Source organism: Jaculus jaculus, chromosome X, assembly GCF_020740685.1.
Source record: "Jaculus jaculus isolate mJacJac1 chromosome X, mJacJac1.mat.Y.cur, whole genome shotgun sequence".
Taxonomy (NCBI): Eukaryota; Metazoa; Chordata; class Mammalia; order Rodentia; family Dipodidae; genus Jaculus; species Jaculus jaculus.
In genome coordinates, this window is record NC_059125.1 from 152,364,409 (window position 1) to 152,421,144 (window position 56,736).

Here is a 56,736-nt window from a genome sequence, read left to right on the forward strand (position 1 = left end):
CTTTAATCCCAGCACTCGAGAGGCAGAGGTAGGAGGATCACTGTGAGTTTGAGGCCACCCTGAGACTACATAGTGAATTCCAGGTCAGCCTGAGCTACAGTGAAAACCTATCTCGGAAAAAACAACAACAAACTTTAATTTGCTAGACTAGAGCCTGATTTCAGCTTCGTGTTGAGGTGGCTATGCTGAAGGTCATGACCAAGACTGTTCTTCCAAGAGGGAAACCCACCTACCCACAGGCAGATGGAAGAGATGATGACTATGTGGCTAAGTTTCAGGACCCTCACTGCATTTGAACTCTTTGCACTAGTTTCCTTCCTTTTGGTGTACGTGTGTGAGCACAAGAAGTCCTTACCTCAGCTTTCAGATCTATTAGATTTTTTAAAAAGTTTTTCAAGGTAGGGTTTCATCGTAGCTCAGGCCAACCTGGAATTCACGATGTATTCTCACAGTGGCCTCAAACTCACAGTGATCCTCCTACCACTACCTCCCAAGTGCTGGGATTAAAGGCATGTGCCACCATGCCCGGCTGCAATCTATTAGATTTTATGAAGATTTGTATAGTATCAACTACCTCCCTCATGAAGATATGTTAAAGATGTTTTCTTGTGTTGAAGAAATACTTTCATATAGACTTTTCCTACACTTGATCTTAGCCAAAAGGCCGATAAGCAATTAGACCTTTCCTTAGAACATTTGCGGCCTTGGGGATGGAATCTAAGGTCTCATGTATGCTAGCTAAGTACTGTACTACAGAGCTAGGCTACATCCTCAGCTCTTTTTGCTGACCTGAAACTCACTCTGTAGCTCAGGCTAGCCTCAAACTCAACAGTTACCCCCCACCTCTGCCTCCTGAGTGTTGGGATTAAAGGTGTGCACCAGAACTGGGTTATTTTTCCTTTTTTTTTTTTTCAAATAGGATCTCACTGTTATCCAGAGTAGCCTTGAACTCACTCTGTAGCTTAGGCAGGACTTGAACTTTTTTTTTTTTTTTGAGGTAGGGTCTTACTCTAGTTCAGGCTGACCTGGAATTAAACTATGTAGTCTCAGGGTGGCCTCCAACTCACAGTGATCCTTCTACCTCTGCCTCCTGAGTGCTGGGATTAAAGGCATGCTCCACCAAGTTTAGCTCCTTAAAATTTTCAGTCTTGCTGAGAATACAAGTTCTATAAAATACTGGCTAGAAGTCATTCTCCATCCTTAAAAAGAAAAAAAAGCCGGGCGTGGTGGCGCACGACTTTAATCCCAGCACTCGGGAGGCAGAGGTAGGAGGATCGCCATGAGTTCAAGGCCACCCTGAGACTACAGAGTTAATTCCAGGTCAGCCTGGACCAGAGTGAGACCCTACCTCAAAAAAACAAAAAAAAAAACAAAAAAAAATTTTTTTTCCCATCTTATTTCAAGGCAGGGTTTTACTCTAGCCCAGGCTGGCCTTGAACTCACAGCAATCCTCCTACTTCTGCCTCCCAAGTGCTGGGATTAAATGTGTGTGCCACCACAGCCAGCTACTTTCTCCTTCTTCATTTCCTTCCTCCTCCTTCCTTCCTTTCTTTCTTTTTTCTTTCTTCTTCTTTTTTTTTTTTTGGTTGTTCAATGTAGGGTCTCGCTCTAATCCAAGAAGTGGGCCTAGAATTCAGTGAAGTCTCAGGCTGTCCTCAAACTCAGTGACCCTCCTACCTTTGCCTCCTGAGTGCTGGGATTAAAGGGGTGCCCCACCATGCCTGGCTCTTTTTTTTTTCAGATTATCTCACTCTGTAGCCCAGGCTGGCATTAATCTACTGGCACTCCTCCTGCCTTAGCTTCCATGTGCTGGGATTATGGCCATTATTTCCATACCTGGCAATTTGCTTATTCTTGATTTCTAATCCACTTGTTTCCAACCTCTTCCCCCACTAACTACACCTGCCAATGTCTACTCCTTCCCAGAAAGAACTCTCCAGAGACCCGCAGAATGCCCTGTACACACTCTTCTAGTTCCTCTGATGACTCCTTCCTGGGAGATGTGAGGCCAGGCCAGATCAACACCCAGAGGACCAGGTACCAACTGGAAGGAGAGATGTTTCCATGAATGAAGTGCTGTACTTAGGGCTACTGCAAAAGCCCCCTCCCCACTCTGGGATCTTGATTCCTCCTTATTATGATGGGAGGGACCTCTTAGCTCCTCTGGTCAAGGGCTCACCTGACTTCTAGTAATTTAGGATGGAGCTGTACTGCAACAGGGCTAGACTTGAACTCCAGAGACCCACATGGTGGGTACAAAAAGACCACCAGATTTTGGCTTCTTGGTGTCATTTGTGATGGAACCTTATAGTGGGCAACAGGAAGTGTTGAAGGCAGAGTGTTGAGGCAGGTGCAGAGGGTGCTCCTTAGGGAGAAGGCAAACCTAGAATTCCTTGACCTCATAAGGAAGCAGCTTGAATCTGTATGGGGAGGGGTGGCATGGGGGAGGACTGAGCAGTCATTCTGTACACACAAGCGTCTGGGAGAGGGGCCAGCACTGCAGAAGGCTTGGTGGGGTGGGGCTGGGGTGGGTGCTGGGGAATCTGAGTTTTCAAACAAAAAAAAAAATCATGAGGCAGATACTGAATGGATCACAATCCACACAAACATGCACATACGGGGACAAGCAAGTTCCTGTCCAGGGCTCTCCTATTTCTTACTTATGGGTGTCTTCAGGGACCCACACACATCCACATTTCTGGGGACAGAACAAGGTCTGCCTTTAAAAGTCAGCCAACAACTCTTCTTCATCAAGGCCTTTGTATGTGGTCAAAACAGGCACCACCTCCTCACCATTGCCTCCTTTAAACTTCCATAGGGAATTGGCCCGTGACCCTCATCAGACCAGACCAGGACTGTCACCAGTCATCATCTAAGAGTCCAGGCATCCCGGGACCTTCTCTGCATGTCCCCCTAGTTCTGGTTCTGTTCAACAAGGGGCACCTTACTTAGCCTCAAACCACATCAACTGACTCTGTAGCATGTGACTGTCATTGTCTCAATCAATCATTTTCTGATCAAGGCCCAGTGCAGGATAATCAACAAGCCTTGGCAGATTCTCAAGGTTTACCTCCACCTTCTGCATCCTGCTGTCTGCCTCCTGAGTGACGCTAGACTGACCTGGAATTCACTATGTAATCTCAGGGTGGCCTTGAACTCACGGCGATCCTCCTACCTCTGCCTCCCAGCCCCTCCAAATTTGCCAATGAACATGAATCCCGCTCAGACCCAAGTACTCAGAGCCCACGAAGCCTTATGGGAATCCCCTTGAGCAGGTTTCTCTGGGCCTGGGAAGCAATTCCCTCTACATCCCACTGGCTACCTCTTGGGTGACGCTGGGCTCTGGGTCATTTTTCCAGGAGAAGCCCTTTCAGATCCCCAGGTGGATAGAATGACAGAATGGTGGGTTAGACAGGCTCACGCAGTCTGTCTGCACGCATCACACGGCGGGCGCGTGCCCTCTACTCGTGCAGGTTGGCACGCGCAGGGCCCTTGGAAGGCTGCTTGGTCCTGGAGTGCTGTGGCCCAGTGCCCCATTTCCTCCCGGATGGAATAAAGGGGCAGGGAGGAAGGCTGTGGGAACTGGTGGGCGCAGGCCAGGGCCATGCACACTTGGGGGTGGGGGGAGGGAGAGCGTTGTGGGCGGGGTGGGGTGGGCCGTGAGTCTGCGGGTGGCCGCGTCAGGGTGCCTGCCCTGCTAGGCCAGCGCTTCCCTGGCTTAGCGAACACAAAGAGCTCCCAGCAGAGGCTGGCGCACTAAGAGGGTTCCTTTGCTCGCAAGATGGGTCCTTCTCATGGCTGCTGATCACAGTGCAGCCAGGGACCCTTAAAGCCCTGGGAGTCAGGGGGAGCAAAGCAAAGTGACAAGGAGATCTCCAAGTACTGGATACCAGCGGCTGCCAATTCCAGGCTGGTTTCTGCCGGCTTAGGTCTAGTACTTCCCGCCCTCTCGCTGTCTAACACAAACGCACGCGCGAGGGCTGTCTGCCTTCTCCCCGCCTCCACAGCAGCCCTCCTCAGCTCTCCTAGCTGGACGCATAGCGCCTCTCAGGCTCTCAGAAGGCCCGGCTCCTCTTCCTCCTCCAGCCAATCCCACACGAGCGTGACTTCTCAGCTCTCCAGCCCCACCCTTTCCCACCGCCAGACCGGTCTACACCGGCTGTTCTGGAGACTTGGCTCCGCCCTGCGCGGCGCGCGCACACTGCGCAGCCCACGCGAGCGTGACGCGTGGGTGACGCAGGCGCGGCCGCTCCCGAGGCGCTGGCGCTGCCTCAGCCGCGCTCGGAGGGCAGCACTTGCTGGGCCTGTGTGTCCAAGTCCCGGCCTCCCGCGGCCTTCAGTACCATCTTCCGGTGCCGACCGCGTCTGCCATGGACGACTACGCGGTTCTCTCGGACACCGAGCTGGCCGCAGTGCTGCGCCAGTACAACATCCCTCACGGGCCCGTCGTGGGTACGCGGCGGCTGGCGACGCGCAGAACCCTTCCCGACACCCGCTTTCCCGCGCTCCGCCCTGGGCTCCCTCCCGATCCCGTCCGTCCCTGGGCTCCCTCCACGCGGTCCCTGGCGCTCTGGAGGTGCTCACCCCCCCGCCCCGCACCCCTGACCGCCTTGCATCCTGTGTCTGGCCAGGCTCCACTCGCAAACTCTACGAGAAGAAAATCTTCGAATACGAGACCCAGAGGCGGAGGCTGTCGCCCCCCAACTCGTCCTCTTCATTCTATCGCTTTTCAGGTGAGGCTCCCCGCCTGCGCCCGACACAGGACTTGGGAGACTGGGGTCGTGAGCGTGTGGTGGGGTCACTGGGGAGAAGGGAAGGAAGTCCGGTGGGCAAATGATTCTTTCTACGCTCCCTCCCCCCACACACCCTGAATTCAGACTTGGATTCAGCATCCGTGGACTCAGATATGTACGATCTCCCCAAGAAAGAAGATGCCTTACTTTACCAGACCAAGGGTAAGGCAAATGTGGGTGGGGACCCGGACACCTTTAACCCCTCCGTCATCAGGGACTCTGGTACAGAGAGAACCTGAAACCTCAACCCTTGTTCCTAGTTCCCGGTGGCCCTTTCTCAGAAGAAAAATACTGGTATAGCTCCCCCTCCCCCAGGCTTCGGCCATTGGGCCAAGTGGGGAGCACTACTTCCCAGTTTACCACTGCACCCCCCCTTCCAAGGTTATAATGATGACTACTATGAAGAGAGTTACTTGACCACCAGGACTTATGGAGAGCCAGAGTCTGTGGGCATGTCCAAAGGTTTCCGCCAGCCAGTGACTTCACTGTCAGATGCTGACACCTTCCATCATCAGGTGAGCTGGTTTGCAGGCACATCTTGGATGCAGCCTGAGTGGATCCTAGCCAGGGTTAGATAAATGCAGGGAGCTTACTGGATGCAAAGGGTGGTTCCTGGGCCTCCAGGGAGGATTAGAGTCAGCATACAGTTTTTGGGGCCACCAAGACAATTAGATTCAGGGGGCCTGGGAAGATGCTTGCTTGCAATGTCTGCCTTCCTCAGGGTTAATTCCTAAGCCATGCACCATGTGAGTGAGACATAAAACAGTGGTGCAAGTGTTTGGCTTTCGATCGCAGTAGCAAGAGGCCCTGGTGTGCCATACATCCAAATACACAAATAAAAACAATGTTTTACAAACAAACATTTAGAGTGTGGATATGTACTTCGGTGGAAATGAGCATTTGCCCATGGTTCCATCCCCAGCACCCACAAAAAGAAAATTTTGATTACAGCATGTGGTTTTTCTCAGAAGCCTAGGGCAGAAAGAAGGGTGATGGCACAGAGGCAGTTGGAACAGTCACTAAATGGTAAGGCCCCACATAAAAAAAAGGCCAAGAGGGCTGAAGAGATGGCTTAGCAGTTACGGCATTTGCCTGCAAAGCCAAAGGATCCCAGTTTGATTCTCCAGGACCCATGTAAGCCAGGTGCACAAGGTGGTGCATGCATCTGGAGGTCATTTGCAGTGGCTGGAGGCCCAGGCATGCCCATTCTCTCCCTCTTTTTCTCTTTCTTTGCCTCTTTCTTGCTATCAAATAAGTAAAATATATTAAAAAGAAAAAAGCTAAGAACCCAGAATGGTTCTGGAGGAGACAAGGGTGTGACCTTTAAGGTGTGGTCAGAATGAGCTGTCCAGGGACATTTGTAAAAAAGGATATGGCAGGTCCATGCTGCTGATCCTGCAAGCCGGTCTCTAACCCCAACACTCCTGCAGGTGCGTGATGACACTCTTTTCTCTTCTTCTGAAGAGGAGGGCAAAGATAGGTGAGTAATGGGAAGGGGTAGGGATGGGGCAGGTTCTGGCCCAGACTCTCCTGCCCATCTGCTCCCTTCTTTTGTCACAGGGAACGCCCTATGTATGGCAGAGACAGTACCTACCAGAGCATCGCCCACTTCCGCCCCATCTCCAATGTCTCCAGGAGCTCCCTGGGCTTGCCCTATTATCCTACATCCTCTACTTCTTCTGTGTCCTCTTCATCTTCTCCCTCTTCGTGGCTCACTCGCCGTGCCATCCGGCCAGAAAAGCAGACACCTGTTGCTGGTCTGGGCCAGGATCGCCAGGTCCCACTCTGGGGCCAGCTGCTGCTTTTCCTGGTCTTTGCTGCTTTTCTGCTCTTTGTTTACTACTCCATGCAGGCTGAAGAAGGCAACCCCTTCTGGATGGATCCCTGAGAGTACTGGCTTCAGAGCCAGATCTTCTTGGGGAGTTGTGGCTGATTGCCTTAGCAGTGTTTGCTGGGGGTGGGTGGGTGGGGAGTTTTCTGTGTGTTCTGTGTAGGGGATGCAGGGCCTAGCCCAAGGCAGTGCTTGCATCCCACCTTGTCCTGCCCAGGAGGCAGCAGACTCTGGCCCTCCACAGCTGGGGAGGCCCAGGTATGCCCTCCTCTGGAACCTCCTCCTAGCCTGCTTGCCTCTGACCTTTAGGGCCCAGGAGGGCAAGACCTCACTCCTTTAGAGGAGAACATGGCTGTTGTTGTTGTCGTGCATGCCTTATTGTCAACTTTTTTTGGGGGGGGGAATAGCCAAAGGATACCCTGACTTTGTTTTCGTGGACACAATAAAAAACGTTTATTTTTACTTTGTTGGCTCTTCCTGCCAGGGTAAAAGGGTGCTGTCATAGCACAGGGGCTCAGTCTTGAGTCTCAGTGATCACTTGTGGCTTTGCCTGAATGTGCATTTTTGCTTTTGGACTTGAGGAGATGATCAGATGCTATCCATACATAAGTTAGTGTTTTGGATTTTTTTTCCCTGGACTCATTCCCTGAAGCACTTACAACTACAAATAAAAATAACTACCAGGCTAGAGAGATGGTTTAGTGCTTAAGGTGCTTGCTTGCCTGCAAAGCCAAAGGACCCAGGTTTGATTCCCCAGTACCCATGGAAAGCCAGATGCACAAGGTGGCACTTGAGACTAGAGGCCCTGGAACACCCATTCTTTCTCCCTTTCCTTACCTCTTTCTTCCCTCTCAAATAAATAAATAAAAATTTAAAAATAACATGCAACCAAGTATATGGACAACACTATGGGAAATATAGGCAAAGCTGTATGTGCAGTACCACGTATAGGTATTTTAGTCAAAAGCTGATGCCAATGAGCATCTGAGGGCATAAGGATGGACAGTGGGGTGTTGCTCAGCTCCTGGGATCCCTGTTCCCTTGATGACATGGGGGGAGCTCCAAAGCTTGTATTGCCTATCTGTGAGCATCCTAATTTCTCACTTCTCTGTATTGCTCAGTTTTTAGGTTTTCTGCCCTGGGCATATATTCATAATCTTAAAAACTAGATATATTAATGCACACTTGCAATCTCAGGTCTTGGGAGGTAGAGATGGGAGGCTCAGGAATTCAAGGCCAGCCTCAGCTACACAGTGAGTTTGAGACCAGCCTGACCTACATGATACCTGTCTGGGAAAACAAAACAAAACAGAAGGAAAGCAAATGGGGCTAGCACACATTCCACGTGCAGGTGGGAAGCAGTGGTCCAGCTGGGGTGGAGCTCGGGCTTCGGTCCTGGCCTAACTTCTTGCTACAGGTAGCGGGACTTAGCCCAGCTCCTTACCTGATTTGTTAGTGACTGTTGTGACAACAGTCAGCTTAAGAGAATTATTTTGCAGTTTGAGAATGCAGTCCATCTTGGTGGGGAAGGCATGGTATCAGGAGCAGGAGGCAGCTGGTCACATGGCATCTACAATCAGGAAGCAGAGAGCAATGAATGCTGGTGCTCAGCTTTCTCCTTTCTTTTTTTCTTTTTTCTTTTCTTTTCTTTTTTTTTTTTTCAAGGTAGGGTCTCTCTCTAGCTCTGGCTGACCTGGAATTCACCATATAGTCTCAGGATGGCCTCAAGCTCACAGCAATCTTCCTACTTCTGCCTCCCAAGTGCTGGGATTAAAAGTGTGTGCCACCACGCCGGCTCAGGTTTCTCCTTTTCTTAATTTAAGTTTTTTGAGGTAAGGTTTTGCTCAGGCTAACCTGGAATTCCCTGTGTAGTCTCAGGGTGGCTTCGAACTCACGGTGATCCTCCTACCTCTGCTTCCTGAGTGCTGGGATTAAAGGCATGTGCCACCATGCCTGGCTAGTCTCCTTTTTTAAAAATAATTTATAGGCCAGGCATGGTAGGATCGCCCTGAGTTCGAGACCACCCTGAGACTACACAGGGAGTTCCAGGTCAGCCTGGGCTAGAGTGAGACCCTACCTTGAAAAACAAAAAGAAACAAATATTTTGAGAGACAGAGAGAGGCAGACAGAATTGGCATGCCAGGGCCTTTAGCCACTGCTAATAAACTCCGGACACATGTGCTATATTGTGCATCTGGCTTTATGTGGGTACTGGAGAATCAAACCTGCATCCTTTGACTTTGCAGGCAAGTGCCTTAACTGCTAGGCCATCTCTCCAGTCCAACTTTGTCTTTATTCAGTCTGTGACCCCAGCCTGTGGAATGGTACCACCTACATTTAGGGTGAGTCTTCCTACTTCAACCTAATCTAGAGACTCCATCACAAACATGCCAAGAGATTTGTTTCCATGATGATTTTAAATCACATCAAGGTGGTAAGAGTATGACATCTGTACCACCTATCAACCTGACAACCAAACCTGTTTTTTTTAAAAAATTATATATTTATTTATTTGAGAGTGACAGACACAGAGAGAAAGACAGAGGGAGAGAATGGGCGCGCCAGGGCTTCCAGCCTCTGCAAACGAACTCCAGACGTGTGCACCCCCTTGTGCATCTGGCTAACGGACCTGGGGAACTGAGCCTCAAACCGGGGTCCTTAGGCTTCACAGGCAAATGCTTAACTGCTAAGCCATCTCTCCAGCCCCCAAAACTGTTTTTTAAAAATAAATTGTTGTAAGGAGGGAGGGCTGGAGAGAGCATAGGCACAGACATCTAGCTTTATGTGGATACTGGAGAATTAAACCCAGGCCAACAAGCTTTGCAAGCAAGTACTTTAACAGCTGAGCCATCTCCCCTGCCCCACTTTATTTTTCCTTTGGTTTTTCAAAGTAGGGTCTCATTCTTGCCCACGCTAACCTGGAGCTTATTCTGTAGTCTCAGGGTGGTCTTGAACTCAAGGCAGACCTCCTACCTCTGCTTCCCAAATGCTGGGATTAAAGGTGTGCACCACCATGCCCAACTAATTTTTTTATTTATTTGAGAACAACAGACATAGAAAGACAGATAGAGGGAGAGAGAGAGAATGGGCGCGCCAGGGCTTCCAGCCTCTGCAAACGAACTCCAGATGCGTTCGCCCCCTTGTGCATCTGGCTAACGTGGGACCTGGGGAACCGAGCCTCGAACCAGGGTCCTTAGGCTTCACAGGCAAGCGCTTAACCACTAAGCCATCTCTCCAACTAATTTTTAATATATATTTTATTTATTTAGAGAGAGAATGGGCACACTAGGGTCTCTAACCACTGTAAACATGCATCTGGCTTTGTGTGGGTACTGGGGAATGGAACCCAGGTCATTAGGCTTTGCAGGCAAGTGCCTTAACCACTGAGCCATTTCTCCAGCCTCCCCAGCAAATTTTATTTATTTATTTATTTGTTTGTTTGTTGAGGTAGGATCTCACTTTAGCCCAGGCTGACCTGGAATTCACTCTGTATTCTCAGGGTGGCCTTGAACTCAGGGCAGTCCTCCTACCTCTGCCTCCCAAGTGCTGGGAGTGTGTGCCAGTCCCAGCAAATTTTTAAAAATAATGATTTGAGAGAGAGAATGGGTGTACCAGGGTCTCTTGATGTAAAGAAACTCCAGACACATGCACCACGTTGTGCATCTGGCTTTATGTGGATACTAGGGAATTGTACTTGAGCCAGAAGGCTTTGCATGAAAACAAGCACTTTTTTAAAGTAAATTTTTAAATGTTTATTTATTTGAGATAGAGTCAGAGAGAATGAGCATGCCAGGGCCTTCAGCCACCACAAACGAACTCCAGATGCATGTGCCACCTTGTGCATCTGTCTTACTTGGGTCCTGGGGAATCAAACCTGGGTCCTTTGGCTTTGTGGGCAAGCAACTTAACTACTAAGCCATCCCTCAGCTCACAAACAAGCACTTTTGATTGCTAAGCCATCTTCCCAGCCCCCAAACTGCTTTTTAAAACTTTATTTGCAAGAGAGAGCAAGCATGTACCAGGGCTCCCCGCCACTGCAAGCGAACTCCGGATGCATGTGCGGCCTTGTGCATCTGGCTTTATGTGGGTTATGGGGAATCAAACCCAGGCCATCAGGCTTTGCTAGCACCACTGAGCCATCTCTCTAGTTCCTAAACCACGTTAACTGGTAACATCTCACTACTGCCCCTTAAAGTTACATTTTCATCTCATAATGCAAAATACATTTAGTTTTATCTCTAGAAGTCCTTATTCTTTAATAATCCCCACACTGTTCAAAGGTCTTCTCCTCTGGGAAAGCAATAGTTTTTTTGTTCATTTTTATTTATTTATTTGAGAATGACAGAGAGAGAGAAAGAGGCAGATAGAGAGAATGGGAGCACCAGTGTCTCCAGCCACTGCAAACAAACTCCAGACACATGCACCCCCTTGTGTATATGGCTAACATGGGTCCTGGGGAATGGAGCCTCGAACTGGGGTCCTTAGGCTTCACAGGCAAGTGCTTAACCACTAAGCCATCTCTCTAGTCCCTTTTAAAATTTTTTTGTTCATTTTTTATTTATTTACTTGAGAGTGACAGAGAAAGAGGCAGATAGAAAAAAGCAATAGTTTTAACTAAGAATCCCTATAAAATTAATAAAACAATTTACATCAATGGCACAGAATAATCATTGCCATTCCAAAAAGGCAGGAATGGGGCACATCCAGGAAAGATTGGACCAAAGCAAGACTGAAACTCAGTAGGACAAAATCCAAATCCTGCAGTTCTTTGTCCAGTTTGTGGGACTTATGATAGAATCATCAGGGATCCAAAGGACTTGGATAGCTCTGCCTTTCTACCTCTGCTGCCTGCAGCACACATGGCCTCTCTCTTGTGCCAGCTCCTCTCCATTCCTGTAGCTTTCCTTGGTAGATATCCCAAGTCCTAGCATCTCCCAACATCCTGAGGTCTCCCTTACTATTTAGGCCTTACCTTCGCAGTAGCCTCTCAGGGCCTCTAGCCTTAATAATATACTCAGTGACTCTTGACCCATTGTATAAGAAGACTACAGGACCCTCCTGTATTAGTCAGGGTTTTCTATAGGGGCAGAACCGATAGAAGGAATTGTGTTAAAAGGGAATTTATTGGATTAGCTTATGGCAGCCCAGCAATAGCAGTTTGCAGGCCTGAGAGTCAAGGAACACGGTAGCTGCTCAGTCCACGAGGTTGGATGCCTTTGCAGTCCCAATCCGGCACTGAAGGCCTGGAGGCGTCTACACGAAAGCAGCACTGGCAGCCAGGTGGGAGGAGGGGATACTTTCTTCCTAGAGCTTCCTTAAAGGGCCCCCCACCCTAGAGGGAGCTTTATCCTAGGGGAAGGACTTCTTCTCTTAGTTAATCCTTCCTGGAAGCAACCTCAGAGACCTACTTATGAGGAATGCCTGTGGATTCCTAAACAGATCTAGTTAACACAAAACTTAACTATCAACCCCCCCCAATCTCACATCTTTCATATCTGAATATTAGTGCCATGTGGGTGACACTGCTAAGTTCTTCTACCAGCTTGGAAAGAAGCTTGGCCCCCTTGGACCACAATTATGTCAGTTTTTGTGTACTTACAGCCCAGTACGGTTTTTCCAGCCAAAGGTCCCAAACCTCCACATTGCTCTCTTAAACAATTTCAAAAGCTTAGAAACCGCATGGTCACATCTATCACAGCAACAGCCCAACTTCTCAGTAGCCATTTCTGTATTAGTCACTTGTTTCTGTGACAAGAGGAACCTGTAGTGTGGAAGGGTTTGTTTCAGTTTACACTTTGAGGGAATGCAGTCCATCATGGTAGGGAAGTCATGGCAGTGGAAGCAGAAGGCAGCCGGTCACGTTACATCTGTCATCAGGAAGCAGAAAGAGGAATGCTGATGCTCGTTTTGATTTATTATACTCCGCCTAGGACCCCAGCCCATGGAATCATGCCATGCACATTGAGGGTCAATCTTCCTATTTCAATTAATCTAATCTAGAAACTTACTTACAAACATGCCCAGAGATTTGTTTTCTTGGTGATTCTAGAACCCATTGAGTTGACGAGACTAACCATCACATGTGGCATAGAGCCCACACAGTGCCTGCAATGCACCCTGAACTTTCAGGGACTCTGTGGCCAGTGAGCTTGTGGTAGGGCAGCAATCCTCACCTCTTCCTGACCACTTTTCTTGGCTGCATTCTAGTCTTTCTATGTTTTGTGATCTTAAAAGTAAAAGGCATGATGGTGCATGCCTTTAATTCCAGCATTCTGGAGGCAGAGGTAGAAGACTGTTGTGAGTTGGAGGTTAACCTGGGCCAGAGTGAGACTCTACCTCAAAAAATGCAAAAGTAGGGCTGGAGAGATGGCTTAGCGGTTAAGCACTTGCCTGTGAAGCCTAAGGACTCCGGTTCGAGGCTCGGTTCCCCAGGTCCCACGTTAGCCAGATGCACAAGGGGGCGCACGTGTCTGAAGTTCGTTTGCAGTGGCTGGAAGCCCTGGCGCACCCATTCTCTCTCTCTCTCCCTCTATCTGTCTTTCTCCCTATGTCTGTCACTCTCAAATAAATAAATAAAAAATGAACAACAACAAAAAATTTTTTAAAAAATGCAAAAGTAATACATGAGGGCTGGGGAGAAGGCTCAACACTTAAAGGTGCTTTCTTTCAAAGCCTGCTGGCCCAGGTTTGATTCCCCAGCACCCACCTAAAGTTGGGCTTATTCATTAAGTTTGTTTGTAGTGACAAAAGACCCTGCTGCACCCATGCATTTTTTTTTAATGTAGGGTCTCACTCTAGCCCAGGCTGGCCTGGAACTCATGGTGATTGTTACCTCAGCCTCCTGAATGCTAAGAATAATGGTATGAGCCACCACACCCAGCATATTATTTTGTAAAAACAAAAAGGGGGGGCTGGAGAGATGGCTTAGCAGTTAAAGCCATGCCTGTAAAGCCTAAGGACCCAGCTTTGATTCTCCAGGTCCCATGTAAGCCAGATGCACAATGGTGGCACGTGCATCTGGAGTTCATTTGCGGTGGCTAGAGGCCCTGGCGTGCCCATTCTCTCTCTGTGTCTCAAATAAATAAATAAAATCTTTAAAAAATATTTATAGCCAGGCATGGTAGCACATGCCTTTAATCCCAGCACTTGGAAGGTAGAGGTAGGATTGCTATGAGTTTGAGGCCACCCTGAGACTACATACTGAATTCCAGGTCAACCCGAGCTAGAGTGAGACACTACCTCAAATAAATAAATTACAGCAGGTGTGGTGTACACCTTTAATCTCAGCACTTGGGAGGTAGAGGTAGGAGGATCACAGTGAGTTCAAGGCCACCCTGAGACTACATAATGAATTCTAGGTCAGCCTGGGCTAGAGTGAGACCCTACCTTGAAAAACAAACGTGTGTATGCATATACATACATACATACATACATATACATATACATATACATATACATATACATATACATATATATATATATATATATATATATGCTGTGTATGCATACACACACACACACACACACACACATGCACACATACATACGTACATAGCCAGGAATGGTGGCACAAGCCTTTAATCCTAACACTAGTAAATTCAAGGACAGCCTAGGGCTACAGAGTGAGTTCCAAATCAACCTGGGCTAGAATAAGACCCTGCCTCAGATAAAAAAATAAAAAATAAAAAATAGGGGGTTGTAGAGATGGCTAAGTGGTTAAGGCACTTGCCTGCAAAGTCTAGCCACCCATGTTTGATTCCCCAGTAACCAGGTAAAGCAGATGCACAAAGTGGCACATGTATCTGGAATTCGTTTGCAGCAACTGGAGGCCCTGGCACACCCATTCCGTCTCTCTCTCTCTCTCTCTCTCTGCTTGCATACAAATAAATATCTTTTTAAAATTACATTAATATAAGCTGGAGATGGTCATGCATGCCTTTAATCCAAGTACTCAGGAGGCAGAAGTAGAGAATCACCATGAGTTTGAAGCCAGCCTGGGCCTACAGAGTGGGTTTCAGGTCAGCTTGGGCTACAGTGCAACCCTTATCTTGAAAAAAAAAAACAAAAACAAACCGGGCATGGTTGTGCACACTTGAAATGAAGCTAGAGGCAAAAGAATTATTGGGAGTTGGAGACTAGCCTGGGCAACAAAGCAACGTTGTCTCAAAAAAAAAAAAAAAAGACCAGGTATAGTTGTGCACACCTTTAATTCCAGCACTTGGAAGGCCTAGGTAGGACAATCACTGTGAGTGCAAGGCCAGCTTGAGACTACATAGTGAATTTCAGGTCAGCCTGGGCTAGTGTGAGAACCTACCTAAAAAAAAAAAAACACAAAAAGTAAGGGGAGCTAGGGAGATAGCTTAGTGGTTAAGATGCTTGCCAGCAAAGCCAAAGGACCCAGGTTTGATTCCCCAGTACCTACTTAAAGCCAGATGCACAAGGTGGTGCATGGGTCTCGAATTTGGAGTGGATAGAGGCCCTAGCACATCCATTCTTTCTATCTGCCTCCCCCAACTACATAAAATATTAAAAAGTGAAATTAGGGGCTGGAGTAGAGTTGATAGAGTGCTTGCCTGACACACAGGAAGACGCAGGTTGGATCCCCAGTACCACATAAACTTGGTGTGGTAGCACACACCTATAACCCCAGAGGAAGGTAGAAGCAGGATCTCAAGTTGGAGGCAAGTTCAGGCAACTCAGACCATGTAAAAAGAGTGAGTCACTTCTATTCTTCTTATCATGCACAGCCTCAGTCACCCTTTCTTGCCACATGCCCTTCCCACCTGGTTCATCCCCCAGGACACCACTGCTGCTTGGCTCCAAGCTGCTTCAATCCCAACGCAAGGAACCAAACTCTGCTTCTGTGTTGCCCAATGTTCCATTGTGAGGTACAAGCAAAGACAGGTGTTGCTGCTTTCCTTGAAGGTCAGTAATAAGGCCCTGACACCCCCATCAACAGGCATGAGATGGCACATGGGGAGTCAAAGTAAGCAGCCAATCCCTATCAGTATTTAATGACATGGTGACAAATGCTACCTGGTTCAGCTGTTGCTCAGTGACTTGAAGGGACTGGCTGCAGCCTGGTGAGAAGTAGGCAGGGGAAGGTGTTCTAAACATGATCCAAGTGCTTTGGGTGCCCTAACCACAAGACCTGCCCAGGCTCTCTGGACCTTCAGAATAAATAGAGGCCTCCAAGCAGGCTTCAGAAAATACCCAGCCAAGATCTTAGGAGAAACTGTGACCTACAAACACCCAAGTACTCAGAGTTATGGCTCAGCACTACTGAGGGGTTCAGGACGCCCCCCCCCCACTCTGCCTCCTTCCCCTCTGAAGATCTCAGCAAGAGGTTGTGGTAGACAATGTTCAGTCTTGCACTTCTACCTCTATGACCATGAGGATGCAGCCTGGGTCAGTGTGTTATCCACTCAACAACCAAAGCAGGGATGCCGGAAGTGGCAGTGGAGGAGGGAAGTCAGGAGGAGCAGGCCCCATAGATCAAGGCAAGCCCAACCTACATGCTTCTGCCGAGGACCCTCGATTTGGCCCCCCAAACAGGTCCAGAGGAACTCGTACACAGGTCTAGGCTCTCAAGAAATGACATCCACATGTAACAAACCCAACAACTAAAGTAGGAGGGTACGTGCTAGATGATGCCTAGTTGGGATTTTTTTTTTTTTTTTTGGAGTTAGACGCAGTTTATTATCAGGAAGAAACTTGTTCACATTTGTGTACATAGCATACATGATCATGAACTATGCTAATTAAATAGGGAATATTTTTTGAGGCAGGGCACCACAATGTACCCAAGGATAACCCTGGAATTCTAACCCTCCTTCCTTCCACTGGGCTGAAGTGTGTGAACCGTCACACCTGGGGATTGAACCCAGGGCTTCCTGAATGCTAGGCAAAAACTCTACCAACTGAGCCACAACCGCAGCCTACAGCAACTCCTCAGAAAAGAGACCCCTATGAGTTGAAAGGCAATGCAGTTCCTAAGAGAAGAAGAAACATATTAAAATAGGGCTGTATGCACACTGTTTTCTCTGATGCTGTGGTTTGGACCAAAATGAATACTCACTTTATGAATGCAAGACTGGAATTGCTCCTGGAATGAGGGTGGCCAGACCCACAGAGACCACCAAAGGGATAAGCCATACACAGCAGTATGAAGTCCGACACTTGGCCTCTACTCTATTGCTACTATGGATCAATAGCAAAGAAGGGGAAAGAAAGCCCATACTCTGGGCACCTCTAGAAGCTATCCAACAGGAGGTCAAAGGGCAAAAGAGACAGGTCCAGTGATGCGTAGCACCATTAAAGGAGGGTGGGAGACAGCTTTTTCCCCTCTACATACCCAGGAGTCTGCAACCAAGAGGCTTCCTACTCCATGGTGGCCCAACTACTTCCAAGAGACAGGCCCATCCTAGCACCCTGTCTCAAGCCTAGGTCTGGCTAGGACCCAGGCGCCACTCGTCCAAGGCTAAGTGGGTTACACAGAAGTCCCTAACACCTCACTTCAATATCACACTCAGAGAGCTGAGACAAACCTGAGACAGTAGGGAAGGTAGAAGATGCCAGATTGGGAATGGCACAGGCCCCTCAAGACACTGGCAAGAGGCTACAAGCCAGGCCAGGCAGTGAGCAGGAGGACACACGTGCAGAGTGGTAAGGAGAAAGAGAAACTGGGGCTCCATCCTAAGCAGGGGAAGGCAGACGGCACCCACTAAGGTTTCTATCATTCCAATGGCCCAGGAACATCCAGGAGGTGACAGCAGCATACCGAAAGGAGGCAGGCAAGACACAGGACGTTGGCCACCACAGCTGGATTCACACATGGGTGTCTTGGCAAGGCCTCTTGTCCCAGATCCTACAGAGTGGTGGCCCAGTGCCAGAAGACCCCAACACCCTAACACTGTTAGCCAACAGATGCCAGGAGAGAGAGCTTGGCCTTTCAATCACAGAGTTCAAGGAGCAGACCCTGAGCTGGCTGCCTCCATCTGGGAGCAGTTCAGGCGCAACTCAGGGCAGGCAGGAAGAGAGCTCAGATGAGCAGCTGTTCCTGCTCAGCACTCCTGCCTGGGCCAAACCTGGTGCACTCCCTTGAGGGGACAGGGCAAGACCTCTCAGAGCTCAGTGCCTCTCTACAGTGGGGAATCAATTGGAACACGCACCCCACCAGGAAGTAGCCACAAGTCTCTCGGGCTCCTTCCAGGGAGCAGGCCGGGCCGGCTAGACATCTGGGCCTAAAGCAGTGGGAGACAAGCAGCACGTGACTGGAAATAACCTTGCCATGTCCCCAGAGGAATAGACAGATATGGGCCCATGGACAGCTGTGTGGGGTGCGTGGCATGTCCAAATCAAGGAAGGGGCTGGGTGCCCAGCAAGGTACATTGCCAGGTGCTGGGGCCCAAACGAGGAGTGGAGACCCCAAGGTGAATGACAGAGTGGTCCGACTGAAGCGCCAAGCATGATGGGGGGCAGGCACAAGGCAGAGGGCCCAGTCTGAGTCATTGACCAACAAGGGCCCCAAGGGCCCTGAGAGATGAGGTGGCATAGGGCAGTGTCCTCGCTAAGTGTCTTATAGTACAGCCCCCCAACCCCGGCACTGAGCACTAGCCTATGTCCCTTCCTGACAATATTCAGAGCAGAGGATTTACAGGACAGGACTGCCCCAATACTCATGACAGAGGATCCCCTGGCCCCACCCAGGCCCAGCCATTGAGGTGCTTGGGGCACAGTGCTCGTGCAGAAGAGGCAGACCAGGGCCCATTCTCTGGTTGCGGCCAGGGCTCAGTTACAAGCAGACCCAGCAGCTTGATTCTGAGCAAGGGCAGAGGCCTCCGACTGGGGACTTGGATGAGGCCCTGAGTACAGGTGGCAAGGAGTGGCCCCACCTAGTTCCCAGGAGATTCCAGGGTCATACCTGTAGCAGGACTGCAGTTGGGCAGCTGCTGGACACTGGGGGCGAGGGGGAGGTTGCCTAAGACCTTGGCCGTTGTACTGTAGGTCAGAGCCTCTGGGCCCTAGAGGGAGCCAACCTAGAGGGAGCAAGTGGGGGCAGCTCTTCAGTCAGAGTGGCTGCGTGGGTCAAGATATGTCTGTCTGGTGTCGGGACTGTGCCCATCAGCTGAACAGGGGAGGGCCTCCTTGCAAGGGCACAGAGCAGCTGCTGGGAGGGCAGACCTGATCAGCTCTGGTTGCCGAGACCTTTCCAGGAAGAGGAGGCCTAGGTCTTCACTGACCCCTCCCCATCATGCCTGAAGGGGTGGGAAAGGTGGGTAGCACATCGGAGGAGAGCAAGCGAGTGCGGTGCCTAGCCAAATGGCTCCACTGTGTGGGTGAGCAGCGAGCCCAAGACTGTCTTCAGGGGCCCTGGAACACTTAGCCCTGGCTGAAAGGTGGTCCTCATGTGCCAGAAACGTAGTTGAAGGTATACCAGGCCTTTTGTGAAGAATCCAGGCCCCGTCAGTGGAGCCAGGTGTTTGCCTGCTGATGACAGCCAACAGGAGAAGCACTCACCACACACAGAGTCTTGGCATGACATTCAGGGCCACAAAGAGCATCATCAGGAAGTACCCTGAAGAGTGCCAGCCAGGAAGGAGGGGGGAGGGGTCATCTCCAGGGAAACACCAATAGGCTCTTTTGGCCCCAGGCGAAGCTCCTGCCCTCACCAGACCCTCAGCCTCTCAGCCCCGGTCCACAACTGTCCCTGCCTGAGACACCGAGCCCAGGACCCAGTCACTGGGGAAAGGGAGCTCTTGTGCTTGCACCATGCATGGGCCATGCATCTCTGCACTGCTGGGGCCTTCCCTGCACAGGGGAGTCTTGGGCTGTCTGCAGGAGGCTCACCTTCATCTGATACCGGGCAGCCCAAGGGCCTGGCTGGGCTGCACGTCCAGCCTCCCAGGCTTGGGGAGCAACGCTACTGAGGGGATGCAGAACTGTGCGCACCCACCATAAGAAAGAAAGGCCTCCCTGCCCCAGGCCTCCCCCACCAGGGCCTGCGCAAGCAAGCCTCCCGTGAAAGGCCACAGAGCACACACCACATTCTTGTGTCCACACACGTTCTCTGGGGCCGGTCCTGCTCCCTCGTTGGGCTTTCCTGTGTTTTGACTTACAGTCCCTCAAGAAAGAGAAAGTCAAGCTGTGCCCTTGCCAACACAGGCTCCACCCAGTCTGGGCCCCAAGGACCTAGCATGTTTACTCCAAGGAAGGACACTTGCCTAAGACAGGATGCTCCAGACCTCGAGTGGCACATGCGGGCCTCCGCTCAAAGGTGGGTCTCTTTGAAGAAGACTTTTGCCTCACAGCAGCCAGAGGGAACCGCCTGTCTTTGTGTGTCGTCCTCTCATGCACAGTTCCCTGTGAGGCCAACAAAACCAACAGCAGCTATCAGGGAATGTCTCTTAGGAGCTGAGAATCCTGGGAGAATGTGGCTTCTGGGCATGGTTACCAGACCTGTCATCCCCAGCAGTGCCGAGGCTGAGAGAAGGCTGAGACAGAAGGATCTCGAGTTTGGGACCAGCCTGCACTACACACAGAGAACCTGTCCCAAAACCACAAAGAAACAACAACACAAAAAGAGCCAGGCAGGGCGACATGCATCTATAAATGCAGCTAGTGGAGGCAGAAGCAGGAGGATTGCTGCAGTTTCATGGCCAGCCCGAACTATGTAAGAAGATCTTGTCTCTAAAACAAAACAAAACAACACAACACGACTTTGGCTGGATCTTGGAACACTTCTCCTGTCCCATGTCCATTTCTTTGCTCCTCCCCCCCAACCTCCAAAGCCCTTCCAGGATCCTTCAGAAATGTGGAGAAATACTGGGCAGGGTGGCACATGCCTTTAATCCCAGCACTGGAGAGGCTGGGTTAGGAGGATCACAGTGAGTTAGTTACATACCAACCTGGGGCTAACGAGTGAGTTCCAGGACAGTGTGAGCTAGAATGAGATCCTGCCTCAATAAACATAATAAATAAATAAATAGCCAGGCATGGTGGTGCCCACCTGTAATGCCAACATTCGGGAGGCGAGGTAGGAGGATCGCTGTGAGTTCAAGGCCAGCCTGAGTCTACATAATGAATGCTAGGTCAGCCTGGGCTACAGCGAGACTCCACCTGGAAAAACCAAAAATAAAAAAAGAAACGTAGGTCCCGTGTGGTGGCGCACGCCTTTAATGCCAGCATAGTGAATTTCAGGTCAGCCTGGACTAGAGTGAGACTCTACGTTGAGAAACAAAACAAAAAAGGAAAGAAAGAAAAAGAAAAATCAGCGTGGGAGGTGATAAGTGTCAGTTGGGCGTAACGTGCTAATCTTGGGGTCACCTGTATGTCACACAGCACTTGGGAAACAGCACTGGGAAGTCCATCCTGGGCCTGAAGGAAAGGAAGCCAGACGACATTAGGAGAAGCCTAGCAATTGTAATGACGTGCAAACTAAAATCCTCTGCCTGACCCCAAACCGCTCCCAGTGCCCTAGGCAGCTGTGATGGGGCACCCACTGTGCTGCCTTCCCCACAGCCAGATGCCATGGAAGCAGCAAGCAGAAGCCCCGGGGATCCCGCGCAGGCCACAACCAGCTCCTCGGGCAGGCGGGCGGGCGTTGTTCCCCGCATGTACCCGGGGAACCACAGGGAGGGGGTGCTCCCGGCCTCGGCCCTTGCAGAAAAGCCACCCGCGCTTCCTCGCTTCGTCCGCGGGGCCGGCCTCGTCCCGCCCCCTTCAGGTGATGGGGCGGCCAGGATTGGGAATGCCCGCGCAGCGCTCCCCGCCACTTGCTCCCTCCAGAGGGAACAGGGTTCCCCGCCGGGAGAGCCACCCCTGTCAGTTCTAAGGGACGACACCTGACCTCCCTTCCTCTCCCAGACCTCGGGAGTGCACTCGGCCGGGAGCCACCTACCCTCCCTCCGTCCCTCGTCCCCCCCGCCGTGACCTGGTCACCAGCCGCCTTTGCCCACTTCTCTTCGTTGGGTACCTGGGATGTGGGACGGTTAGGGTTAGTGAGTGGCCGACAGTCTTTCCTGACACACTGGGGGACACGACACTCTCTGAACACCACGGGGAGGGAAGGAGGTGTCCGCTACCACTTGTTGTGGTTCTGGGAATATGAAGTTCACCGAAGGTGGCACAAGAGAGCATGGGAGGTCCTTAAAGGGCGTTTCCGGATGTGGTGATGTCGCCGCTCCCTCCCCTTCTCAAGCTCCCTGGGTAGCCAACTTGTCTCGTTCTGATGCTGTTGGGCGGGATGGATCCCACGGAGTGGAGGGCTGCGATTTGGTGCCGAGGCTTGTCAGCCTCTGTGAAAGTCTCCCACGCCTGATTCCTCAGGGTACGGAAATTTGACGCAAAGCTAGCTAACAAGGCCTTTGTGAGCTTAAGATCGGGGCTGGGAGGGGGGGGGTTACCTCCCCAACCTCCCTGGTGACAAAGAAACGCGTGTTGAGTCGCCGCCATGGCGCTCTCCCGCTGTGTCCTGAATCCTGAAGAAAGTCCCGGTCCCCGGACCCGGAACTCCTGAAGGCTAGGAACCAGTTTGCTGGCCTCCCAGCCTCAGTCAGGAGAACTCTCCTTTCAACTCTTGGAATATAACAGTTATATTTACACTAAAGCACCTAAGGGTTTTCTGCCCAACATGGCCATACGGAAGCTTTGTTATCTGGCCTATGTGTCGAAACCTCATTCGCCAGCACATTGCCCATGGTTCCACTGTCCAGTCACCTCGCTCTACGCATGCGTTATGCCTGCTCCTCACACATGCGCAGTGAGCCTTCCATCGATGATCCACGAATTTGCTAGAGCGTCCCTCCAGCCCTTGGCTGGGACTCTATGGTTCCTGCGCTTGAAGATAGGCCGCCTATATAAGACGTGTGCAGGCGTGGGAGCGCCTCTTTTCCTCCCGCGCGGTAAGTGTGTGTGGTCTCCCCCGTCTTCGGTGGGTTTTTTTTTTTCTCCTTTTTTTTCTCTCAGGCTTTTATTCCTCTCCATGTTTTCCTCTGACTTTAACATATTTTGTTACAGCCACCGAAGGTCTTAGCGTCGTCATGGGCCGCCGCCCCGCCCGGTGGTGAGTGCTGAGTCTATGCCAGTTTTCCTAACTAGGAAGTCGGAGGCACAATTGCTTTCCCCCCAAGATAATTTGTTTGGAAGCTCCCTCATTCTGAGCTCCTTTACCCGGAAACTGAGAGTTTGAGGTGTTGAAGTTCATGTTACTCTGAAGCGCTTCCTGGGTCCTTACAGGGTGGTGGATTGCCCCAGGAGTGCACGTGAGGCTCTAGTATCAGACTAGAAGTAACGTTTAGCAGCATCCAACCCTCTGCCTTCAAACCGAGTTAAAGCGTCTCAATACTCTCTTGGTGCCTTTGTTACGATTCATATTTTTTCTGGGCCTTGTACCGGACACCAAGGGCAATTCAGGCGAACTCGGACAGCACAGGCTTGTGCGCCCTACAGAGGGCGCCCTGCTCTTTAAACGTGGCTGCGGCGCCTTTGCTTATCACGTGCTCTAAAGTCTTGCGCGGTTTGATGTATACCGTCCTAGTTGTGGGGATGGGATGATGGCTTAATAATTAGTTCAGAGTTGGGCGCGTCTCGATCCTACTGTCTTTTGGGACCACATTCAGAGATTTTGTTGCATTTAGTTTTCTTTCCCTTGCAGCTACCGGTATTGTAAGAACAAGCCGTACCCAAAGTCTCGCTTCTGCCGAGGTGTCCCTGGTAAGTAATGGAAGAGTTTTCAAAGTGACAGGGTATGGTTGGGCGTGGTGGGACACGCCTTTCACCCCAGCAGAAGTAGCAATCTGGTCGTGAATTTGAGGTCAGCATGGACTAGAGGAAGACCCCACCTCAAAAAAAATTAAAACATTTTTCCCCCAGATGCCAAGATCCGCATCTTTGACCTGGGGCGGAAGAAGGCAAAAGTGGATGAATTCCCACTTTGTGGCCACATGGTGTCAGATGAATATGAGCAGCTCTCCTCTGAAGGTTTGGTAGTTTTTGCATATTTCCCCTTTATAACAAATGATCATTGCTTGTTGGGGGGCTGTGATGCCTCTGCCCAATGTCGTCTCGTTCTGCTTACTTTCTCCCCAATACAGCCCTGGAAGCTGCCCGTATTTGTGCCAACAAATACATGGTAAAAAGTTGCGGCAAAGATGGCTTTCATATTCGCGTGCGACTCCACCCTTTCCATGTCATCCGCATCAACAAGATGTTGTCCTGTGCTGGGGCTGACAGGTAATGCACCTTTCTCCTTAAAGTGCAGGATTAGGGTTACAAGCAGAGGGAAGAACTTGTACTTAGGGAGCTATACAAGGGGCCAGTAGCCTAACCCAGTGATTTTCTTAGAAAATATATTTTTAAATATTTATGTATTCGAGAGGGAATGGGCATGCCAGATCTCTAGCCACTGCAAACAGACACATGTGCCACCATATGCATCTGGCTTTATGTAGGCCCTGGGGAATGGAACCTGGCGTTTTGGGCTTTGCAGGCAAGCACCTAACAACTAACCCATATCCCTAGCCCCATTCTGCATCCAAGTAGCTAGCTGACCAGGTTCCTTTCCTCGTGGTGGCCCAGTGTGCAATGGCTGTAAACAGCAGCCTCCTTCATGTAGTGTATGTAAACTGTTGATTATACAGGTTGTCCTAACGGACCTTGGGGACAGTTTTCTAGTGGAAAATCCTAGTTCTGATCTCATGCTATTTCCAATCTAGGCTCCAGACAGGTATGCGGGGTGCTTTTGGGAAGCCTCAGGGCACAGTGGCCAGGGTTCATATTGGCCAGGTCATCATGTCCATTCGCACCAAGCTGCAGAACAAAGAGCATGTGATTGAGGCCCTGCGCAGAGCCAAGTTCAAGTTTCCTGGCCGCCAGAAGGTAATTGACACCCCACTTTTTCCTTTTTTTTTTTTTTTTTTTTTTGTTCTTTTTGGTCTTTTCCTGGTAGGGTCTTGATCTTGCCCGAGCTGGCCTAGGACTCAGTGATCCTCCTACCTCAGCCTCCAGAGTGCTGGAATTACATGCTCAGCTTACATCACATGTTTCTTTCTGTCTAGATACACATCTCAAAGAAGTGGGGCTTCACCAAGTTCAATGCAGATGAATTTGAAGATATGGTAGCTGAGAAGCGGCTCATCCCTGATGGCTGTGGGGTCAAGTACATCCCCAATCGTGGTCCCCTGGACAAGTGGCGAGCTCTGCACTCATGAGCTTCCAGTGCTCAACCTTATCAATCATGTTCACTCAATAAATCTCACAATACTATCCACCTGTGTCTGATTTAATTAAAAGGGTTTTGGAGCTAAGCAGGTGATTTACAGGTAAAAAGGAACCACAAACAATAGATAGCCATGTTTCTCTAGTCACAACTATATAAAATAAGGATCATAGAGGTTCATTATCTGCTATTGGGTACTTTATTGCCAGTTTTCAGTTTCCTTAACTCTGTTCTCCCCACATAAACAGACTGGTGCATTCATGACCCCTCAATGGTTAAAGATCTGTTCCTCAGGGGAGGGTGGGAAGGATAAAGGGATGAGAACATGATCTCAGTTTTTTTTTTTTTTAAAGATTAAGATTCAATTTAGCTTTTCACTGTCAGTTTTTATTTTTTTGTGGTTTTTGGAGGTAGGGTCTCACTCTAGCCCAGGTTGACCTGGGATTCACTTTGTAGTTTCAGGATGGCCTGCTTGTCAGTTTTCCCTTTGCCATTGCTTTGTCTCCTGACATAACCTGAGGTAGAGGGACATGAGTTTAGCCTCTTCCCCCTGGTGATGGGGATCAAACCCAGGGCCTTGACATGCTAAGCAAGAACCCAACCACTCAGTTATAGCCATGTCTTCTCTGGGTTACCAAACAAGACAAGGTTACACCTTAGCAAGAGGGTTTGAGTCTAAGGCAGTGACCAGCAGGCTTAGAGTTGAGCAATCAGATGACCTGGCCCAGCTGAGGGGACAGGAGTGACAGCAGCAGCAGAGTGGTCAGGCTGAGAGACTTGATACTTGGAGCTGCCAGGTTCAGCTCCACCTCCACAGGATAGTGGTCGCTGATGCTGAGAGCCTAGGGGGGTAGTAGAATGCAGTTGGTCCCGGGTGCTTCCCTTCCCCACTGCTTCTCTCCAACCTTGTGTCAGCCCTAGTTCTCTGTACCTCTTCCTCAGTGAGCTTGAAGTGGCTGGGGAAGTCAAAGGCAGCTGCAGCCTTCAGCAGGCTCTGACAGCTCTGCCCATGCACCACAATACGGTCATAGGTGCAATGGGTGCTCGCCCGCACAGTGGTGTCCTCCCCGTCGGGAATCACCCAATGGAAGCCTGCCTCAGTGCGCAGTAGCAGGCTGTTCAGGCGCTTTTTGGTCAGTGAAGCACAGTCAGCATTGAAGTCTCCAAGTAGGATCACATCCTAAAGATGGGAAATGATTGGATCTGGCCACTGGGCTGTCCAGTCCATCCCTTCCCCTCTTGTGCTAACAGTCCAGATCAGGCTGGAGAAGGGTCTTAGTGGTTAAGCGCTTGCCTGTGAAGCCTAAGGACCCTGGTTCGAGGCTCAATTCCCCAGGACCCATGTTAGCCAGATGCACAAGTGGGCACACACATCTGGAGTTCGTTTGCAGTGGCTGGAGGCCCTGGTGTGCCCATTCTCTTTCTCTTTGTCTGTTGCTCTCAAATAAATAAATAAATAAAAATTTTAAAAAAATTAAAAAACAGTCCAGACCTACCTCACTCTGCCAGCGTTGGGAGACGTCCAGGAACACATTATAGAGGGCATTCAGCTCCTTCTCCACATCCTTGGGCGTGGTGTGGAGTGGGACCAGCACCAAGCTAGGAAGGACTGCAAAGCCCAGGGAGCTGGGACTGCCACGCACTCCCAGCCCTGCTACCCCAGCATCTCCCACAGAAGCAGCCCCCAGGGCAGCCAACCACACGCCCCCTCCGGCTCCCACACACCAGGCCCACCTTTCTTCCCCTCCTACTTTTGCTGGGCAAAGTGAACTGGACCACAAATGGCTCCCGGGCAAAGAGGTCATCGGTGTCGTTGAACTGGTATGAATTCAGGACCTGTGTCTTGTCCGACCTGGGAGGACCAAGGGTTGGTAGACAGAGGTTTATACGGACCAACAGCAGAGCTGACACTCAGGGATTGGCCTTGTTTCCTAGTTATACCTGTTACATGTGGGCACAGCCTTTTTTTCTAGAATTTCTGGAGCTCACTTTTTCTTTTCATATTGGAGAATGGAATCTAGGGACCCACACATGATAAGGAGGCACTCTGACCCTGAACTATGCCACCAGCTCCTCAGAAGTTTTGGGATTTGAGATAAATTCTGGGTTGCCCAGGCTGGTGTTGAACTCACAGGCTAAAGCAGTCCTCCTACCTTAGCCTCCCCAGTAGCTGGGTCTTCAGACCACTATGCTCTGCTAGAACTGTTTTATATGACAACATGAATCAAGCCCTGTGCTCACCGAAAGATGTACACATACATTTCCTTGTATGTGCTGCGCCCCAACAGGGAGCTGTTTAGGAAACTGTAGCTCCTGGAACTGTCAATTCTGTCAGGAAAAGAGGAAAACAGTCAGGTCTCTTGAGGCTCTGGGTGGATCCTGGATTAAATGCTCAAGGCCCTTCTCACCGTTTGAGTTCTCGAAGCAGAAGGGTGATGGTACTGGGAGAGGAATCCACCACCTCCTGAAGTACCATGATATCACAGCGGACCAAGATCTGCAGGGAATGAGAGACGCCAGCCCTACTTAGAGCTGGTACTATGGGAGAGGGTGGGGTACCAGGGGTCTGGCACGGGAGTGACCAAGGGGGTCATGGTTCACTGGCTATGGCCCATAGATAAGTGGGAGTAGGAAGAAGCCAGGAAAACATCAAGTGTCATCCCACTATACCTCACTCGTTTCACAGAGGCAGAGACGGATAGTTAAATGATAAGAACATTCTCTACATCTGTGCACCCGAATCTCCACATGGCCCCTTCTTTCTGGTGCATGCCTCTAGCTAGTCAGGCAGGGGGTGGGGACTTTGGGTCAAGATATTTAAGAATAGATTCTTGTAGCAATGACCTTACCTGAACTAAGGTGTCCATCACTTGCTCCTTGGCCACTTTGGCCAGTGTCAACCGCTGAGCATTGAAGGCACAGATGCGAAAGGCCTCAGTCCCCCCAGCCAGGAGGAGGAGCAGGAGAGCCTCGAGGCTGCGCATGGCTGTGGGTGGTGGCAGGGCCACTCCAGAGGAATCCCAGCTTCCCAAGCTGGCCTCTTAGATGCTTAGTTGGTATTAGGTCTGCTGCTGCCCTGCAGGATTCCTGTCTCTCTCCCTGGGACACGTCAATGCCAGCACAAGGGGTTTGATGGCCTAATGAGATATATGCAGCATTAAACTTATCATCACAACCTTTAAAAAATATTTGAAGGCTGGAGAAATGGCTTAGTGGTTAAGGCATTTGCCTGCAAAGCCAAAGGACCCAGGTTTGATTTCCCAGGACCCACATAAACCAGACGCATGAGGGGCACATGAGTTCATTTGCAGTGGCCAGAGGCCCTTGTGTGCCCATCCTCTCTCTTTCTGTCTCTCTCTTCTATCTCTCTCTCTGCTTGCAAATAAATAAATAAAATTAGATATTTAAAAAATATATTTGACAACAGGTGCAATAGTGGCATGTCTGTCATGGTGGAAACCAACTGCCCTCTAATTGGACTGGAGGCCCACTCCATGGGAGGGAATACATACCTGATACTGAAAACTTAAAACAGGGTAGTCATGAGCCCTAGGGATGTAACTGCTGCTGCTGTCTGGCTAAATGAATATACTATGCTTATCAAATTGCCCACTAAGCACTTCTCTTAATACCCTTATATTAATGCTAATCTCATTTTTGGTAGAGAATCTTCTCTTTTCAGATGGCAGTGACCTTGGGGTGACTCAGAAGGCATCATGGTGCTGGAAAGAAGTGACAGGAGTGTTCAGTACTGCAATATCTCTATCACACCTTCCAAGGCTCAGGGTCTATTGCAGAAGAGGTGGTGTAAAGAATGTAAGAGCTAAAGGAAGGGTAGGACTCCTTACAACATGCTCCCCTGAGACACAAAATGGCCTGGATATCCATGACCTCACAGTGCCTTACACTACCTACACAAGACCATCCAGGAGGAAAAGATCATGACATCAAAATAAAAGAGACTGATTGAAAGGGAGAGGGGATATGATGGATAATGGAGTTTCAAAGTGGGAAGTGGGGGGAGGGAGGCTATTACCATGGGATATTTTTTATAAACATGGAAGTTGTTAATAAAAGTAAATTGAAAAGAAAAAAAAAATATATATATATATATATATATATATATATATATATATATATATATATATATATATTTGAGAGCTGGGCATGGTGACACACCCTTACAATCCCAGCACTTGGGAGTCAGAGGTAGAAATATCACTGTGAGTTTGAGGTCAGCCTGGGCTACAGTGAGGCCCTACTTCAGAAAGACTGTAAAAAAAATTGAGGCAAAAGGAGTAAACATGGGTGTATCAGGGCATCCTACTGAAACAAACTCCAGTCATGTGTCACTTTGTGTATCTGACTTTACGTGGGTATGGAGAAATCAAACCCAGGCCATCAGGCTTTGCAAGCAAGTGCCTTTAATTACTGATCCATCACTACAGCGCCCCCCACCTCAACCTTTTAAGGCATTAAGCACAACCCACAGTCCTCTGACACTATTACAACCATCCATCTCCAGGGCTTTTACATCTTCCCACACTGAAATTATGTACCCATTGAATATAACTTCCATGCCAGGCATGATGGCACACACCTTTAATCCTAGCACTTTGGAGGCAGAGGTAGGAGGATTGCCGTGAAGTTGAAGTCATCCTAAGACTACACAACGAATTCCAGATCAGCCTGGCCCAGAGTGAGACCCTACCTCAAAAAACCAAAAATGAAAAACATGTATATATCTTCCTTGCCAAGAATGACACAGAAGGATTACTTGAGCACAGGAGTTCAGGGTCAACCAAAGCAACAGAGTCTCTCTGTTTCTCTCTTATTTTGTTGTTTGGAGACAGAATCTGGCTCTGTTGCCCAGGCTACTCTCAAACTTGTGGCAATCCTCCTTAGCCTCCCAAGTGCTGTGATTACAAATACGAGATGCCACACCCAGCAAGGTCCTGGGTTTGCTTGTTTACTTTAAAAAATACTTTATTTAAAGCCGGGCGTGGTGGTGCATGCCTTTAATCCCAGTACTCAGGAGGCTGAGGTAGGAGGGTCGCTGTGAGTTTGAGGCCACCCTGAGACTACATAGTGAATTCCAGGTCAGCCTGGGCCAGAGCGAGACCCTACCTTTTAAAACCCCAAAACAAACAAACAAACAACAACAGCAAAATATTTTTTTTTTTTTTGAGGCGTGCACCGCCACGCCTGGCTATTTACTTATTTTTGAGAGAGACCGAGGGGAGAGAGAGAGAATGGGCATGCCAAGGCCTCCAGCCACTGCAAACAAACTCCAGATGCATGCACCACCTTGTGCATCTGGCTTACGTGGGCACTGGAGAATTATTGAACCTGGGTCCTTTGGCTTTGCAGGCAGATAGCTTAACCACTAAGCCATTGCTCCAGCCCTGTTTGTTTACAATTGTTTATTTATTTATTTATTTTTGTTTGTGTTTCTCAAGGTAGGGTCTCACTCTAGCCTAGGCTGATCTGGAATTTACTATCTAGTCCTAGGCTGGCCTCGAACTCACAGCAATCTTTCTACCTCAGCCTATTTAGTGCTGGGATTAGAGGTGTGGGCCTCCATGTCTGGCAATATATATGTTTGCAAGCAGAAAGAGAGAGATAGACAGAGACAGTGAGAATGGGTGCACCAGGGTCTCTAGCCACCACAAATGAACTCCAGAAGCATGCACCACTTTGTGCATCTGGCTTACATGAGTACTGCAGAATTGAACCTAGGTCCTTAGGCTTCACAGACAAGTGCCTTAATTGTGAAGCCATTCCTGTAGCCCTATATTTTTATTTATTTATTTGCAAGGGGAGATAGAGATACAAAGAGAGCAGAGAGGATAGGCATGCCAAGGCTTTTAGCTGCAGTAAATGAACTCCAGATGCATGTGTCATTTTGTGCATATGACTTTAGGTGGGTACTAGAAAATCGATCCCAGATTGTTAGGCTTTGCAGGCAAGCGCATTAGTTGCTGAGCCATCTCTCCAGTTCCCTGTTTGTTTGCTTTTAGAGATGGGTCCTCACATAGCCCAAGGTGGCCTCAAACTTACTATATAGCTAAGTATGACCTTGAATTTCTTGTATTTATTTAGTGTGTATACAGGCATGCTGATGCATATGAAGGCCAGAGGACAACCACAGTGTCTGTTCCACCTTCTTTGAGACAGGGTCTCTTGCTGTTGCAGCAAAAGAATTTGGCTCTTCATAGATTGTTGCTAGAAAATTTTCAATGACAGGGATGGGATACCTTCCAGTGAGTTTTGCCCAGGGAGATCCCTGGTGCCCCCAAAACATCAAAAGCCATTGCCGAGGCCCTTGGTTTCCCACCAGGAATAGATGGTAAGTCCCTATTGCTGACGACTCCACATACTTGGGCTGCAAGGTCACTGAGAAATCCTGCTAGAACTGAGCTGATAACCTCCTCCATGTATATCAGCTGACAGAAAGCTGGAAGAAGCCACACTGCATTCAGTTCAATGGGAGAGAGAGAAATCACCAGTGAAGCTACTCAGCACTGGACACAGCAAGCCTTATATTTTGCCAGCCAGGCCAAATGAGCCAACGGGTGCAATAGTAGCATGTCTGTCATGGTGGAAACCAACTGCCCTCTAATTGGACTGGAGGCCTACTCCATGGGAGGGAATACAACCCTGATACTGAAAACTTAAAACAGGGGTAGCCATGAGCCCTAGGAGTGTAATGTCTGCTGCTGTCTGGCTAAATGTATATCCTATGCTTATCAAACTGCCCAGTAAGCACTTCTCTTAATGTTCATACCCTTATATTAATGCTACTTTCACTTTTGGTAGAGAATCTTCTCTTTTCAGATGGCAGTGACCTTGGGATGACTCAGAAGGCATCATGGTGCTGGGAAGAAGTGACAGAGGAGTGGTCAGCACTGCAATATCTCTATCATAACTTCCAAGGCTCAGGGTCCATTGTGGAAGAGGTGGTGTACAGAATGTAAGAGCCAAAGGAAGAGTAGGACTCCTTACAACGTATTCCCCCCAGACACAAAATGGCCTGGATATCCATTACTTCACAGTGCCTGACACTACCTACACAAGACCATCATAATAGGAGGAAAAGATCATGACATCAAAATAAAAGAAAGACTGATTGAGAGGGAGAGGGAATAAGATGAAGAATGCAGTTTCAAAGAGGAAATTGGGGGGGGAGGTCATTACTATGGGATATTGTTTACAACCATGGAAGTTGTTAATTAAAAAAAAATTGAAAAAAAAATATTTGGCTCTTGAGCTTAGGAGTCTCCTGGGTCTGTCCCCTATTGTTGGAGGCCTGGGATCACAGACACATATGCAATTTTGCACCTGGCTTTATGGGGTGCTGAGGAATTGAACCCAGGTTGGCAGGCTTTGAAAGCAAAGCACTTTAACCACTGAGCCATATTCCTATCCCTGACCTTGAACTTTTGATCCTCCTGCCTCTAGTGCTGGGATCACAGGTTGTACCACCGCATCCAGCTTATGTGGTGCAATAGATTGAACTTGTGGCTTCACACATACTACACAAGAACCCTACCAACAGAACTACATTTCTACCTTTTTAAACAATTCATTTATTTGGGCCTGGGAGCAATGGCTCATTGGCTAAAGGAAATGGCTTGTAAAGCCTGCTGTTCTGAGCCAGTTTAGGTTCATTTCCCCAGTACCCACATAAAGCTAGAGGTACAAAGTGGAATATTTATCTAGAATTTGAGACATCAAGAGGCCCTGGTACACCCATTTTTTTCTCTCTCTCTCTGTTTATAAATAAACAACCATATTTTTTAAAACTGTTGATTTGAGGGCTGGAGAGATGGATCAGTGGTTAAAGGCACTTGACTGTAAAGCCTAACAACCTGGGGTCAACTCCCCAATACCTACATAAAGACAGATACACAGTAGTGTATGCATCTGTAGTTTGTCTGCAGTGGCAAGAGGCCCTGATGCACCCATTCTCTCTCTCTGTCCTTGCAAATAAATAAATTAAAATATATCTAAGCTGGGCATGGTAGTCCATGCCTTTAATCCCAGTACTTGGGAGGCAAAGGTAGGAGGATTGTCTTGAGTTGGAGCCCTCTTGAGACTACATAATGAATTCCAGGTCAGCCAGGGCTGGAGCAAAACCCTACCTTGAAAAACCATAAAAAAAAAAAAGCTTGGCGTGGTGGCATACGCCTTTAAACCTAGCACTTGGGAGGCAGAGGTAGGAAAATTGTGGTGAATTTAAGGCCACCCTGAGACTACATTTTGAATTCCAGGTCAGCCTGTGCTACAGTGAGACCCTACTTAAAAAAACAAAAACAACAACAAAAAAATTTTTTTTGAGGGATGGAGAGATGATTTAGCAGTTAACGCGTTTGCCTAAAAAGCCAAAGGACCCAGGTTCAATTCCCCAGGACCCATGTTAGCCAGCTGCACAAGGGGTGCAAACATCTGGAGTTCATTTGCAGTGGCTGGAGGCCCTGGTTCGCCCATTCTCTCTCTCTGACTCTAATAAATAAAATAAAATAAATATTTGAGAGAGAGATAAAAGACAGGTGTGCTAGGGCTTCTTGCCACTGAAAGAAAACTCCAGACACATGTGTCACTGTGCATCTGGCTTTACATAGGCATTGGGGAATCAAACCCGGGTCAGCAGGCTTTGAAAGCAAATATCTTTAATCATTGAGCAATCTCCCTAGCTCCCATTTCTAGTTTTTGTTTTTGAGAGGGTCTCATGTAACTCAAGCTGGCTTTATACTTGTAAACCTAGGCTGGAGAGATGGCTTAGTGGTTAAGGCACTTGCCTTCAAAGCCATAGGACTCTGGCTCGATTCCCCAGGACCCATGTAAGCCAGAAGCACAAGGGTCGCATGCATCTGGAGTCCGTTTGCAGTGGCTGGAGGCCCTGGTGCGCCCATATTCTCTTTCCCTCCCTCCCTCCCTCCCTCTTTCTCTCTCTCAAATAAATAACTAAAAATAAAATATTTTTAAACTTGTGATCCCCATGCTTACTCTTCCCAAATATGCCACCATGTCTGGTAAATCAGTCTGATTTTCTGCCTGTCTCTGCTGGGGCTTGAACTCAGGGTATTGCTAAGCATACTACCACAGAGCTACAACCCCATTCCTGGAAATCTATCTCTTAAAAAGTAAAATTGGGGGCTGGAGAGATGGCTTAGCGGTTAAGTGCTTGCCTGTGAAGCCTAAGGACCCCGGTCCAAGGCTTGATTCCCCAGGACCCACGAGCCAGATGCACTAGGGGGCGCATGTGTCTGGAGTTCATTTGCAGTGGCTGGAAGCCCTGGTGTGCCCATTCTGTCGCTCTTTCTCTCTGCCTCATTCACTCTCTGTCACTCTCAAATAAAAAAATAAAAACTTCAATTTTTTTTTTAAAGTAAAATTGCCATAGTTAAGCCAGGCATGGTGGTGCATGCCTTTTATTCCAGCAGAGGTAGGAAGATCACTGTGAATTCAAAACCAGTCTGGGATTACTGAGTGAATTCCAGATCAACCTGGGCTATAGCGAGACTCTACCTGCAAAAAAAATTAATTGACTAATTAAATTTTAAAAATACTGCAGCTGGGGTGATGGCTCAGCAGTTAAAGGGGCTTGCTTGCAAAGCATTCTGACATAGGTTCAATTCTCCAGTCACACATGTAAAACTGGACCACAAAAAGTAGTACAAACATCTAGCATTCTGTTTGTAGTGGCACGCATTGCTAGCTTGTGAGCATACTCACACCTGCGTGTAAATAAAGAAAATTGAAATTAGCCAGGCGGGGTGGTTCATGCCTTTAGTCCCAAAAATAAAAATAAATTCCAGGCATGTTTGTGAATGTCTGTAATCCCAGCACTAAGGAGACTGAGGTAGGAAGACGGCTGTTTTAAGCCCAGCATGGGATACAGAGTGGATTCCAGGTTAGCCTGCCTTATAAGACCTTGCCTCAAAAAGGAAAAAAAAAAAAAAAAAAAACCACAAAAGACTGCACATGATAGCACACTTTTGTAATCACAGTATTGATTGAGAAGGTGAAGGTAGGAGGATCACAAGTTTGAGGACAGGCTGAGCTATATAGGGAGTCCCAGACCAGCCTAGGCTACATAGTGAGACCTAGTTTCAAAAGGCAAACATAGGACTGGAGACTCGGCTCAGCAGTTAAGGTGCTTGCTTGCAAAACCTAAGGACCCGAGTTCAATTTCCAAGTACCCATGTAAAGCCAGATACACAAGAGAGTGCATGCATGTAGAGTTCATTTGCAGTGGCTAGGGTCCTTGGCACACCTCCTCATTCTCTCTCTCTCTCTCAGTCTGGGCTAGAGTAAGACCCTACATCAAAACAAAACAAAAAAGCAAACACAGCAATAAAAAATATAACTCTTAGCTGGGCGTGGTGGCACACGCCTTTAATCCCAGCACTCGGGAGGCAGAGGTAGGAGGATCGCTGTGAGTTTGAGGCCAGCCTGAGACTACATAGTGAATTCCAGGCCAGCCTGGGCTAGAGTGAGACCCTACCTCGGAAAAACAAAAAAATATGTATATGTGTATATATATATAAAACTCTCGAGCTGGAGAGATGGCTCCGCTGTTAAGGCACTTGCCTGCAAAGCATACTGACCCGGGTTCTTCACATTCCTAGTACCCAAGTGAAGCTAGATGCACAAAGTGGTGCATAGGTCTGAAGTTTGTTTGCAATGGCTAGAGGCCCTGGCATGCCCACTGCCCCCTCCCTTACAAATAAAGAAATTAAAAAAAAATAACTCCTGGGGCTGGAGGGATGGCTTAGTGGTTAAGGCGTTTGCCTACAAAGCCAAAGGACCCAGGTTCGATTCCCCAGGACCCACGTTAGCCAGATGCACAAGGGGACACACGCATCTGGAGTTCGTTTGCAGTGGCTGGAGGCCCTGGCGTGCCCATTCTCTCAGTCTTTCTCCATCTTTCTCTGTCAAATAAAAATTAAAAATAAAATATTTAAAAATATGTAACTCTTTGAAGCCAAGTGTGGTGGCACATGCCTTTAGTCCCAGCACTTGGGAGGCAGAGGTAGGAGGATTGCTGTGAGTTCGAGGCCATGCCAAGACTACATAGTGAATTCCAGGTCAACCTGGACAAGAGTGAGACCCTACCCTGGGGGAATATATATATGTATGTATGTATATATATGCATCTTTGGTTTGTATAAGTTGGTTAAAAATTAAAAAGGCCAAAGATAAGGTTTTTTTTGTTTGTTTGCTTGTTTTTCAAGGTAGGATCTTGCTCTAGCCCAGGCTGACCTGGAATTCACTCTGTATTCTCAGGATAACCTCGAAATAATGGCAGTTCTCCTACCTCTGCCTCCCGAGTGCCGGGATTAAAGACGTGCACCACCACGACCAGCTAAAAGATATCTTTTTTTTTTTCTTTTGTCTATGAAGTTGCAGTTTATTTTTTTGGCCTCTTTGATGTATGTGTGAAACAATGTCCAACAATAAACCGGAATTATATTTTGCTGAGTTATTCTAACAACAACAAAACAAATATATATATATATCTTGAGCAGGAGAAATGGCTTAGACATTAAGGCGCTTGCCTGCAAAGCCAAAGAACTTAGGTTCATTTCCCCAAGACCCACAAAAGCCAGATGCACAAGGTGGCACATGTGCCTGGAGTTTGTTTACAGAGGCTGAAGACCCTGACGTGCCCATCCTTTCATGCTCTCTCTCTCTCAAATAAGTAAATAAATAAAAATAAACTTAAAAAATATAACTCGGTAAGACCATATTGCTGAAGACTCCACATACTTGGGCTTCAAGGTCACTGAGAAACACTGCTGGAATTGAGCTGAAAATCTCCTCCATGTAGACCAGCTGACAGAAAGCTGGAAAAGGCCATGCTGCATGCAATTCAATGGGATAGACAGAAATCACCAGTGAAGTTACCCAACAGTGGACGCAGCAAGCATTATATTTAACCAGCCAGGCCAAATGAACCAATGGGTGCAATAGTGGTACATCTGTTATGGGGGAAACCAATTGCCCTCTAATTTGACTGGAGGCCCATTCCATGGGAGGAACTATATCCTTGATACTGAAAACCTACAAACATACAACAGGGGTAGTCATGAGCCCTAGAGGTGTAACGTGTGCTGCTTCCAGGCTAAATGTATATACTATGCTTATCAAACTACCCAGTAAGCACTTCTCTTAATATTCATACCCTTATATTAATGCTAATCTCACTTTTGGTTAGAGAACCTTCTCTTTTCAGATGACAGTGACCTTGGGATGACTCAGAAGGCACCACGGTCCTGTGAAGAAGTGACAGGAGTACTCAGCGCTGCAATATCTCTATCACACCTTCCAAGGCTCAGGGTTCATTTTGAAAGAAGTGGTGGAAAGAATGTAAGAGCCAAAGGAAGGGTAGGACTCCTTACAACATGCTCCCTTGAGACACAAAATGGCCTGGATATCCATGACCTCACAGTGCCTGACACTACCTACACAAGACCAACATAATAGGAGGAAAAGATCATGACATCAGAGTAAAAGAGAGACTGACTGATTGAGAGTGGGAGGGGATATGATGGAGAATGGAGTTTCAAAGGGGAAAGTTGGGGGGGATGGAGGGCATTACCATGGGATATTATTTAGAATCATGGAAGTTGTTAATAGAAATAAATAAATACAGGGCTGGAGAGATGGCTCAGTAGTTAAGGTGCTTACTTGCAAAGTCTAAGGACCTGGGTTTGATTTCCCAGTATCCATTTAAAGCCAAATGCACAAGGTGGCACATGCATTGGGAGTTTGTTTGCAGTGACTAGAGGCCCTGGCATGCCCATTCTCACTCTCTCTGCCCATTCTCTCTCTTTCTCTGCCTGTTTATCTTTCTCTCTCAAATAAATATTTTTAATTTTTTCTGAGTTATTTATCTTTATTTATTTATTAGATACACAAAGAAAGAGAGAATGAGAATGGGCATGTCAGGGCCTCTAGCCACTGCAAATAAACTCTAGATGCATGTGTCACCCTGTGCATCTGGCTTACATGGGACCTGGAGAATCAAATTGAATCTGGGACCTTAGGCTTTGCAGGCAAGTGCCTTAACTGCTAAGCCATCTTTCCAGCCCCTTTTGTTGTTTCTCAAGGTAGGGTCTCACTCTAGCCCAGGCTGACTTTGAATTCACTATGTAGCCTCAGACTGGCCTTGAACTCACAGGAATCCTCCTACCTTGGCCTCCCAAATTCTGGGATTAAAGGTATGTGACACCACATCTGGCTAAAATAATTTTTAAAAAGTAGAATGGCACCACAATGTCCTTCAATGACTATCTTGTTACTGAACACCATGCCCTTATAGATCATTCTCTATTTTTTATTTTTATTTTGGTTTTTTGAGGTAGGGTCTCACTCTAGCCCAGGCTAACCTAGAACTCACTATGTAGTCTCAGAGTGGCCTCAAACTCACGGTGATCCTCCTACCACTGCTTCCTGAGTGCTGGGATTAAAGGCATGTGCCACCATGCCCAGCCTTTTCATTCTTTATTTTTTGCTTTTCAACATAGGGTCTTGCTTTAGCCCAGGCCGTCCTGGAATTCACTACGTAGTCTCAGACTGGCCTCAAAACACAGCAATTCTCCTGCCTCTGCCTCCTAAGTTCTGGGGCTAAAGGTGTGCACCAGTATGCCTGGCTTTGTTTTTATATTAATTTTAATTTTATTTTATATTAATTATTTGGTTCATTCTTGACTCATCAGATATATTCCAGTTTCCTTTTCCTTCATGTCTGCTCTTATTTCAGTGTCTCAATGTGCCTTTCTCATGTCACATATATAGTATGAATTCATATATTGTATATTTGTGTCTATTTTATTTAATTAATTATTTGAGAGAGAGAGAGAGAGAGAGAGAGAGAGAGAGAGAGAGAGAACTGGCATGCTACTGCAAAAGAACTCCAGACATACTATATCTGGCTTACATGGGTTCTTGGGAATCAAACCTGGGTCCTTAAACTTTGCAGGCAAGCACCTTAATGGTTAACACCTCTCTCCAGCTCTATTGCTTTTCTTATTGTGTTTCTTTCCATTAAAACATACACTGCATAAAAAAAAATCTCTTCCTTCTTGAGGCTGAATAATATTCAATCATGTGTACAGACACACATTTTTTTAATTTATTTTTTTTATTGACACCTTCCATGATTGTAGACAATATCCCATGGTAATTCCCTCCTCTCCCTGCCCCCCCCCCCCGTTTCCCCTTTGAAACTCCATCCTCCATCATACTCCTTCTCCCTTTCAATCAGTCTGTCTTTTATTTTGAAGTCATCACCTTTTCCTCCTATCACAATGGTCTTGTGTAAGTAGTGTCAGGCACTGCGAGGTCATGGATATCAAGGCCATTTTGCAGACATGCTTGGTTTACCTGCTTATCCAACAATGAGCATTCACCAGCTGGCTATCTTGACTTTTTCATGTGTGGTACTGGAGATTGAACATGAGGTCTTGCACATGCTGAGCAGGCAGTCTTTATTGCAGAGCTCCATTCCCAACCTTGTACTTTTTATTTATTTTTTTTTTTGAGACATAGTCTCCAGCTTGGGCTAGCTTTGAACTCCCTATATAGTCAATGATGGCCTTGGCTTCTGATCTCCATCGACATCTCTCAAGTGCTCCTATTACAGGCATGCAACACTGTACCTGGTTTATGTAGTACTGGGGATGGACCCCACAGCTTCATGTGTGGTGGACAAGTACAGTACTCTACCAACTGAGCTACAATCCCTCACCCGTCATCATTTTGAAAAATGCTATACAAGCCATTTTGATTTCCTATTCTTGACTCAGAAGTAGAAATGCTGAATCATATGGTAGTTCTATTTTTTTTTTGGTAGTTCTATTTTTTTAATGTTAGTTATTTTATTTATTTGAGAGAGAAAGGGAGAGAGAGAGAGTGCGTGAGAGCACTCCAGGTATCTGCACTACCTTGTGCACCTGGCTTATGTGGGTCCTGGGAAATAGAACCAAGCTCTTTTGGCTTTGCAGGCAAGCACCTTAATCACTAAGCCATCTCTTCCGTCCTGGTATTTCTATTTTTAATGTTTTAAGGAATGCCATACAGTTTTCCATTGCTGCTGTGGCATTTTACATTCCCACTAACAGTGTACAAGAGTCCTGACTAATTTTTTTCTTTCATTTTTAATATTATTATTATATTTTATTTTTTGGTTGTTCAAGGTAAGGACTCACTCTAGCTCAGGGTGACCTGGAATTCACTATGTAGTCTCAGGGTGGTCTCAAACTTGTGGCAATTCTCCTACCTCTGCCTCCCGAGTGCTGGGATCAAAGGCATGCGCCACCATGTCCAGCTTTTCATTTTTTTGTATTTTTTGAAACCTTCTTTTTTAAATTTTGAAATCTTAACCACTAAGTATGTCTCCAGCCTGTTTTTTTTTTTTTTTCCCCTCCTGAGGTAAAGTCACACTCTAGCTCAGGCTGACCTGTAACTGTAATTCACTATGTTGTCTCAGGGTGGCTTCAAACTCATAGCGATCCTCCTACCTCTACCTACTGCGTGCTGGGATCAAAGGCGTACACCACCACGCTTGACTCATCCAGCCCATGTTGTTCTTTTAAATTTATTTGAGAGCAAAAGACAGACACAGAGAGAAAGAGGAGATGGATAGAAAGAGAATGGGCGCACCAGAGCCTCCAGCCACTGCATGCAAACGAACTCCAGATGCATGCGCCACCTTGTGCATCTGGTTTACATGGGGAATTTAGCCTCGAACCAGGGTCCTTAGGCTTCACAGGCAAGCATTTAACCACTAAGCTATCTCTCCAGCCCCCAGCCTATTTTTTGAAGCTTGGTCTCACTCTAGCCCAAGCTGACCTGGAACTCATTCTATAGCTCAGGCTGGCCTCAAACTCATGGCAATCCTCCTTCCTCAGCCTCTGAAGGGCTGTGACTAAAGGTGTGCACCACTACACCTGGCTTGATGACATTTTCTAGGGTCTCACTCTAACCAAGGCTGACCTGGAATTCATTATGTAGTCTTAGGCTGGCTGGAACTCACAATGATCTCTTTACCTCAGCCTCCTGGGTACTGGGATTAGAGGCATGGGCCATCAAGCCCGGCAACATTCTTTTAAATAACTGCTTTGCAGCATTTCCTATCTAGCTAGATGCCTTGGCTAGGATAGATGCAGCCCTCAATTCAGGAAGATTCTCTCTCTCCATACTAGCAACTACTGCATGAACCTCTTCATCATTCTCTCTTCCTACTTGTGACGTGTTCTTTATCTTTTGGGTGCTTTGTTTTGTTTTGTTTTGTTTTGTTTTGTTTTGTTTTGTTTTGTTTTGTTTTGTTTTGTTTTGTGACAGTGTCACACTGTGTAGCCAAGACTAGCCTGGAATTCACTAACTAACACTTAAGCTGACCTCAGACTTTCAGTGATGTTCCTGCCTAGGACTCCCTAGTGCTGGGGTTACAAGTGTGAGCCACCACACATGGCTTGAGATGTTGTCTTTAACTAAAGCACTGGGGAGGCTTCATCAGGAGGATCATTGTGGGTTTGAGGCCAGCATGGGCTTCAGAGTGATTTCCAAGTCAGCGTGGGCTAGAGCGTGACCTTGCCTCAAAATAAAAAGGAGACATAAAGGTTCCAGCAGTGAAAATGATCCCAGATGTTGCCACATCATCCCTGTTGCATTGTATGACCCAGCCACCAATGGGCAGGCCTTTCTTTTCATCTTGCTAGCCGGAGCCCCTCTTAGAGCATCTGTCTCAGGTCTATGTATTTTTTTTTAATTTTTTTTGTTCTTCATTTATTTATTTATTTATTTGAGGGTGATAAACACAGAGAGAAAGGCAGATAGAGAAAGTGCGAATGGGCGCACCAGGGCCTCCAGCCTCTGCAAACGAACTCCAGACGCGTGGGCCCCCTTGTGCATCTGGCTAACGTGGGACCTGGGGAACTGAGCCTCGAACCGGGGTCCTCAGGCTTCACAGGCAAGCGCTTAACCGCTAAGCCATCTCTCCATCCCTGTCTCGGTCTATTTTTGTCTCAGGCTCGCCTCCACCTGTCTTTTGGGCTCAGCTCTTCACTGTCCTACTCCCTGTCCATGTGCCATTCCAAGGCATGAGGCTTTCTGCTTCTGTCTGCCTGCTTTTGTCAATCACACTCTCACGTTTTCCTCCGGCTTAGTTTCAGGCTCTCTGGGCTCTACCTGTCTTGCGTTGTCTTTCCTTTTCTTCCCTTCTGTGTCTCAGTCACACAGTCTTGCCTGTGGCTGGCCTTATGCCTGTTTGTCTTTGGCCACCTGCTGTATCATTCATGCTACTTGGGTCTCCTTGCGTCGATGCCTATTTTGGGATATATGTAAACATTTGTTCCGCTCTAGGCTGGCCCAGACAAGTTTGCACAGAGACTAGGATGTCCCCTAGCATTGTGGGGTAACAAGAATCAGAAAAAAGCTCAACGCCTAACCCGGGCTTCCTACACCAGCCTTGGTTCTGGCTATGTGATTCTCTTCCCTTGTTAAACCCCTTCCCCGGGGAGGGAGCAACCTTTGCCCTTTCCCTGCGCCCACAGGACTCTCATACCTTCCCAGACCAGTTCGTCTCCACGTCTGCCTCAACCTTGAACAGATCATGACACTCCACCGAGTTGCAGCGCCGGTCTGGGTCCCGGATCAAAAGAGGAAGCTTTGTTCCAGACCCGCCCAAGAGAGGCCAAGGGAGTGGGGCCGGGTTCCAACCCTCCGCGGGCAGAGAGGGCGGGGAACCCAACTTTGCAGACCACGCCCCCTGGGTCCCTCTTCGGGACCTGAGTCACCAGCACGAGGCAGGCTAGCCAACGCAGAAGAGTGGTCCTTAATTAGCTGTTACCTGGAATAACCAAGGGTCCGGGGCTAGCGGGAGCTGGAGCCCAGTGAAACCCCCAGGTACCCTCGCCCAGCTGGCGCTCTCCAGGCACCAGACACCTCTCTACAGCAGGAAGCCCAGCGGTAACAGTGGGCACGTCCCAGGACTAGCGCCTTCTCTCCGTGTCCTCAGACCCTGGGCCAAGGTGTGTTGTGCATTCCTAAATTGGGTGTGTTGAGAATATTCTGGAAACCCAAAGCAGGGGACAGTCTGCCCAGGACGGGAGGCGGGACGGTCTGCTCAGCTTCCCAGTGAATGCCTGTTGGGCAGCCACACAGGAAAATGTCCCTGTTGAGCAGAAATTGAAAGGTTTGTTATTTTTGGTCATTAGGATGGAACCCAGGGCCACATGCATGCTAGGCAAGAACTCTATATGGACACACACGCCCAGCCCTCTGGGGGGGGGGGGGTGGAATACAATCAATAAAATTATGGTTTTAAATTTTTTTGAGGTAGGGTCTCACTCTAGTCCAGGCTGACCTGGAACCAGCCTGGGCCTTATGAGATGCTGTCTCTAAACAAACACCAAACAATAAATAGAGGAAGTGCTGGACATTTCAATTCTGGTAACCTCAGCTACTTCAGGAGGCAGAGACAGGATGGAGAAGTTTGAGGACACCTTCGGCTACAGAACAAGACAATCAATAATAGAAAAAATGAAGTAAAAGGGATCGGCCAGCTCAGACCTTGAGTGGCTTTGGGTAATGGTGCTGTGTTTCCCAATTCCAACTATGATACTAGAAAAGAAGATATGAGCCGGGTGTAGTGGGGCACGCCTTTAATCCCCGCCCTTGGAAGGCAGAGGTAGGAGGATCGCCGAGAGTTTGATGCTACCCTGAGACTACATAGTGAATTCCGGTCAGCCTGGGCTAGAGTGAAACCCTACCGCGAAAAGAAAAGAAAAAGGAAAGGAGACGTGCGGGCTATTGGTGGTCTGACCCAGATGGCGAGTGGGGGCGGGGCCGGCATGGAACTTCCCAAGCTGCCGTCAAGCGACCTGGACCTGTTTTGCGACAAGCGGCGGGGAACTGTTGCGGCTTGCTTTTCGGCGTGCGCGCGGACTGCGGCCCCCGCCGCCAGGTCTCCGGGTGCACGTCGCCCTGAATCCTGCGCGGGCGATCGCTCTTCGCTGGCCCTAGTATGGGGCTAGGCGCGGCCCTGGCCATCCCCGTGAGGTGACCTTGGTCCAGTTCTCTGTCTTGCCGAAGTTCAGTGCCCATCTGTGGGCCTGTCAAGAGACCCTCTTCGGAGCGTGCAGTGAAGGATACGGGCTGCGGGGCCGCGCAGTGGGGGGAGATGCCCCTCCACGTGAAGTGGCCATTCCCTGCTGTGCCACGGCTTACCTGGACCCTGGCCAGTAGTGTCGTCATGGGCCTGGTGGGCACCTACAGTTGCTTCTGGACCAGTGAGTGGTCAGAGGTCAAGGCAGGATCTTTTACCAGCCCCGGCCTGGCCAGAGTTGGGGCTTGGATTTGGGCATGGGGACAGCCTAGCCTGGCCACAGGCAAGTCTCGAGCTAGTGGAGAGGAGCTTGACACTGAAACCCTTCTTTCTCTCTCCAGAGTACATGAACCACCTCACCGTGCACAACAAGGAAGTGCTGTATGAGCTCATCGAGAACCGAGGCCCCAGCACGCCCCTCATCACAGTCTCCAACCACCAGTCCTGCATGGACGACCCTCACCTCTGGGGTACCAGGCCAGTGTGCTGGGCACAGGGAGGTGGGGAAAGGAGCCAGTACATCAAACAAGCAAAACAAATACACTTGCCACCAGGCTCCTTGCACAGTCCTGGCGTTCTGTCTTAGGGCTGGAAGATTTGTAGCCCCACCCCCTTGGGATCCCTTCAGGGAATGTGATTTTGAAAAGAAGGATGGCTCAGAGGTTAAAGGTGCTTGCTTACAAAGCCTGCTGGCCCGGGTTCAATTCCCCAGTGCCCATGTAAAGCCAAATACACAAAGTGGTGTGTGCATGAATCTGGAATTCATTTGTAGTGGCAAGAGGCTCTGGCACATTCCATATCCTCTCTCTCTACCCCCTGCAAATAAGTAAATATATAGAAGGAATGTGGAAGTAGCCATGTCACAGCAAGGCTTTCTTTCTCCTTTAGGGATCCTGAAACTCCGCCACATCTGGAACCTGAAGTTGATGCGTTGGTGAGGAGGAATGGGGCCTTCACTGTGGCCCATCTGTTTCTGCCCAGATTTCCCCTCCTTCTCTGCCCTAGAGGTGGCATCCAGCAGTCTAGAGAGGGCATGAGTGGGGCCCTGCAGGCCCCTCTATGGAGCTCCATTCTGCTGAGGGTGGGATAAGGAGCTGGAAGCCTGGCATGCAGGGCTGACCGGGTCCCTCCCTGCTCTAGGACTCCAGCAGCTGCAGATATCTGCTTCACCAAGGAGCTGCACTCCCACTTCTTCAGCTTAGGCAAATGTGTGCCGGTGTGCCGAGGTAAGCTGCTTCTGTGGGAAATACTTCTAGGGACTGTCCAGGCCTCCCTAGGAGCAGAGAAGCTGGCATCCAGTGCCTCTATCTTGAATTATCTGTCTTGAGTTCATGTGGGACAGGCAGCATGGGACCCAGGGCAGCTATCACAGAGTAGCAGAGACTAGGGAGAGGATTGGCTTTTTGAATTCTCTACAACTGCCCAAGGATTGCTCAAAGCTTTGATATGAGAATTCAAGGAAGCATTATATCCATGGTCCCTTGTCTCAGCGAGTGCGGTGTGGGGTCATCACTTTATGATGGCACTGATAGGTATGCATGGATGGATGGCCACAGGGTTTTGCTTCTGGGAGAATAAGCAAGCTTGTGGGGTAAGGGACTTCAGGTTGAGTAATCACTCAGTAACTCTCACCCCCAGGTGTGGAATCATCTTGATCCCATTCTCTAGACAGAGCTTAGAAGTAGTAAGCTGTCAGCCCAAGGTCATAGAATGACAGGTGGCAAAGTCAAGATTCAAATCCCAATTGCTCTTTCCTCTGGGAAAGCAGAATTTTTCCAAACAGAGAATGAAGGAAAAGGTGATCTAAATGTGGACAAATGTGCCAGTTTGCTTGAAAGAGAGAAGAGGAATGTAGAGAATGTCAGAAGGTTCTGTTTACTTCCATCTTCCTGAGATTGAGCAGGCCACAATGTCTAGCAGGCCCTTCTCTTAAGATGTGAGCCCTCTGTCCTTAACTCTTGGTTCCTCTTTCTGTTTCGAGGAAATTCACTTTGTATCCCCATGCTGACCTTGAATTCACAGTGATCCTCCTACCTCAGTATCCCAACTGCCATACCTTTCTTTCTTCTTTCATGTAGGGCTGGGGATGGAACACAGAGCAAGCTAGGCACACACTGGGATATGTCTCTAGTTCTGTTTCCATTCTTTTTGATCTATACCTTGATTTTATTGCAGTTAAAAACAGACTAAGCAGCTGGGCGAGGTGGTACATGCCTTTAATCCCAGCACTCGGGAGGCAGAGGTAGGAGGTCACCGTGAGTTTGAGGCCACCCTGAGACTACTTAGTGAATTCCAGGTCAGCCTGTACCTAAAAAAAAAAAAAAAAGAAGAAGAAGAAGAAGACTGAGCTGGATATATGGTTTAGCAGTTAAGTTGTTTGCCTGCAAAGCCAAAGGATCCCGGTTCTATTCTCCAGGACCCACATAAGCCAGATACACAAAGGAGCACATGTGTATGGAGTTCATTTGCAGTGGCTGGAGGCCCTGGCACACCCATTCTTTTCTTCTCCCTCCCTCCCTCCCTCTCTCTCTCTCTCTCTCAAAAAAAAAAAAAAATGATTAAAAACAAAAAAAGATTGAGCTAGGCATGGTGGTATATGCCTGTACTGCTAGCACTGAAATAAGCAGGAGAATCACTGGGAGTTCCAGGCCAGCTTGGTGGACATAGCAAGTTTCAGGTGGACTAAGGATGCATAGTGAGACCCTGTCTCAAAAAAAATAAATAAATAAAATGGGTGCCAGGTGTAGTGGCGCATGCCTTTAATCCTAGCACTGAGGAGGTAGAGGTAGGAAGATCACAGTGTGTTCAGGGTCATTCTGAGACTACATAGTGAATTCCAGGCCAGCCTGGGCCAGAGCCAAACCCTGCCAAAAATAGTGGGTAAGCTAGGTGTGGTGGCTCACACCTGCCATCCCAGCATTTGGAAGGCTGAGTGGTTCACACCTATGATTCCAGCATTTGATAAGCTAAGGTAGGTGAGCTGTTTGAGTTTAGAACCAGCCTGGCCTATATATTGAGTTCCAGATTAGTCTGGGCTAGAATGAGATCCTGCCTAAAAAAAAAAAAAAAAAAAAAAAAAGCCAAGGGGATAGAGAGATAGCTTTGCCATTAAGGTGCTTGCCTGTGAAGCCTAAGGAGTCAGGTTCAGTTCCCCAGTACCCATGTAAAGCAGATGCACAAGGTGGCACATGTGGCTGGAGTTCATTTGCAGTGGCTAGAGGCCCTGGTATGCCCATTCCCTCTATATATTTGCCTCTCTCTCTCAAATAAGTAAACATTAAAAAAAATAAAACCGAGAAAAATGAAGTTTTCATCTCAAGTGCACCAAAGATTTAATTACACATAACTGAAACAAAGGAAATATTTGAAAATTTTGCCTCTGTGTTCCAAAAAAATGTATTTTTCTATAAGTCTAACTCTTTGTAGAATGTTTATATAATATATAAGCCACACAAGTAGAAATAGCATTTGAAAAAGTGAAAAATTATGAATTATTGCTCCAATGGTCCTTTTTTTAGTTTGTTTGATTTTTCAAGGTAGGGTCTCACTCTAGCCCAGGCTGACCTGAAATTCAGTATGTAATCTCAGGCTGGCCTCAAACTCACAGTGACCCTCTTACTAGGATTAAAGGTGAGAGCCACCATGCCCAACCCAGTGGATCTTTTTACATCCCCCCCCCTTTTTTTTTTTTTTGAGGCAGGGTTTCACTCCACCCCCTGCTGACCTGGAATTCACTATGTCGTCTCAGGGTGGCCTTGAACTCTTGGCAGTCCTCCTACCTCTGCCTCCTGAGTGCTGGGATTAAAGGTGTATGCCACCACGCCCAGTTTACATTACTAATTTTAAGCTCATTGTACAAGTTGTACTAGTGGTTTTGCTAGAGTTGGAGCCAACACTTGTGAAAAATTACCTCCTAGGGTGGGGAATCTATGGCTCTTTCTATGCCTGAATGAGCTGCCCAGTAGGGTCCCTGTTTAAACTGGGGTGAGACTTCTGGATCCCTAACTAGCACCTTCCAAATAGTAGACATACAGAGAACAGGTGAAAAGGCCATTCTTAGCTCAGTGGCCCTAAATAGCTCAAGTGGGAGTGAGGCTGCCTCCAGTGATAGGGCTTCCTCACGTCACACTTCGTGAGATATTTAGCAGTTGCTTTAACTCTTCCCTTCTCCTTTCCTGGTTTCTTTCACCCTACAGTCCATGCTTTTTAGTCTGTGGCTTTTATTAACTCATACATAATTAGTCTTCTAGTCTGTTGAAGCAGTAAGTCAGACAGCACTTGCCAAGATAATGTCTGTCAAAGTGACTTGCCACCAAAATTCCAGCACCACACTCATTAGAAGGACGCTCTTGACAAAGGTGACTAATTTTGCTGTTTTCATCTACCTTATAGTATTTCAGTACAGCCAACATAACCTTTTTCTTATGCTTATTTTTCTTGGGAGTGGTGTTAAGACTTCATCCTTTTAAAAATTAATTTTATTTTATCCTTTTTAATCTGCATTTAAAAATTCATTTTATTTATTTATTTATTTTTGTTTTTTGAGGCAGGATTCACTCTTTCATTTTATTTGATTTATTTGAGAGAAAAAGAGGCAGAGAGAGAAAGAAAGAGAGAGGGAGAGAATGGGCACACCAGGGCATTCAGCCACTGTAAACAAACTCTACACGCATGCACTACCTTGTGCATCTGGCTTACGTGGGTCCTGGGGAATAGAACCTGGGTCCTTTGGCTTCCCAGGCAAATGCCTTAACTGCTAAGCCATCTCTTCAGCCCCCCTTTTTTGTTTTTCTTTTCTTTTTAAAATTTATTCATTTATTTATTTGAAGAGAAAGAGGCAGAGAGAGACAGAGAAAGAAAGAAAGAAAGAAAGAAAGAAAGAAAGAAAGAAAGAAAGAAAGAAAGAAAGAAAGAGAATGGGCACACGAGGGCCTCCAGCTGCTGCAAATGATTCCCAGACATGTGTGTCACCTTGTGCATCTGCCTTATGTGGGTCCTGGGTAATCAAACCTGGGTCCTTAGGCTTTGCATGCAATCACCCCAACTTCAGCCCTTGTTATTTTTTTTCAAATTTTTATTAAAAACTTCCATGATTATAAAAAATATCCCATTTTAATACCCTCCCTCCCCCACTTTTCCCTTTGAAACTCCATTCTCCATCATATCCCCTCCCCATCTCCATCAGTCTCTCTTTTAATTTTGATATCATAATCTTTTCCTCCTCTTATGATGGTCTTGTGTAGGTAGTGTCAGGCACTGTGAGGTCATGGATATCCAGGCCATTTTGTGTCTCAAGGGAGCATGTTATAAGGAGTCCTACCCTTCCTTTGGCTCTTACATTCTTTCCACCACCTCTTTCAAAATGAACCCTGAGCCTTGGAAGGTGTGATAGAGATATTGCAGTACTGAGCACTGCGATCACTTCTTTCCAGCACCATGATACCTTCTGAGTCGTCCCAAGGTCACTGCCATCTGAAAAGAGAAGGTTCTCTAACCAAAAGTGAGATTAGCATTAATATAAGGGTATGAACATTAAGAGAAGTGCTTACTGGGCAGTTTGATAAGCATAGTATATGCATTTAGCCAGAAAACAGCAGACTTTACACTCCTAGGGCTCATGACTACCCCTGTTTTAAGTTTGCAGTATCAGGGATGTATTCCCTCCTATGGAGCACAGCCCCTTATTTTTATCCTTTTCTTAATTTTTTTTTTTGTTTTTTTGTTTTGTTTTTCGAGGTAGGCTCTTGCTGTAGCTCATGCTGACCTGGAATTCACTACATAGTCTCAGGGTGGCCTCGAACTCATGGCAGTCCTCCTGCCTCTGGGATTAAAGGCATGTGCTACCACTCCTGGATATATATATATATTTTTTATTTTTATTTTTTTTGAGAGGGACAGTATGGGTGTGCCATGGTCTCCTGCTACTAGCAAATGAACTCCAAACACATTCTGTGCATCTGGCTTTACCTGGGTACTAGGGAATGAACCTGGACAGTCAGGGTTTGCAAGCAAGCACCTTTTACTGCTGAACTAGCAATCCAGCACCTCATCTTCCTTTTTTTAGCACCACCATGAAGTGTCACCACAAGATGAAAGATGGACTCCTTTTGAATGTTGTATTCATACAAAGTACACCAATTTTCCAGTTGCTCACCAGCAAAGATCAGGAGGAATTCCTTCCTTATCCTGGATCTTGGCCTTTACATTTCTTGTAGCATCCAATCTAGAGCATAATGGCCTTCCCCATAAGGGTTTTACAAAAATCTGCATCTTGGTAGTGGCCCCACTGCTGATGGCAGATCCGAAAGAAACTGTAGTTACTTTTTCATTATTATTAATTTTTTGGTTTTTTTGAGGCAGGTCTTGGTCTAACCCATATTGACCTGGAATTCACTATGTAGTCTCAGGCTGCCCTTGAATACACAGTGATACTCCTACTTCTGCCTCCTGAGTGTTGGGGTTAAAGCCATGCACTACCACGCCTGGCTGTTAGATTCTTTTGGTCACTTCTTGTGCAATGGTTCCTGAGCGCTGGAGGGTGTGATATAGACTCATTGTGTCTGTTCAGCATTTTGATGAATTTTGAGTCTCCCCAGTAGTGTACCACCATCTGGAAAGAGAAACTTCTTTAACCAAAAGTGAGGGTAGTATTAATATATGGGCAGATGGCTGGAGAGATGGTTCAGTGGTTAAGGTGCTTGCCTGCAAAACCTAAGGACCAGAGATTGATTCCCCAGTACCTTTGTAAAGCCATATTCACAAGGTGGTGCATGCATCTGGAGTTTGTTTTCAGCGGCTGGAGGACCTAGTGTGCCCATTCATTCATTTACTTTCTCTCTCTCTCTGCTTGCAGATAAAAAAATTAAATTATATAAGCATAGCCAGGCATGGTGGCACATGCCTTTAATCCCAGCACTTGGGAGGCAGAGGTAGGAGGATCTCTGAGGCCACCCTGAGACTATATAGTGAATTCCAAGATAGCCTGAGATAGAGAGAGATCCTACTTGAAAAAACAAACAAATATATATATATATATATATATATATATATATATATATATATGCATAAACATAAGTATTTAGAGGGCAGTTTGGTGGATGTGACATATCCATTTAGCCAGACAACAGCAGTGGTTTTCCCCCTAGGGTACAGAACCTCCCCAGCCATAGGCCTTTGATTTTCACATATTTTGGTTTCATAGATTTTCAGTACCAGGCATGAATTCCTTCCTGTGGAATGATCTCAAGTCAAATCAGAGAGCAGTTGGTTTCTCCCATAATAGACATGCTCATTTCACTAGATGCTACATTTGGCCTGGCTGGCCAGCTGTAAATTTGCAGAGTCCACTTCTGATTAACACTGTTGATGACTTTTCTCCTCCAACAGGCTGCATAGCACTTCCCAGCATCCTGACAGCTAGCCAACAGGGAGGGGGCTTTCAGTTCAGTTCCAGCTTTATTTCCCAGTGTCCTGTGATCCAAGTAGTAGGGTCTTATCATCTAGCTGTGGTGGGAAACCAAGCCCCTTACCAATAGCCTAAAATGTTTTGGGGGGAACTAGGGATCTCTCTAACCAACAAACTCACTGGAAAGTATCCCACCTAGCCCAGTACTGAAATTTTTCTAAACAATTGATGGCTTCTGGGTACAGCATTATCTACCCCACAGGGTACTTCTGCCTAAACTCTCCTTTTAAATACATATTACTGCCGTGTGTGGTGGCACACGCCTTTAATCCCTTAGGAGGCAGAGGTAGGAGGATCACTGTGAGTTCAAGGCCACCCTGAAACTACATAGTGAATTCCAGGTCAGCCTGGGCTAGAGTGAGACCCTACCTCAAAAAACCAAAATATTAATAATAAGTATATATTATTTAGCTCACAAAGAAGTAGGTTTTGGGCTGGTGAGATGGCCAAATGGTTAAGGCACTTGCCTGCAAAGCCTAAGGACCTGGGTTCAATTCCCCAGTGCCCACGTAAAGCTAGATGCACAAAGTGGTGGATGCATCTGGAGTACGTTTGCAGTGGCTAGAGGCCCTGACATGCCCATGTTCATTCTCTCTCTCTCTCCTTGCAAGTAAAATAATCAAATATTTTGAAAAAGAAGTAAGTTTCTATATGGCTTATTCATAAGCACTTTAATTTTGATTAATCCTCCTCATCCTTTACCCTGACCCCCATCTGTTTTTTGTTGTTGTTGTTTGTTTGTTTTGAGACAGGGTCTCATGTAATTTAGGCTGGCTTTGAACTCCTGATCCTCCTGCCTCCATCTCCTTCCCAAGTTCTGGAATTACAGGCATGTGCCACTGTGTCCAGTTTCCCAATTTCTCACTGTTTCTGCATGCTCAGTGCTCACTGAGTTGTTCTTCCTTACCCCAGAAGCCTTTCTCAGGGAAGGTCTAATCAGTGGCATCTAAGGAGGAAAGGCTGGGACACACCTGGAATGTGCAAAAGATGCACATGTGCGTGGATTGGTGATTTATCAGGGAGCCACTGACAACAGGGCAGGGAGTGGAGGAGCATAAGCAGGTGGAGAAATGGCAATTTTCCTACTTTGGCCTCACTTTTTTTTTTTCTTTTAGGTAGGGTCACATTCTAGCCCAGGCTGACCTGGAATTCACTCTGTAGTCTCAGGGTGGCCTTGAACTCATGGCAATCCTCCTACCTCTGCCTCTCGAGTACTGGGCTTAAAGGCATGTGCCACCACACCTGGCTCCTCGCAATTGTTTTGAGACAAGGTATCACTCTGTAACCCATGCTGGCCTTGAATTTGCAGCAATCCTCCTGCCTAAGCCTCCTGAGTGCTAGGATTACAGTTGTGAGCTACCATGTCCAGCCTGAGGAAGAGGATATTGTTGAATGAAGGAAGTGAAGGGCTCGAGTAGCTGGGGAGAAACATGCTCAGTAAACAGTCATTGGAGGATATCTATGAATGGTGTAGTGGGGGATGAACTGTGCTCTGTCCCTATGAGGAGAGAGCCAGGAGTGGGGTCCCCAGTGCATAAGCATCCAGAAGGGCCTGTTTCATGGAGAGTTTGGAAAGGTTGCTCCTTTCCCCCAGAAAATGGATTGAAGGGGATAGTACTTTCTCTGCAGGAGATGGTGTCTACCAGAAGGGAATGGACTTCATTTTGGAGAAGCTCAACCATGGGGACTGGGTGCATATCTTCCCAGAAGGTCAGTGGGACTCTTGGCCAAGGCTCCCTAGCTTGCATGGGCAGGCCCAGGCCCCAAGCCTGCCTTTCTGCTCTTTCACTAGGGAAAGTGAACATGAGTTCCGAGTTCCTGCGCTTCAAGTGGGGTGAGTGCTGCCGGCCACTGGCCACAGCCATCCTCATCACCCAAAGAGGGTCTCATGGGTCCTTGGTCCTCTTCCCCTCTGGGGAGCATGTGAGGGGCAGTGGGAATGGGGTAAGTGGTAAGATAAAGTCTCGTCAGTGAGCTATCTTTGGTTGGGGGACCACAGATATGTCACTGGCCAGAAGTGGCAGGGAAGCTTGGTCCAGCTTGTGCCAACACGTATGCCTCTTCCCCAAGTAGGAATTGGGCGTCTAATTGCGGAGTGTCATCTAAACCCTGTCATCCTGCCACTGTGGCATGTTGGTGAGCCTAGGGCTGGGAACAGAGGATGGCTTCCCTAAATGGTGATTGCTGGGTAGCAGAGAGAGGGTGCCTGAGGTGGAGGGCTCAGGGCTCACTCTGGTCTCAGGCTGCTCTGATCCCCATATTGCCTTGCTTTCTTCCTTCCCACTGTGCCATAGGAATGAATGATGTCCTTCCTAACAGTCCACCCTACTTTCCCCGCTTTGGACAGGTGAGTAGGTCCTACTGGCACGTGTCTCCTGCAACACACCATAGAAAACAGGTGCAGGACCCACTGAGCACAAATATGCAGTGGTGGGAGATGAGAGTGGAATGGACAGGAACTTTTAGTCAGCAAGGACTTTAGGATGAGAATGTGAAGTTAGGCCATTTACAGGATGGGTTCCAATGCTGGGATGGCCCTTGGATACTGCCGAGGCCGACTGATTACTGTAAAGAGCGAGAGTGGCTTAAGTCTGGCTCACAGGGAAAAACTTGGCTCCAGGTGGCTTGGGCTGGTACTGTGGGCAGTTCCCCACTCCTTGTTACTCTCATGGCTGGTGTCCCCACAGAAAATCACCGTGTTGATTGGGAAGCCCTTCAGCGCATCACCTGTGCTTGAGCGGCTCCGGGCGGAGAACAAATCAGCTGTGAGTTCCCTCTCAGGCTCTCCATAGCTGGTCCCTGCAATCCCACCCTCCTCAGCCTCCCAGAACACCTTGGTACCTGGAAGAGTGCAGGCCAGTTCTATTCTTGCTCTCAGATGGAGATGCGCAAAGCCCTGACAGACTTCATTCAGGAGGAGTTTCAGCGCCTGAAGACACAGGCAGAGCAGCTCCACAACCACCTCCAGCCTGGGAGATAGGTGCTGTGCTTCAGTCTGAGCCCTGAAAATGCTGGGTTCCCCAGTGGCTGTGGAAGAGGCGGTGTGAGACCCTGTTCCAGTCCTGTTGGCTCTATACTGCCTTTGGATTATTCCCTGCACAAAGCTGAGGCCAGGGAGTGGACTGATGCTTTTAGCGCAGAGAGATTGGCTCCTAACACCTGCTGGATGTCCCCATAACATCAGTGAGCACGCAGCTTCTCAGTGGCTCTTTGGCTGAAGGAAGATCCTCAGCTGTTCCTCCCACTTGGCTGAGCGGAGGGAGGCAAAAGGGCAGGCCCGGTCTTTCTTCCCACCTTCCCAGTGGCTAGCATTGGGAGGGAGCAAGCCAGCAGGTGAGCAACTAGTTGAGTGGGGAGTAGTTGGCCTGGTCAGAGCTGTGGCAAGAGACCTTCATGAAGGCTTCTTGATACAGCTGCCATGTGCCCACCTTTGCCCATCCAGGAGCTGCTCCTGACCTCCTCAGGGATGGCTGTCAGCCAAATCTTTCTTCTTCCCAAGCTTCCCCCACTGCAGGGCTTGTCCTGTCCTTGGGCGGCCTGCAGGTCTTGGCCAAAACTCAGTCCCAACTGAACAGAACCTGCCGGGTGGCACGGGGAGCACTGCTAACACCTGGCCAGGCCAGGGCTCACCCACTTCCTTCTTTCTACCTGGGCAGCCCCCATGTCCTGGGGTCTGAGTTTTCATGTTTTTTAAATAATAAAACAGCTGTGTTGTGCCACTGGCCTTCTGGCCTCTGTGTAGTGATGAGAACAGGAAGTGACTTGCTAGAAAAGAAACCAGGACCCTGAAAGCCTGCATATATCTAGATCACTTAAACACATAGATGTTGAGCTCTTACTGTGAACTGTTCACTTAACGTTTCAGTTATCATCTGTAATCCCCATAGCAATCTTGTAGAAGGGGACATTGATCACGTAAAGGTGACAAAGCAAGGCTAATCACCTAGGGAGATGGCTTAGTGTGGACCAGAATTCAGATCCCTAGCACCCACATAAATCCCTGGTGGGGGTGATGGTCCATCTGTAATCCTAACACTTGTGAGGCAGGGGAGAAAGGGTTCCTCAGGCAAGCTGACCAGCTACACTAACCAAATTGGTGAGGGAGCTCTGAGTTCAAGTGAGAGACCTCACCTCAGTAAAAATAAAGTTGAGAGTGATTGAGGAAGACCTGACATCAACCTCTAGCCTCCACATACACATGCATACATGTATGCCCACATATGTACAAACAAATGCCGTAAAAAGCTGTCAGACATGGTAGCACACCTGTAATGCCAGTGCTAAGGAGGCTGGGGCAGGACGATTGCTGTGAGTTTGAGGCCAGTCTGGTATAAGTAGTTCCAAACCACCCTGGGCTACAGAGTGAGACCCTCTTTCAAAATTAAGGGGCTGGCGGGGCGTGGTGGTACATGCCTTTAAGTCCAAGGTCTACCTGAGACTACAAAGTGAATTCCAGGTCAGCCTGGGCTAGAGCCAAGACCCTGCCTTGAAAACAACAACAATAAAAACAAAAATAAAGGGCTGAGGTAGAGAGATAGATCAACCATTAAGTCTCTTGCCTGCAAAGCCTGAGAAACCAGGTTCAATTCCCCAGTACTCCCATAAAGCCAGATGCACAAGGTGGCACATGTGCCTGGAGTTCATTTGCAGCAGAAATAAAAAAATAAATGGCCAGGCATGGTGGCACACACCTTTAATCCCAGCACTCAGGAGGCAGAGGTAGGAGAATCGCCATGAGTTCGAGGCTACCCTGAGACTACATAGTGAATTCCAGGTCAGCCTGGGCTAAAGAGAAACCCTACTGCTAAAAACAGAAGGGGTCGCTGCAGTGGGTATCGTGGTGCACTTCTTTAATCCCAGCAACTCAGGAAGTAGAGGTAGAAGGATCTCTGTGAGTTCAAGGCCAGCCTGGGACTACAGGAGTTCCAGGTCAGCCTGAGCTAGAGAGTGAGACCCTAACTTGAAAAAAAAATATTTTAAGTAATAAAAAAGAAGGTGGGCATGGTGGTGCATGCCTTTAATCCCAGCACTCCACTGGGGAGGCAGAGATAGGAAGATTGCTGTAAATTGGAGATCCTACCTTGAAAAATCACAAAAGAAAGGTGTTTTGTAGGGCCTTTCTTTCTTTCTTTCTTTTTTTTTTTTTTTGGTTGAGCATTTTCTAGGTAGGGTCTCATTTTAGTCCAGACTGACCTGGAACTTATTCTGTAGCTCCAGGCTGGCGTGGAACTCAGGCAATCCTACAACAGCCCCAGAGTGTTGGGATTAAAGGCATGGACAAGCACACACAGCTCAAAAAAGCAAAGGTTTGAG

The 56,736-nt window shown here is 48.0% G+C and overlaps 4 protein-coding genes, 1 long non-coding RNA gene, 1 other non-coding gene and 1 pseudogene across 16 annotated transcripts; 4 read left to right on the top strand and 3 right to left on the bottom strand.

The window, feature by feature from the left end:
- The first annotated feature begins 4,238 nt into the window (after window positions 1–4,238).
- Emd (emerin) lies at window positions 4,239–6,753 on the top strand. Its single transcript, XM_004672109.2, has 6 exons — window positions 4,239–4,452; window positions 4,632–4,733; window positions 4,878–4,955; window positions 5,175–5,308; window positions 6,224–6,273; window positions 6,354–6,753. The coding sequence occupies exons 1-6, from the start codon at window positions 4,371–4,373 to the stop codon at window positions 6,679–6,681; spliced, it is 774 nt and encodes a 257-aa protein (XP_004672166.1). The 5' UTR covers window positions 4,239–4,370; the 3' UTR covers window positions 6,682–6,753.
- A 13,100-nt stretch (window positions 6,754–19,853) lies between these two features.
- LOC123456506 lies at window positions 19,854–22,302 on the bottom strand. The gene is made up of 3 exons (XR_006634578.1): window positions 21,599–22,302; window positions 20,950–21,000; window positions 19,854–19,986 (listed from the first exon to the last, which is right to left on the bottom strand). It is a non-coding gene; the product is annotated as an uncharacterized LOC123456506 (long non-coding RNA).
- A 272-nt stretch (window positions 22,303–22,574) lies between these two features.
- On the top strand, window positions 22,575–24,888 carry Rpl10 (ribosomal protein L10). Of its 2 annotated transcripts, XM_045140682.1 has the most exons (6): window positions 22,582–22,687; window positions 23,279–23,337; window positions 23,497–23,604; window positions 23,718–23,856; window positions 24,339–24,501; window positions 24,681–24,888. In XM_045140682.1, the coding sequence occupies exons 1-6, from the start codon at window positions 22,665–22,667 to the stop codon at window positions 24,831–24,833; spliced, it is 645 nt and encodes a 214-aa protein (XP_044996617.1). In that variant the 5' UTR covers window positions 22,582–22,664; the 3' UTR covers window positions 24,834–24,888. The 2 variants fall into 2 exon arrangements, with proteins under 2 accessions (XP_012807577.1, XP_044996617.1); XM_012952123.2 differs by lacking the exon at window positions 24,681–24,888 and having other exon boundaries at window positions 22,575–22,687; window positions 24,350–24,458.
- On the top strand, window positions 24,152–24,291 carry LOC123456937. Its single transcript, XR_006634797.1, has one exon. It is a non-coding gene; the product is annotated as a small nucleolar RNA SNORA70 (small nucleolar RNA).
- Window positions 24,889–25,309: 421 nt separating the features above from the next.
- Dnase1l1 (deoxyribonuclease 1 like 1) lies at window positions 25,310–42,551 on the bottom strand. Its single transcript, XM_045140681.1, has 8 exons — window positions 42,417–42,551; window positions 27,691–27,978; window positions 27,250–27,338; window positions 27,083–27,169; window positions 26,593–26,693; window positions 26,338–26,450; window positions 25,773–26,021; window positions 25,310–25,683 (listed from the first exon to the last, which is right to left on the bottom strand). Exons 2-8 carry the CDS (start codon window positions 27,823–27,825, stop codon window positions 25,552–25,554), a joined length of 906 nt encoding a protein of 301 aa, XP_044996616.1. The 5' UTR covers window positions 27,826–27,978; window positions 42,417–42,551; the 3' UTR covers window positions 25,310–25,551.
- A 103-nt stretch (window positions 42,552–42,654) lies between these two features.
- Tafazzin (tafazzin, phospholipid-lysophospholipid transacylase) lies at window positions 42,655–55,147 on the top strand. 10 transcript variants are annotated; one of them, XM_045140888.1, is made up of 10 exons: window positions 42,655–42,882; window positions 44,300–44,435; window positions 44,847–44,892; window positions 45,099–45,184; window positions 53,053–53,133; window positions 53,216–53,257; window positions 53,494–53,559; window positions 53,718–53,770; window positions 54,111–54,188; window positions 54,302–55,147. In XM_045140888.1, exons 2-10 carry the CDS (start codon window positions 44,342–44,344, stop codon window positions 54,401–54,403), a joined length of 648 nt encoding a protein of 215 aa, XP_044996823.1. In that variant the 5' UTR covers window positions 42,655–42,882; window positions 44,300–44,341; the 3' UTR covers window positions 54,404–55,147. The 10 variants fall into 10 exon arrangements, with proteins under 10 accessions (XP_044996823.1, XP_044996820.1, XP_044996825.1 ...); XM_045140885.1 differs by having other exon boundaries at window positions 42,660–42,882; window positions 44,300–44,428; XM_045140890.1 differs by lacking the exon at window positions 42,655–42,882 and adding an exon at window positions 43,780–44,114.
- LOC101615418 lies at window positions 48,197–50,228 on the bottom strand (annotated as a pseudogene).
- Window positions 55,148–56,736: the final 1,589 nt, after the last annotated feature.

What these genes read in the sequence shown, in the direction of transcription:
- Tafazzin (XM_004672110.2), top strand. Translation starts at nt 44,034, where the DNA reads ATGCCCCTCCACGTGAAGTGGCCATTCCCTGCTGTGCCACGGCTTACC. An exon ending in CTACAGTTGCTTCTGGACCA is followed by an intron (nt 44,143 to 44,299) that starts GTGAGTGGTCAG and finishes TTCTCTCTCCAG; the next exon opens with AGTACATGAACCACCTCACC. An exon ending in AACCTGAAGTTGATGCGTTG is followed by an intron (nt 44,893 to 45,098) that starts GTGAGGAGGAAT and finishes TCCCTGCTCTAG; the next exon opens with GACTCCAGCAGCTGCAGATA.
- Rpl10 (XM_045140682.1), top strand. Translation starts at nt 22,665, where the DNA reads ATGGGCCGCCGCCCCGCCCGGTG. An exon ending in GGCCGCCGCCCCGCCCGGTG is followed by an intron (nt 22,688 to 23,278) that starts GTGAGTGCTGAG and finishes TTTCCCTTGCAG; the next exon opens with CTACCGGTATTGTAAGAACA. An exon ending in AGTTTCCTGGCCGCCAGAAG is followed by an intron (nt 24,502 to 24,680) that starts GTAATTGACACC and finishes CTTTCTGTCTAG; the next exon opens with ATACACATCTCAAAGAAGTG.
- Emd (XM_004672109.2), top strand. Translation starts at nt 4,371, where the DNA reads ATGGACGACTACGCGGTTCTCTCGGACACCGAGCTGGCCGCAGTGCTG. An exon ending in CCCTCACGGGCCCGTCGTGG is followed by an intron (nt 4,453 to 4,631) that starts GTACGCGGCGGC and finishes GTGTCTGGCCAG; the next exon opens with GCTCCACTCGCAAACTCTAC. An exon ending in GAAGAGGAGGGCAAAGATAG is followed by an intron (nt 6,274 to 6,353) that starts GTGAGTAATGGG and finishes CTTTTGTCACAG; the next exon opens with GGAACGCCCTATGTATGGCA.
- Dnase1l1 (XM_045140681.1), bottom strand. Translation starts at nt 27,825, where the DNA reads ATGCGCAGCCTCGAGGCTCTCCTGCTCCTCCTCCTGGCTGGGGGGACT. An exon ending in ATGTATGTGTACATCTTTCG is followed by an intron (nt 26,694 to 27,082) that starts GTGAGCACAGGG and finishes TGGTCCTCCCAG; the next exon opens with GTCGGACAAGACACAGGTCC. An exon ending in CCCAACGCTGGCAGAGTGAG is followed by an intron (nt 26,022 to 26,337) that starts GTAGGTCTGGAC and finishes TCCCATCTTTAG; the next exon opens with GATGTGATCCTACTTGGAGA.